This window comes from Musa acuminata, chromosome BXJ1-7 (assembly GCF_036884655.1).
Source record: "Musa acuminata AAA Group cultivar baxijiao chromosome BXJ1-7, Cavendish_Baxijiao_AAA, whole genome shotgun sequence".
In the NCBI taxonomy this organism is placed as follows: domain Eukaryota; kingdom Viridiplantae; phylum Streptophyta; class Magnoliopsida; order Zingiberales; family Musaceae; genus Musa; species Musa acuminata.
The window spans coordinates 17,082,493-17,154,581 of NC_088333.1; the positions used below are offsets into that span (position 1 = coordinate 17,082,493).

The 72,089-nt window shown below is 41.7% G+C and overlaps 1 pseudogene; it reads right to left on the reverse strand.

Annotated features, from left to right (window-relative positions):
• Positions 1 to 26,809: 26,809 nt before the first annotated feature.
• LOC135679677 (probable LRR receptor-like serine/threonine-protein kinase At1g56140) lies at positions 26,810 to 46,004 on the reverse strand (annotated as a pseudogene).
• Positions 46,005 to 72,089: the final 26,085 nt, after the last annotated feature.

Sequence of the window (72,089 nt, forward strand, 5' to 3'; positions counted from 1 at the left end):
AAGTCAATTGATGGGTTAATTGATCTAATCCATATTATTGAGTTAAGTGTGCAAGATTAACTATGATAGCTTGAAGACATAAAGCAAGTTTACCGAAGTCAAGTTCGATGGGTGTTCAAGAGTCCGTCGAAACTCCGAAGAATCATCGGAAGTGCTATCGGAATAGTCCAGGCGGTAGCACCACTGGACTAGGCAGTGGCACCGCTAGTACACTGTCAGTGTCAGACACTGATAGGCGATGGCACTGCCACTGATAGGCGGTGGCACCGCCAGCACCGGGAAACCCAAAAGTAATTCAAATTTGGAGCCCAAATTTGAATCCTCTTGGGGCCTATAAATATCCCTCAATTCTCAGTAGAGAAGACACCTTTTCGAGAAGTTAGAAAGTGAGAAAAAGCTCTAGCAAAGTCTTGTTTTCAATAGCTTAAGTGTTCACCTCCCTCTTTCTCTTTGGAAAAATCTGTAAGAGTGTGAACCACTTGTAAGAAGGTTGTAAGAGGGGTATTTGGTCCTTCCCCTTCAAAGTGATTTGCTAGTGGAAGTTAGGAGCCTCATCGAAGAAGGCTTTGAAAGTGGATGTAGGTCATTTGACTGAACCACTATACATCGTGGTGTTCCTTGAATATGTGAGTGTTTAATTTTCTGAACCATTTCTCTACTTAGCTACAAATCGTTCGATTTTCATCTCCCTACTCTTGACTACCTTTACTCGAGCTATTTTAGCTAAGTCATCCTTCATCGAATTGAAATCTCTACACATTTACGAAATCGATTTCAAACTTACGAGTTTTAATCCGCTGCACTAATTCACCCTGCCCCCTCTTAGTGCTGCTTCGATCCTAACAAAAAGTGGAAAAACGCTATAGCAATCACTTGAGAAATCTCCTCCTCTAGTTCTAAAGTTTAGAATTCTATTTAGGGAGGAGTGGACGCTTGTAAAAGGTTGTCTCCTAAACCTATGAAAAAGGATAAGAGGGGTCTAAAAGGGTAGTTGATCTTCGCCCGTTGAAAGAATATCATTAGTGAATGCTGATGGCCTCGACGGAAGAGGAATTGAGAGTGGATATAGGTCATGATGACCAAACCACTATAAAACTTGGTTTGTATTTTTGTTTGTGCAATTTACCTTCACTGCAAACAACCTTACTTGCTTTACTTTCCTATTACACTCTTACGAATGATTTCAAGTTAAATACATTTTCGATATCGATTTAATCGGAACGAAGATATTTCAAAATTGACCTTTTTATCCGCTGCACTAATTCACCCCCCTCTTAGTACCGACTCGATCCTAACAGTTGGTATCAGAGCCTCATTTTTCTTGATTGGATTAACACCTAAGATAAAGGGCTTTTTTTTACTTTCAAGAGGGTCTTTCTATCATTTGTCCTCCTATGTTCAATGGGATGGACTACACATATTCGAAAACTCAAATGAGAGTTTTCTTACTTTCTTTGAACTTTGATTTATGGAATATCGTTGAACTTGTTTTTCAAACCCCCTCTAAACCTATGAATGAATGGAATGACTTTGAGAAAAAATTGTTTTCTTTAAATGCGAAAGCTATGAATACTTTATTTTACACTTAGGATAAAAACGAGTTTAATCATATTTCTATTTACGAAACTATGCATGATATTTGACATACTCTTGAAATCACACATGAAGGCACTAGTAGAGTTAAATAGTCTAAAATAAACCTTTTAATGCATGATTTTGAATTGTTTCAAATGAAGCCAAGCGAAACTATTATTGACATGTACACCCGTTTTATGGATGTCGTCAATAGTTTGAAATCACTTGGTAAAAGTTTTTCGAATCTTGAACTTGTTAATAAAGTTTTACGATCTCTTTCTAAAAATTGGGATTTGAAAGTAACGACAATACAATAATCAAAGAACTTGAACCATTTTCCGATTGAAGAACATATTGGGTCTTTGATGACCTATGAAATGATGTGCAAGGCACGTGATGAACTTGATGAACATAAGAACAATTTTCCAACGAACAGGAAGGATTTGATACTTAGAAATCAAGAAGACTACTAGAGCGAAAACTCAAGTGATGATGACTTTGAACTCTTAACAATAAAGCTTAAAATGTTCTTAAAATAAGAATCAAAGATTAAAAATAAGCTTAAAAAGAAAAAAGCACTCAAGGTGACTTAGGACGAAATGAGTGCATCCTAAGACAAGGAGCAAACCGATGAAGACGAAGTGGCGAACTTCGCTTTGATGGCTCTCGACAATATGGTAAATGACTCAACTGAAATGACTTTACCTTATAATGAACTTACTTGATTTGTTTGATGATTTTAAATTAGTTAGTAATAAATAAAAATATATACACAAAAAAATTCATACTTCATTTTCTAGTGATTTTGAAAAATTAAAAATGAGCATGACAATTTCATGTTAACTCCTAGCACTAAGTATGAAGAGTTAGATTCACTTAAAAAGGAAAATACATTACTATAATAAACAAAATGATTTTGATTGAAAATGCTTTATGTTTAATGAAATCTTGATGATTTAATGACGCATAATGATGATGTAATGAAAATGTTAAAATTTTTGGTACCATGCTTGATGATTTTATACTATGCATGAGAATTTGAAGTAATAATAATTTGAAATCTTATGTTTTGGAATCATGTGTTACACTTTTGATTTTGATGATTTTTGTGATAAATCTTATTTTTCAATTTTAAACATGATGCATGTTTTGATTTGGCATAGAAGACAAAGGCATACTTGTATAAAATAAATCACATAAATTGAAACATATAAAAAGAGGAATGCATCACTTTGGAAAATGTCTTTATTTCTAAAGCTTATCAAGTTTTTCAATCCTTGTATATTATTATTTTTTGAATCTCTTGAACTATGAAAGTATTTTAATGACTTGAGATTTCTTATGCATGAATTAAGTTCTCCTATGTTTCTTATTGCTATAGAGAAGTTGTTATCCAAATCATGATCTTGATTTCTCATAATTATTGCTTGAAATTTTTAAAAAAAATCAAGATCTTTGATCTCCTAAGAATTCTTTTCGTTATTTACTAAAAAGGAGATATGTCAAAGTGAATCATGTGTTTTGGTATTCACAAATTGATCCAACCTAATGAGTTTTTCTTTATATGAATCAAGATCTCTTACTCCTTATTCTCGTATCATTCTCTCATTTTATTAAAGAGGATATTTGTCCATATGAATCATAATGTTTCCTTGATTATTTTTCCGATACTCACAACTTGAGATAATGTGCTTTGATGTTTAGAACATTATACACATAAATTGATTTTTCTTTCATGTTTTGATACTATCTTGTATTTATAGTTGTGTACCTTATATCATGTTTGAAAATTGATGTAAAGGAAAAATATTTACAACATTGTATTATTCCCTTCTATTTGACAATGACAAAGGGGGAGTAAACTTTGCTAGCTTGCATGCTCTAAAATGATATAAAATTTGCTAGCTTGCATGTTCTAAAATAATGTAAAACTTGCTAAATTTGCTAGCTTACAAATTGCAAGGAGAAAAACTTGCTAGGAAGTAAAACTACTAGCTTGCACTTCTCAAAAGAGAAGAAAGAACTTGCTATCTTGAACATCACTAAGAATTGCTAGCTTGTAATATCAAGAGAAACAAAAGTGCTATCTTGCCTATCTCAAGAAGCAAAACTTGCAAACTTGCATACTTTAAAAACTCAGTTAAATTTGTAAACTTGCACACCTTAAAATTGTTGCTAGTTGCACTTCTCCTTTTTGTTGATGACAAAGGGGGAGAAGTTATGATGATAATCATGCATGGAATGATATATTAAAATTTTGATTATGCATGATTTTATGATGACATATTGATTTGATTTTTGAATTCAAGAGTTCTATCAATATGGCATATTGATCGAGGGAGTTAAGGTTAACTCTGTCATCAATTGGTTGCTATCGTCAAAAAGGGGGAGATTGTTGAATCTCGGATTTTGATGATGAAATCAATTGATGAGTTTGTGCTCTAATCTACATTTCGAGTGATGTAAGAAGCTTCAATCAGGGAGAGATAATTAAAGCAGGAAGAATCATGTTGGACCGAAGTGGAATATATCAGAAGATTGGATGTCGAGCCAAAGGATCGGTCGATGTATCAGCAGAAGGCTTCGGGTCATGGGTTTGAGCATCGGGCCTAGAAGAGCAGACATTGTAGCAATGAGATTGGAGTTGCGAAGGTCAACATGCTGATTGGGCAAAATGCTGCAAAAGAGGACGATGCGCCGAACGATTGGACGAAGCATCGATTAACCAATGACATGCCAGAAAACATTCGATTAATACAAGGTAATAATTGTCTAGATTGAAGTAGTGTTAAGATGTAATTGGGATGGAATTGTGCCAACTCAATTAGGGACCAACTAGGCCCAAAGTGGGGTTGTTTTGGGCCAAGAGAGGCCCATTCAGTGACATGAAGCCACGTCAAGCAGTGGCACCGTCGGAGCTGGCGGTGGAACCGCTTGAGGCTCGACCTCCTAGGTGGTCTAGGCGGTGGTACCACTCAGACTGGGTGGTGTTACGACTGACCATAAATGGCTCTCAAGCGATGGTACCGCCTAGTGGTAGGGTGTCAGGCGATGGTACCGCCAGTACCTCAAAAATCGGGGATGAGACACTTTTAGGCTCCAAGTTTGAATCCATTTGGGGCCTATAAATACCCCTCTCATCCTTGCTTAGATTACACAAGAATTGAAAGCTAGAAAAAAAAAAAATGCTATTGTAATCTTACGAGAACTTCTCTCAAGCTCTAAGTGTTGGTGAAGTTTAAGAGAGGAGGTAGTAGGGGTGTAAAGGTATAGAATCTCATATATTGATAATGAAACCAATTGATAAGTGTTTATGATTTGATCTGCATTTTTAGTGATGCAGGATGCTTCGATCAGGATAAGACAATTAAACCAGGAAGAATTATGTTGGGCCGGTGGAACATGTTAGGAGATTGGACGTCGAGCCGGAGGATCGGTCGACGTATCGACAGAAGGCTATGGGCCATGGATTTGGGCATCGGGCTAAGAAGAGTGGATATTGCACCAAGGATATCGAAGTTACGGAATCAACTAGCCGATTAGGCAATAGGCCACAAGAGAGGACGATGCGCCAAAGAATCGGATGAAGCGTCGAGGGACCAATGACATATCGGACAACATGATTAATGCTTAGTGTTAATTGTCTAGATTGAAGTGTATTTTTACATGTGCAGAATTGCATATTTCAATATGCAAGAGTTGCTTTTTTGAACATCTAAAAACTGCTAGCTTGCATGTTCTAAAATGTTGTAAAATTTGCTAGCTTTTATGTTGTAGAATTTATTATCTTACTACCTTGCATATCTATGATGATATCAAAATTGCATGATGATAAAACTAGAGATTATGTTAATTATGCAATGTGTTGAAATTATGTCTCAAACACATGAGCATTACACTTCTCCTTTTTGTTGATGACAAAGGGGGAGAAGAATGATCATGTTATGCACGATGACGTGTTACAAATATTTATTATAAAATTTGCAATGACTTGAATTTAGCTTGAATTCAAGGTTCTATCAATATGACATATTGATAGGAGGAGTTAAGGTTAACTCCATCATCAATAGGTTATCATTATAAAAAAGGTAGAGATTGTAGAATCTCATATTTTGATGATGAAACCAATTGATAAGTGTTTATGATTTGATCTGTGTTTTTAGTGATGCAGGATGCTTCGATAAGGATGAGACAATTAAAGCAGGAAGAATCATGCTGGGCCGATGGAATATGTTAGAAGATTGGACGTCGAGCTAGAGGATCGGTCGACGTATCGATAGAAGGCTTCGGGCCATGGATTCGGGCATCTGGCCAAGAAGAGCGGATATTGTGCCAAGGATATCGGAGTTGCGGAGTCAACTGACCGATTGGGCAATAGGCCGCAAGAGAGGACGATGCGCCGAAGAATCGGACGAAGCGTCGAGGGACCAATGACATGCCGGACAACATGATTAATGCTTAGTATTAATTGTCTAGATCAAAGTATGTTTTTACATATGCAGGATTAACTACGATAGCAAGGTATAAAGCAAAATGAAATCCCAGAGTCAAGAATGCGATTTCATTGGGAGTTCGAGAGTTCGTCGGAAGTTCGAACGTTCACCGAAAGTTCTGCAGGAACCAGCTGAGAAGTCTTGGAGCTTGCCAGAGAAGCTCATCGGAACTCACCAAGAAGATTGTCGTGAAGTCTAGGAGCTTGCTAGGAGTCCGCTGGAACATTGCCGAGAGATCGTCGGAAGTTCGCCAGAAGATCGCCGGAAGAAACTAGACTTACGGACTTGTTTAGCTTAGAATATGTCTTAGGAATCATAGTTAGCATGTAATTGAGATTGGATTTGGGCCAACCCAATTAGGGGCTAGTTGAGCCCATGTAAGGACTGTGTTAGGCCCAATGAAAGGCCCGAACAGTGCCCCAAGAGGTGACATCGTCGTGGCATAGTCTCCGAGACTGTGTTAGGCAATGGTACCGCCAGTTTGGGTGGTGGTACTACCAGTCTAGGCGGTAGTACCACCCAGTGGTAGGTTGCTAGGCGGTGGTACCACCAGACTGGGCGGTGGTACCGCCCAATGTAGTGTTAGTGTCAGACTGACACTGGCGGTGGTACCGCCTAACATAGGAGGTGGTACCGCCCGACCTAGGAAACCCGGATGAGATATTTTTAGGCTCTAAGTTTGAATCAACTTGAGGCCTATAAATATCCCTCTCATCTCTAGTTAACATACACAAGCACAGAGAGATTAAAAGTGAGAAAACGCTATTGCAATCATAAGTGAATCCCCTCCTCTAAATTCTAAGTCTAGAATTCTGTTTAGAGAGGAGTGTGTGTGCTTGTAAATGTTATCTCCTAAACTTGTGAAAAGGAGAAGAGGGGTGTAAGAAGGAGGTTGATCTTCGCCTATTAAAGGAAGATCGATAGTGGATGCCGGTGGCCTCGATGGAAGAGGAATCGGCAAAGTAGATGTATGTAGGTCACGACGACCGAACCACTCTAAAATCTAGTTTGCATTTCTATTGTTGCTATTTACCTTACTGCAAACTGAATCTTTACTTGCCTACTGCTTTCACTTTATATACGAATGAGAATAAGATTTCAAGTTATCTTCCGAGTTCAATTTTCAACGTACGAAGACATTTGAATCGACGTAATTTTTACTGCTGCACTAATTCACCCCCCCTCTTAGTGCCGACCCCGATCCTAACAAAAGGTTCTCTCCTGAACCTATTAAAAGGAGAATCAAGTTGTAAGGGTAGTTGATCTTCACCCATTGAAAGAAGATCGGTAGTGGAAGTCGGTGGCCTCGAGTGAAGAGGAATTGTGAGTGGATGTAGGTCACAACGACCAAACCATTATAAAACTTGGTTTGCATTTCTATTCCTGCTATTTACCTTTACTGCAAAATGCCTTACTTGCTTACTACTTTTACTATGCTTACAAATGAGCTTTCAAGTTTACACATTTTTTATTCGAGCTTTTATCGTACGAAGATTTCAGAATCGACGTAATTTTTATCCGCTACACTAATTCACACCCCCCCCCCCCCCCCCCCAAGAAGCAAAACTTACAAACATGCATATCTCAAAAACTCGGCTAAATTTGCAAACTTGCACAACTTAAAATTGTTGCTAGCTTGTATGTTATAAAACTTTCATATCTCTAAAACTTGATAGTTGTACTTCTCTTTTTTGTTGATGACAAATAGGAAGAAGTTATGATGATAATCATGCATGGAATGATATATTGAAATTTTTATTATGTATGATTTTATGATGACATATTTCTTGGATTTTTGAATTTAAGAGTTCTATCAATATGGCATATTGATAGGGAGAGTTAAGGTTAACTCGGTTGTCATCATCAAAAAGAGGGAGATTGTTGAATCTCATATTTTGATGATGAAATCAATTGATGAGTTTGTGATATAATATGTGTTTTGAGTGATGCAGGAAGCTTCGATCAGGGAGAGACAATTAAAGTAGGAAGAATTATGTTGGGCCAAAGTGGAACATGTCAGAAGATTGGACGTCGAGCCGGAGGATTCATTGACATATCGGCAGAAGGCTTCGGGCCATGGGTTCGGGCATTGAGCTAAGAAAAGTGGAAATTATGCCAAGGAAATTACAGTTGCAGAGGTCAACTGGCCAATTGGGCAATAGGCCACAAGAGAGGATGATGCGTCGAAGAATCGGACGAGGCGTCGATGAACCAATGACATGCTGGACAATATTTAATTTAGCTTTGTAATAATTATCTAGATTAAAGTATGTTTTATGTGTAATTGGGCCAACTCAATTAGGGACCAACTTGGCCCAAAGTGGGGTTGTTTTGGGACAAGAGAAAGGCCCATTCAGTGACCCGAAGCTACGTCAGGCGATGGGACTAACGGAGCTGGCAGTGGAACCGCTTGAGGCTCGGCCTCCCAAGTGGTCTGGGAGGTGGTACCGCTGGCCATAAATGGCTGTCAGGTAGTGGTATCACCCAGTGGCATCATGTCAGGCAGTGGTACCTCCAGACTGAGTAGTGGTACAACCTAGTGTCAATGCTGTAGGTGATGGTACTGCCCATCACTAGCATTGGTACTGCTAGTACCCGGAAGACCAAGGATAAAACTAGTTTTGGCTCAAAATTTGAATCCATTTGGAGCCTATAAATGCTCATCTCATCCCTAGTTAATAAATGCAAGCATAGAGAACTTAAAAGTGGGAAAACGCTATAGCAATCACTTGAGAAATCCCCTCCTCTAGTTCTAAAGTTTAGAATTCTATTTCGGGAGGAGTGAGTGCTTGTAAAAGGTTGTCTCCTAAACCTATGAAAAGGATAATAGGGGTGTAAGAGGGTAGTTGATCTTTTCCCATTGAAAGAAGATCATTAGTGGATGTCGGTGGCCTCGACGGAAGAAGAATCGGGAGTAGATGTAAGTCACGACGATCGAACCACTATAAAACTTGGTTTGCATTTCCGTTTGTGTAATTTACCTTTACTACAAACTGCCTTACTTGCTTTATTTTCCTATTACAATCTTACAAACGCTTTTAAGTTAAATACATTTTCGATATCGATTTTATCAAAATGAAGATTTTTCAAAACCGACCTTTTTATCCACTACACTGATTCACCCCCCTCTTAGTGCCGACACGATCCTAATAAATAATAGTTAATTAAACTTTTTAATTAACTAATATTTTTCTAAAATTAAGAATACATAGGGAATTTTTTGAATTATGAGGGGTATTTTAGTAATTTAGACAAAAAAGACAACACCTAGAATTTCCCAAATTCTGAGAGACAAAATTATCCTTTTGCCCAAAATGCCCTAACCCCATCCCTACTGCGTTGCCGCTGTCGCCACCCTACTGGCGGTGGCCTATGCGGGCGGGAGCGCCCTTGCCCGTCGGCAACTCGCTCACGGGCAGCACCGCCCCTATGGGTAGGCACCCCTGCGAGCACCGCTGCGGGTGACTTGCCCGCGGGTGTTGTGCCTGCGAGCGACACTGCCCCTTGCGGGCTATCGCCGCCCTTGCAAGCATCGCTGTGTGCGAGCCTCGCCCCGGCTAGCTGCTCGCTAACGAGTGGGGCCGCTTGTTGGGGCTTGCGAGTGGGCCTAGCACTAGTAGGCGCCGGCCTTGCACGTAGGCAACCCTGCTTGTGGGCACCCAACCCAAAGGTGGCACCTACTGCAGGCAGGCCACCGGCCCCTTGCACGCAGATGACGACCAAGGCTACCACCATCTACGAGGGCAACAAGGGCAAAAACAATTGTTGCCCTTTCTCGCTTTTGGGTCAATAATTTTGACGTCAAAGGCCTCTTTAAAACACAACATACGTAGTTCAAAAGCAATCTATCACATGAACAACCTGACTCTAATACCCTTGTAGGAAAATCTAGGGGTGACATCACATGCGCAGCGAAAGAACAAAAAACCAAAATCCCCAAATTTCTCAAAAGGTATTCGTCGTCGTGCGAAGATTGATGCGCAAAACCTGCGAAACATAAATCCATGTGTTTTACCTAGGGAGATCATATATCCCTGAATCCCTGCATATTTGTAGGACAGGATGAAGGAAGTCAAGCATCCTCCTCTCTAGTGGTGATCCACATAGTAGGGTTGCGATGACACTCCTCCAATCGTTGCCCAAAATTCCACACCTACTATCTAAGGAGGAGAAGGTGAGAGGAGAATAGGAGGTGGCAACCAAGAAGCCTCTAGCCTATGGGTGTTTGGTTCCCTCCTATTTATAGAGGCCCCCTATCAACTTAACCCTAATGGAACCTGCCCTATTGGGTATTGGATCTCTATCCTCAGTTATCGTGTATTTATAGTCTCTTATCCATCTAATACCTCAAAGATTGTATATCGGGCATTGTACTATCATGTTCATTTAGTTTCTACTCGAGTCTCGCTCTAATCGGATTCTCCCAGAGAACTCTTTCTCTCTCAATCTGAATAACCCTGGCTAGGAATTGTCTAAGTAAGAATATATAGGATATTCCTCTCATGACACTAAGAGTGGATGATCCTCTATCAACACTCAATAGTCCTCGTAAGGTTGGTTGCCACTCTCGATGACCAGTTGTGTTAGATCTAAAACTTTCAAGCCTGTAAGTTCGGTATCAAATAGTGGAGGACTCAGACAGGACATCCTTGGTATCTCAAGTCTAAGGACTAGATACACCACTAGGACGATGGAATCGTTGTCTGACAATAAGGCATCATCAACCATCCAATATTCCATGAGCGGATCAATAAGTGAACCATTCTCCAATGAGCACATGCACTATATCTCTAGTGTCCCCACATGAGTACCTATGAGACCAGTTGCCTCCATCATATGGATGGGTATACAATACATGAGTCTGTTCGATTATCTCAATGTCCCTCTTGAATAACCTATGATCAGGATTATTTAGGGTCTGTGTTTAAAGATAAATCAATCTCATTATCGTGATCTCATCATGATCTGATTCTCATTGCATAGATTTTGGACGTCACAATATATATATATATATATATATATATATATATATATATATATATATATATATATATATATATATATATATATATATATATATATATATATATATATATATATATATGCGACAAGCAATATAAAGTGATAAAATACTAAATAATATAATAAGCAAAAAGAATACGTATCATGTCACATATGCCATCACGTACGTGATTGGCTTGTAGGGCACCTATGACTAGCACCATATGTATATGACTCTCTAGATCCAATATCGAGCTGGTCATGAGTCATATCTATTAGAACTCTTTTTGACTTAGTGAATTTTCATCTCTTATAATAATTCACTCGACTCATTGACTACGGACAAACTAGGCCACTACACCATAGTCCCTAGACGATATAAGGGAATTCAATCCATTGGACCTGTCGATCCTTAGTTATCATGTATTTATAGTTTCTCATTCATCTAATATCTTAGAGACCATATAACGGGCATGGTGCTATCAAACCCATACAAAATCTACTCGAGTCTCGCTATAATCGAATTCTCTCAAAGAACTCTTTCTCTCTAAATCCAAATGACCCTGATTAGGGATTTCCCTTAGCAAGAACATATTGGATATTCCTCTCATGGCACTAAGGGCGGATAATCCTCTATCGATACTTAATTGCCCTAATAAGGTTGGCTACCACTCCCGATGATCGACTGTGCTAGATCTGGAACCTCCAGACTTATAAGTCTGGTATCAAAGGGCGAAGAACTCATATAGGGCATCATTGGTGTCTCAAGTCTAAAGATTAGACACATAATTGAGACTATGGAATCATTGTCTGACAATAAGATTGTTGAATCTCAAATTTTGATGATGAAATCAATTAATGTGTTTGTGATCTGATCTACGTTTTGAGTGATGTAAGAAGTTTTGATCAAGGAGAGACAATTAAAGCAAGAAGAATCATATTGGGCCAAAGTGGAACATGTCAGAAGATTGGATGTCGAGCCGGAGGATCGATCGATGTATCGGCAGAAGGCTTCGGGCTATGGATTCAGCACCGGGTCAAGAAGAGCGAAAATTATGCCAAGAAAATCGGAGTTACGAAGGTCAACTGGCCGATTGGGCAATAGGTCATAAGAGAGGACGACGCGTCGAAGAATTGGACGAGGCATCGATGAACCAATGGCATGTCAGACAACATTTGATTTAGTTTTGTAATAATTGTCTAAATCGAAGTAGGTTTTAGGTTGTAATTGGGTTGGTTTAGAATGTAATTAGGCCAACTCAATTAGGAGCCAATTGGGCCTAAGTTAGGGGTGAGTTAGGCCGAATGGAAGGCTCACTCGGCCACTATGAGCCATGCTAGGCGGTGGCACTACTTAGGGTGAGCGGTGGAACCGCTTGAGGCTCGGCCTCCCAAGTGGTTTGGGTGGTGGTACCACTTGCCATAAAGGTTGTCAGGCGGCGGTATCGCCGAGTGTTAGTGTGTTAGGCGGTGGTACCACCAGTACCCCGAAAATCGGGGATGAGACACTTTTAGGCTCCAAGTTTCAATTCATTTGGTGCCTATAAATACCCCTCTCATCCCTACTTAGAATATACAACAATTGAGAGCAAAAAGAAAGAAAAACGTTGTTGTAATCTTGTGAGAACTCCTCTCAAGCTCTAAGTGTTGGTAAAGTTTAAGAGAGAAGGTAGTGGGAGTGTAAAGGTTCTCTCCTAAACTTGTCAAAAGGAGAATTTAGTTGTAAGGGTAGTTGATCTTTGCCCATTGAAAGAAGATCGGTAGTGGAAGCCGGTAGCCTCGAGTGAAAAGGAATCGGGAGTGGATGTGGGTCACGACGACTGAACCACTATAAATCTAGTTTGCATTTACTTCAAGCTTTTCATCTTTATATTGCAAACTGATTTACTTGCATATTTCTTTCACTATACTTCCGTATGCTTTCAAGCTAAACATTTGTTAAAATAATTTTATCATACGAAGATTTTTATCACTACACTAATTCACCCCCACCCCCCCTCCTTCTTAGTGCCAACTCAATCCTAACAGTTGGTATCAGAGTCACGTTTTTTCTCGTTTGGTTTAACACTCAATAGAAAAGGCTCTTTTCGGCTTTCAAGAGGGTCACTCTATCATTCGTCCTCCTATGTTCAATGAGATGAACTACACATATTAGAAAACTTAAATAAGAGTTTCTTACTTTCTATGAATCTCGATTTATGGAATGTAGTCGAATTTGATTTTCAAAAGTCTTCTACTCTAATGAACGAATGGAATGATTTTGAGAAATTTTTTTTTTCTTTGAATACTAAAGCTATGAACGCTCTATTTTGTGCTTTGAACAAAAATAAGTTTAATCGTATCTCTTTATGCAAAACTTCACATGAGATTTGGCAAACACTAGAAGTAACTCATGAAGGCACAAATAGAGTAAAATAATAGAAGATTAATCTTTTGATGCATGATTTCAAATTATTTCGGATGAAGCCAAGTGAAACTATTGTTGACATGTACACCCGTTTTACAAATGCCGTCAATAGTTTAAAAGCTCTTGGCAAATGTTTTTCAAATTTTGAACTTGTTAATAAAGTTTTAAGATCACTTTCTAAAATTTGTTATTCGAAAGTAACGGTAATACAAGAGACAATGGACTTAAACAAATTTCCACTTGAAGAACTTATCGGGTCCTTGATAACCTACGAAATGACTTATGTGGCACATGAAGAACATGAAAATAACCTTCCAAAGAATATGAAGGATTTAGCACTTCGAATAATAGAATACCACTTGAGTGATAACTCAAGTGATGATGATGATGACCTTGAACTTCTCACAATAAAGCTTAAAAAGTTCTTTAAACAAGAATCAAAGAATAAAAATGAACTTAAAAAGAAGAAGTTGCCAAAGAAGAAGAATGCACTCGAGGTGACTTGGGATGAAACGAGTGCATCCGAAGAGGAGGAGCAAACCAACAAAGGCAAGGTGACGAACTATACCTTAATGAACTTCGTCAATAAGGTAAGTGACTCAATTGAATCTTTTTTCCTTACCATGAAATCACTTAGTGCTTTTCATAATTAGTTATATATATATATATATATATATATATGATCATGACAAATGCATGTTTTGTAATAATACTTACACATCAAATAAGATTAATTCTTAGTATGTTATAAGAAACAATTATGTGTATCTTGATGATTTTGTATTGCTTTTCGGTTTTAAACATGATGGATGGTTTTCATATGAAAATTTTGGGCATACTTATATATAATCAATCACATAAAATGAAACACATAAAAAGGAAAATGTATTATCATTGGAATTAAAATGATAAATCAAATCTCTTGTTTAAAGAAGCCTTATGTTTATTGTGTTATATTTTTTGTCATGATAATTTTGATGAATCTGTTTGTATCATATTTGATGATTTTATATTTTGAAACTATGCATGATGAATTTGAATGCACGAATCGACAATCTTTTTGTCACACGAATCATGATTCCTTCACTTGATACTCCTTTTTTTATTATTCATCATGAATTAAGACATATTATGCATGAACCTAGTTCTCCTACGATTATTCTTGTTATTTACTAAAAAGGAGACTTATCCTAATAAATCATGATATATCCAACTAATTCATTTATCGTATTTATGACTTGTGATATATTCAACATGAAACATCCTTCTTGATGCACGTATGATTCACTCTTTTAAGAGAATATTTATCAAATCGTGATAAGTTTTTATCAAGATTTTTCATTGTTCTCCTATGATTCTATTTGCTATATATTAAAGAGAAGCATTATTGAAATCATGATCTTGAATTCTCGGAATCAAAACTTGATATTTTCTTTATGTAAATCAAGATCCCTGACTGTTTATTCTCGAATGACTTCTTGCATTTTATTAAAGAGATTATTTATCAAAATGAATCATGTCTTTTGGTATTCACACGATCTTATCTTTCATGATATGATTTTTTTTTTGAAAATTCCTTGTATTCATTAAGTATATCTCATCACCAATTTTTTTCTTGATATTCTTTATATGATGATATGAAATTATGCATGAAATACTCATGATATTATATTGATGCATACAAATGAGAAGTTATGATCATGAATGATAGAATGTAATGTAATTTAACATTTTAATACCATCATGATTAGAAATATTTATGAATTGTAACGATGCACGCAATACTTATGATTTTTTTTATGAAATGATGTGAAAGTCAACAATTATCATTTTCTAAAATTATACCTTATTTCAATATGTCATACTAAAATAAGAATGATACTTTATCTTTGTCATGATTTGAAAAATGATGTAAAGGGAAAAGAATTACAACATTGTATTCTTCCCTTCTTTTTGACAACGACAAAGGGGGAGAAAAATTGCTAACTTGCACATTGTAAAGAGAGGCAAAACTTGCTAGCTTGCTCATCTCAAGAGAGAAGCAAGAGTGCTATCTTACATATCTTAAGAGAGGTAATACTCATGATGCATGAACATCTCAAAAATTTGCTAGCTTGCATACTATAAAACGATGTAAAACTTGCTAAATTTGCTAGCTTGCATGTTCGAAAATGATATAAAACTTGCTAAATTTGCTAGCTTGCATGTTCGAAAATGTTGTAAAACTTACTAAGTTTGCTAGCTTACACATTTCAAAAAGATGCAAAAATTTTGCTAACTATCTGAAAAACTTGCTAGCTTACAAGATGATATATGCAATGATGTTTCAAAAACTTGAAATTATACAATGATTTAAAATTATGTCCCAAAAATTGATAGTTGCACTTCTCCTTATTGTTGATGACAAAGGGGGAGAAATATGATGACGATATTAAAATCTTATGCATGATTTTATGATAACATGTTGCTTGGATTTTTGAATTCAAGAGTTCTATCAATATGACATATTGATAGGGGGAGTTTAGTTTAAACTCCATCATCGATTGGTTGTCATCATAAAAAAGCGGGAGATTATTGAATCTCAGATTTTGATGATGAAATCAATTGATGTGTTTGTGATCTGATCTGCATTTTGAGTGACGCATGAAACTTCGATCAGGGAGAGACAATTAAAGTGGGAAGAATAATGTTGGGCCAGAGTGGAACATGTCAGAAGATTGGACGTCGAGCCGAAGGATCGCTGGACATATCGACAAAAGGCTTCGGGCCATGGGTTCGGGCATCGGGCCAAGAAGAGCAAAAATTACGCCAAGGAAATCGGAGTTACGGAGGTCAACTGGTCGATTGGGCAATAGGCCGCAAGAGAGGACGATGCGCCAAAGAATTGGACGAGGTGTCAATGAACCAATGATATGTCAAACAACATTCGATTTAGCTTTATAATAATTATCTAGATCGAAGTAGGTTTTAGGTCGTAATTAGGTTGGTTTAGAATGTAATTAGGCCAACTCAATTAGGGGCCAATTGGACCTAAGTTAGGGCTGAGTTGGGCCGAATGGAAGGCCCACTTAGAGCCATGCTAGGCAGTGGCACTACCCAAGGTGGGCGATGGAACTGCTTGAGGCTCGGCCTCCCAAGTGGTTTGGGCGGTGGTATCGCCTGCCATAAATACTATCATGCGGTGGTACCGCCTAGTGTCATTGTTGTAGGCGATGGTACCACCCAGCACTGGTAGTGGTTCCGCTAGTACCCCGAAAACCGGGGATGAGACACTTTTAGGGTCCAAGTTTGAATCCATTTTGGGCCTATAAATGTTGAATCTCGTATTTTGATGATGAAACCACTTGATATGTGTTTATAATTTAAACTGCATTTTGAGTGATGCAGGTCTACTCGATCATGATTAGACAGTTAACGCAGGAGGAATTGACGTTGCGCCGGAGGAGATCACATTCAAGATATTGGACGGTAGAAGGCTTCGGACGTCGGGCATCGGGCCAAGGAGAGTGAAATTGTGCCAAGGATATTGGGGTTGCGGAGGTCAACCGTCAATTGGACAACAAGCCGCAAGAGAGGACGATGCACCAAAGAATCGTACAAAGCGCCAACCAATGACGTGCCGGGCAACAAAATGTCAATTCGCATTGTAATAATTGTTTAGATCGGAGTAGAGTTTTAGCTTGTGTGTGTAGGATTAACTACGATAACGTTGAAGACATAAAGCAAAACAAAGTGTCGGAGTCAAGCACGAAGGATTCATTGCGAGTTCGAGAGTTCGAAGGAAGTCCGAAGGTTCGTCGGGAATGCTACCAGAACTAGCCGAGAATGAGTAGGGAGCTTGCCGAAGGGTTTTTTGGAAGCTCGCCGAAAGGTTCGATGGAAGTTCATGGAGCTCGCCGAGAAAGATAGGAGCTTGCCGAAGAAGCTCCTTGGAACTCGTCAAGATCAAATCGTGAAGTCTAGGAGCTTGCCGGGAGTCCGCAGAATGGTTTCCGAGAGTTTATCGGAAAACCGTCGGAAGTTCGCCGGAAGAAGTCTTGACTTACGAACTTTGTAATAGCTTAGAAAATGTCTTTAAATTCATAGTTAGCACATTACTTAGGGTTAGGATTAGGTGTTAATCCTATAAACCAAGGGGCCAATTGGGCTCTAGTTCGGACTGGTTTGGGCCGATTTTGGAGCCCAACCAGTGAGTTGAAATAGTGTAGGCAGTGGCACCGCCAGATTTGGCGGTGGCACCGCCTAGCACCCGAGAGCCAGGCGGTGGCACCGCTTGGTTGGACGGTGGCACCGCCAGCATCGGGATCCAAAGAGAATTCAAATTTTGGAGCCCAAATTTGAATCCTCTTGAGTCCTATAAATACCCCTCAAATCTCAGTCGAGATAACAACCTTTTGAAAAGCAATAGTTTGAGTTAAGAGCCTTAGAATAGTCTTTGCAAGCCTTGTTTTTCATATTGCTTAAGTGTTCACCTCCTCCCATCTTGTTGAAAAGAATTGTAAGAGTGTGAACCACTTGTAAAGGTTGTAAGAGGGGTATTAGTCCTTCCCCTATAAGAAATTTGCTAGTGGAAGTTGGAAGCCTCTTCGAAGAAGGCTTCGCAAGTGGATGTAGGTCATTTTGACCGAACCACTTTAAAAACTACTGTGTTATCTGGTTTGCATCCTACTCTTGCCATTTACATACTGCAAACTTCTCTACTTAGTTACTATGCTTCCATACGTTTCTAAGTTATCAAGTTTCTAAAATCCATTTCCATTGATATTGCTTTTCATCGTACGAAAGATTTATCAAAACTGAAGTTTTAATCCGCTGCACTAATTCACCCCCCCCCCCTCTTAGTGCCGCTCCGATCCTAACAATAAATACCCCTCTCATCCCTGCTTAGAATATATAACAATTAAGAGCAAAAAGAAAGAAAAACGTTGTAATCTTATGATAACTCCTCTCAAGCTCTAAGTGTTGGTAAAGTTTAAGAGAGGAGATAGTGGGGGTGTAAAGGTTCTCTCTTGAACCTATCAAAAGGAGAATCGAGTTGTAAGGGTAGTATTAGGATCGAGAGCTTACTAAGAGGGGGGGGTGAATTAGTGCAGCGGATAAAAGCGTCAACTTCATGAAATCTCTCCGTATGTTGAAAATCGATTTTGACGTAAAAGTCGTTTCGTAAAGATAATAACTTTGAAAGTGTATTCGAAAAGATAGCTTGAAGGTAGTAAGCACTTAAAGACGTTTGCAATAAGGAAATAGCAAGAATAAAATGCAAACTGAGATTTAGAGTGGTTCGGTCAATCTTGACCTACGTCCAATTTCGGCTTCCCCCTCCAACGAGGTCACCGGCAACCACTAGAGGGGTTCCTTCAATGGGCGATGGCCAATCACTTTTTACACCCCTCTTCTCCTTTTACCGGGTTTAGGAGATAACCCTTACAAGCACTCACACTCCTCTCTTACAGATTTCTAACACTTAGAGTTGAGGAGAGAAATCTAGAGATTGCAATAGCGTTTCTCTACTTTTAAACTCTCTATGCTTATGTTCTTCAACCAGGGATGGGAGGGGTATTTATAGGCTTCAAGTTGATTCAAACTTGGAGCCTAAATCTTTCCCATCCCGGGTTCCCCGAGTACGGGCGGTACCACCGCCTACGTTGGGCGGTACTATCGCCTAGTGTCAGTTTGACAGACACTGCCCTAGGCAGTACCACCACCCAGGTCTAGCGGTACCACCGCCTAGGGGCCAATGTTGGGTGGTACCACCGCCCAGACTACCGGTACCATCGCCGGCACCCTGCCAGCGGCGGTACAACTGCTTAGACTAGCGGTACCACCGCTTGACATAGTCTCGAAGATTGTGCCACGATGGTGAGTCTTCTTGGGGAACTGTTTGGGCCTCTTATTGGGCCCAACATAGTTCTTACATGGGCCTAGCTGGCTCCTAATTGGGTTGGCCCAAATTCAATCCCAATTACGTGCTATCTACGATTCCTAAGATATATTCTAAGCTAAACATCCCTATGTCAATTCTTCCGGTGGGCTTCCGGCGATCTTCCGACGAACCTCTAACGAACTCTTAGCAATGTTTCGGCGGACCCCTGGCAAACTCCTGGACTTCACGATGATCTTCTTGGTGAGTTTCAATGAGCTTCTCTAGCAAGCTCCGCGACTTCTCGGTTGGCTCCCGCAGAACTTCCAATAAACGTCCGGACTTCTGACGAACTCTTGATCTCCTAACGTGATCTCGATCTTTACTCTAGGACTTCATTTTGCTTCATGTCTTGCTATCGTAGTTAATCCTACATATGTAAAACACACTTCAATCTAGACAATTAATCCTAAGCATCTAATCAAGTTGTCCAGCATGTCATTGGTCCCTTGACGCTTCGTCCGATTCTTCGGCACATCATCCTCTCTTACGGCCTATTGCCCAATCGGCCAGTTGACTCCACAACTCTGATATCCTTGGCACAATCTCCGCTCTTCTTGGCCTAATGCTCGAATCCACGGCCCGAAGCCTTCTCTCGATACGTCGACTGTTCCTCCGGCCCGACGTCCAATCTTCTGACATGTTTTCCCCCGGCACAACATGATTTTCCTGCTTTAATTGTCACATCCTGATCGAAGCATCCTGTGTCACTCAAAACACAAATTAAAACATAAACACATATCAAGTGGTTTCATCATCAAAATATAAGATTCAATAGGTAGTTGATCTTTGCCCATTGAAAGAAGATCGGTAGTGGAAGTCGGTAGCCTCGAGTGAAGAGGAATCGAGAATGGATGTAGGTCACGATGACTGAACCACTATAAATCTGGTTTGCATTTACTTTAAGCTTTTCATCTTCATATTGCAAACTGATTTACTTGCTTATTGCTTTCACTACGCTTCCGTACACTTTCAAGTTAAACATTGTCGAAACTATTTTATCGTACAAAGATTTTCTACTCGACGTGAATTTTATCGCTGCACTAATTCACCCCCCCTCCCCCCCTCTTAGTGCCGACTCGATCCTAATAGAGATATCATTAAACATCCAACAATAAACTCATTCTCCAATGAGCACCTACACTATATCCCTAGTGTCCCCACATGAGCAGCTATGAGACCAATCGCCTCCATCATATAGACGAGTATACAACACGCTAGTCTATTCGGTTATCTCGATATCCTTCTCGAGTAACCTATGACCGGGATTATTTAGGGATTGTGTTTAAAGGTAAATCAGTCTCATTATCGTGATTTCATCATGATCCGATTCATATTGCACAAATCCATGGATATCACAATATATACAACATGCAATATAAAGTGAGAAAATACCAATAAATAATAATAAGCAAAAGGACTACGTAGTGTGTCACACATGTCATCACTCACGTGATTGGCTTATAGGGCACCTATGACTAGTAATCGCCCACTTGACCAAAAGCCAATTACTTATGTGTCTGATCCCCATTAGACCCCTGTGACGTTCAAAATAATTTGAGACAATGGCTTCGTTAGTGGATCTACGATGTTATTTTCGTATGAAACTCTTTCCGCTACTACATTACCACGGGCCATGACATCTCTAATCAAGTGGAACCTCCTTAGAACATGCTTTGACTTTTGATAAGAATTAGGTTCCCTCACTTAAGCAATCACTTTGTTGTTGTCGCAATATACGAAATCAGCTCCTTGTTGCCCAACACGACTCCTAGATCTGTGATAAACTTCTTCCTCTAAACTCTCTCCTTTGCTACTTCTACTGCAGTAATATACTCCGCCTTTGTGGTTGAGTCAATAGTAGTATCTTACTTGGAACTCTTGCAGCATACTGATCCTCCATTCAGGATGAACATATACCTTGAGTTATACTTGCTATCATCGACATCAGACTGGAAACTCAAGTTCGTGTAGCCCTCTATCATGAGTCTACTTCCTCCATATACTAGTAAAAAATCCTTAGTCCTTAAATACTTAAGGATACACTTTACTGCCTTCTAGTGTTTTAAACATGGATCTGCTTGATATCTGCTCGTAACACTTAAAGCATGCGCTATATTAGGCCTAGTACATAGCACAACATACATGATAGTATAGGGAAACCTAAGGCAGCATCACATGCATAGTGGAAGAACAGAAAATAAAAATCTCATATTTCCTACAAAAAAAGGTTTCTCATTGTCGTGCGAAGATTGGTGTGCAAAATCCGGCAAAACCAAAAAACTACACGTATATAAAAGATGTGTTACTTAGGGAGATCATACATCCTTGTAAACCAACAAATCTGTAGAAGAGGATGAAGGAGGTCAACTGTCCTCCTCTCTAGCGGTGACCCACATGGTAGATGCGACGAAGACACTCCTTAAATCGCTGTACAATCCTTCTTTCCATGCACACCATATGATCAAGAAGGGGCCGACCCTTCTTACTGTCTATATGCCCCAAACTAGGGCTATCAATTAAGGAGGAGAGGGAGAGAGGAGTAGAGGAAGTGGCAGCTAAAAATGGTCTAGCATATGGCCCCTTTAGTTCCCTCATATTTATAGAGATCCTTATCAACTTAACCGTAATGGATCCTGCTCTATTGGATACTGGATCTCTATCCAACTACCCAAGCCTCTTATGAATTTCTATCCAATAATCTCTCATTGACTCTTATCCACAAGATCCAATAATTCAACGGCTTACTGGATATCCAATAAGATAGAGGCTCTAGCGGATATCTCATATCCGAACCTCTACTCGTCGCAACACCTACTATATGTATATGACCCTCTAGGCCCAATATCGAGCTAGTTGTGAGTCATACCTGTAAAACTCCTTCTGACTTAGTGAATTATTATCTCCATAATAATTCACTTGACTCATCGATTATAAACGTACTAGGCTACTACGTCGCAATCTCTAGATAATATAGGCAATTCAATCCATTGGATATGTCTATCCTCAGTTACCATATATCTATAGTCCCTCATCCATCTAATATCCAAGAGACCGTATACCGAGCATGGTGTTGTCAAGCACATACGGTTTCTACTCGAGTCTCACTCTAATCGGATTCTTTTGGAGAACTCTTTCTCTTTCAATCTGAATGACCCTGGCTAGAGATTTGCTTAAGCAAGAACACAGAATATTCCTCTCATGACACCGAGAGCGAATGATCATTTATCGACACTTAATTACCCTCGTAAGTTCGGCTGTCACTCCCAATGACCGGTTATGCTAGATTTAGAACTTTCTTACACATATGTCTGGTATCAAAGAGTAGAGTACTCATATATGACATATTTAGTGTCTCAAGTCTAAGGACTAGATATAAAATTGGGATGATAGAATCGTTGTATAACAATGAGGTATCATCAACCATCCAGCATTGCGTAAGCGGATCAATTAGTTAACTCATTCTCTAATGAGCACCTGCATTATATCCCTAGTGTCCCCACACGAGCAGCTATGAGACCAGCCACTTCTATCATATGGACGGGCATACAACGTACCAGTCTATCTGGTTATCTCGATGTCCCTCTCGAGTAACCTACAATCGGGATTATTTAGGGTTTGTGTTTAAAGACGAATCAGTCTCATTATTGTGTTCTCATCACGATCTGATTCTCATTATACAGATTCATGTACATCACAATATATGCAACAGCCAACATAAAGTGAGAAAAATACTAATAATAATAAGAAAAAAGAGTGTGTACTATGTCACACATGTCATCACTCATGTGATTGACTTGCAAGGAACCTATGACTAGCATTGAGGAGGTTCTATTTGATTAAAGATATCATGGCCCATGGTGATATAGTAGTGGAAAGAGTTTCATCCTCTCTAGCGGTGATCCACACGGTAGATGCGATGAAGACGCTCCTCAAATCACTGTACAATCTTCCTTTTCATGCATACCACGTGATCAAGAAGGGGCCGACCCTTCTTGTTATCCACACGCCTCAAACTAGGGCTGTCGGTTAAGAAGGAGAGGGAGGAAGAAGAATATGATGTAGCAACCAAAAAGGGTCTAGCCTATGCTCCTTTGGTTCCCTCTTGTTTATAGAGGTCCCTATCAACTTAACCCTAATGGATCCTACCCTATTAGGTACTAGATCTCTATCCAACTACCCAAGCCTCTTGGATTAATGGATCTCTACCCAATAATCTCTCATTAGCTCTTATTGGATCTTATCCACAAGATCTAATAATTCAAAGACTTATTTGATATCCGATAAATTAAGAGCTATAGCGGATATTTCATATTTGAATCTCTACTCGTCGTAACACTTACTATATATGTGTACCCCTCTAGGCCCAATATCGAGCTGGCTATGAGTCATACCTATCAGAACTCTTTCTGACTCAGTGAATTATCATCTCTTATAATAATTCACTTAACTCATTGATTACGGATGTACTAGGCCACGATGCAATCTCTAAACGATACAGGGGAATCCAATCTATTGGACATGTTTGTCCTTAATTATTGTGTATATATAGTTCATCATCCATCTAATATCCTAGAGACCATATATCGAGCATGGTGCTATCAGGCCCATACAAAATCTACTCGAGTCTCGCTCTAATCGAATTCTCCCAAAGAATTATTTCTCTCTCAATCTGAATGACTTTGGCCAAGGATTTGCTTGAGCAAGAATACATGGGATATTTCTCTTATGACATCAAGAGCGGATGGTTCTCTATCGACACTCAATTGCCCTCGTAAGATTGACTACCACTCCTAATAATCGATTATGCTAGATTTGGAACCTCTACACCTATAAGTCCGGTATCAAAGAGCGGAGTATTCATACATAACATCCTTAGTGTCTTAAGTCTAAGGACTAGATACACAACTGAGACCATAAAATCATTGTCTTACAATGAGATATTATTAACCATCTAACATTCAGTGAGCGGATTAATCAATAAACTCATTCTCCAATAAGCACCTGCACTGTCTCCCTTGTGTCCCCGCATGAGCAGTTATAAGACTAGTCACTTCCATCGTATGGATGGGTATATAACACAGTAGTTTGTCCAATTATCTCGATGTCCCTCTTAAGCAACCTATGACCGGGATTATTTAGGGTCTGTGTTTAAGGGCGAATCTATCTCATTGTCATGATCTCATCACGATTTGATTCTCATTGCACAGATCCATGGATATCACAATATATGCAACATATAATATAAAGTGAAAAAATATCAATAAATAATAATAAGCAAAAAGATTACGTAATATGTCACACGTGTCATCACTCACGTGATTGGCTTGCAGGGCGCCTCTGACTAGCAAAATCCACTACGGTAGAGGTGCAAGGCAAATGCACCCGAGATGTGTGAATCCGAAAAACTTGACCCATGCCAAGATGAATCCACTATGGCAGAAGCGCAAGGCCAAATGCGCTCATGATGCATAAGTCAGCAAAACCTTGCCCGCATGAAGAAAAATCTGCAACGATGATGGCGCAAAGTCAAATATGCCCGAGACACATGAGTCAGGAAAATCCGATTGACGCTAAGATAAATCCGCTACGGTGGAGGCGCAAGGTCAAATGCGCTCGAAATGCGTGAGTCTAGAAAACCTAACCCATGTGAAGAGATCCACTACAGTAGAGGTGCAAGGCCAAATGCGCCCAAGATGTATGAATTGTGAAAACCTAACCCGTGCCAAGAGAACGTGACTCGCAAGACGAGATTTTGAACGTTCCTAAGTCGGACAAACTAAATGATTAGCTTCGAACTCTTCTCACAAGAGACCCAAAGCATGCCTTCGGGGGGGGAGGACAAATGATAGGAAATCTATTATCAGCTGACACGTTGTTGTCATGTGAGATCCAAGTCACCCTTCACTCATTTGCCTACATGGATGAAGATTCAAAGCAGGGAAACGCAAGCTTCCTTCTCATCTATTATAATAAAGAAGATAATCACAAACTTATTTCTCATCCATTATGACAAGGAAAGTAATTTCAAACTTCCTTCTTGACAAGAAAGACAACCATATGCTTTCTTCTTATCCATTATGATAAGGCAGATAATAATAAATTTTCTTCTCATCCTCTAAGATATAAAAAGACGTCTTAAACCTAACAAAAGAGGATTTTTTTTTAACTACTCGAATCCACATTTGTGGATCTCAAATTAGTAACTTGAGCATCAAAGGGATTAGGTTGGGAAACCTCTTCCGATTTTAGTCTTCATACAAGTGGCACCTTAGGAGCACAATGTTCCACCTCAGGAGCACGTCATTCCACCTTGGGAGCACAATGCTTTTACCTTGAGAGCACAATGCTTTTACCTTGAGAGCACAATACTTCTACCTCAAGAGCACAATACTTTCATCTCGGAAATACCTCGAACATTCTTCTATACACAAGTCTGGATCACGTTGGACTGACTATTTACATTTGGGACTTTTAGTGATTTTTTATTCTTAATAATCTTAAAAGATTTAGGATTTTCATTTTTTTTGAAATCCTGATAATCAACGGAGCAGCCCTTTGAAATCTTTATATTTAGACAATTTTTATTTTTTTCCTAATAATCAACCATCTAGTAGAATAATTCAATTTTTCCTTTTTCTGTTCATGCATTGGTTTGGACGGATCAGTCCATGCTTCACTGATATGAATCAAGGGAGCAGCCTCTTGAAATCTTTGCATTTTAAGCGATTCAAGAGTCCTCGCATATTTCCATTTCCATTTGAATTAATATTCATCTAATCACAATCTTATAACGCATTACCACCGGGTGGTAGTTGATTCGTTGCTGCAGATCTGTTTTTTAGTTGGGCTATTAAAACTTAAGTAAAAGACTAAGCTCAGAGTGTTCTTAAGTTGTTTTGATTCAGAAATGAAGTAGACTTAAATAATGATCGGCTTAAACAATCAAACATGTAGCCAGAACATGACAATTTTGTTTCACACACTTCAGCTTCTAAATGTATATTAATTATCTCCCTTGTCGAGAGTAAGGAATTTTGGGCCAAAGATAGTAAGCATTATTCCTTGTTCAATTTATCAATGCATTCCATATCAATGATGTTAGGTATCCTACAAAATGTTTGCTCCTTGCATATCAGTTATACAGCTGAAAATTAGAGGAAAAAAAAGGGTGCCTAGACTTAGAGTTTCCATCCAAATTTAGGTTCAGCTAATTCTAATCTTTGACAACCAAAAGTTCAACATTATGGTAGGAGTCAGGTCTTTTCATAATTTTCCAATTTTTCTTTTCTTCTTCCTAGAAGTATAATAAATCTTTACATTTGTTTCCATAACATCAGTATATGCTTACATAATCTTTTGACAGTCAACAAAAATTTTCCACAAGTTCTATCTTGATAAGATAATTCTGTATTATACAAACAACCATAAACACATTTTATTTATTCTTGCAAAGCAGAAGAGTGCTAAGTTTCAAATTTAGAACATTTTCAATCTCACTGATCATCTATAGGACCAAATATTCACACCTTCAAAATTCCCTTAATCACAAAACCATTTTTCATACCAGAGATACAGCATGGTGTTGAATCAATTCAAAATGGCAAACTCTTGTTGCTTGCATAATGCCTCGTGCTTTAACTGTTGAGAAGGTCTAAATTGCCCGTAGCAATTAGGCAGCAAAGTGAAAAGTGATGTGAAGCAATGGCTACCTTCCATCACCAATAACTTCTAGCATCGGTAGTGTGGGTGAAGCTGAGCTTCCTATGTTATGCACCATGCTTGTGCTTGATACTGTGCTGAACCTCTCATTCTGAGATCCTGAGATGACGGGTTCAGAAAGTCCACAACTGGCGATGTTGCTGCTCAAGTCGTTGTATTGCCAATCCGTCAGGTAACCAGGTCTTGACTTCACTTCACTTACCTCAATATCCCCTGTTAACATGGCCACAATTCTCGACATCGATGGGCGTAACATTGGCGAGGCTTGGGTGCACAACAAAGCTACATTGATAACGCGGATTGCTTGTGCTTCATCAAATGTTAATAATTTTGGGTCCACCAATTCCAGTTCACACTGTTTCTCGCGTAGATTCCAGGCCTACAGAAAATGAACACCAAAACGGATCAGAATATGTAGCATTATAATGCCAATTGATAATGGGAATGTTTTACCTTTTTATTTGACAAAGAAAGATGGATTCAATGATTGTCCTAATCTTTCCATTGAACAGTGGATCCACATCCACTTTGTCAAGTTCCAGTACATTCAACAAAAATATTTGGTCATAGAGTGATATATTTTTTCAGACATAATTGATGGGATTGTGATGGGAATACAATATAATCACATCAAAGGGAATGAATTGAAATAGAGAGTGTATTCAATCACACAAATGATAGGCATTTGACTAGGTGTTTGACAAAGTGAGTGTGAAAGGCAATTTCTCATGGTCTTGTAAATTATTTCATGGATGCATACAGAGTTAATCGACATATCATCAACTTACCATTATCTGATATATTCATCAGCGTGTCATGGTATTTACATTGTGAAAGAGCCAAGCAAGAAATTGCCTTCAAATGGTTGTTATTAAACCCTACAAAACTGACATGTTTTCTAAGCCAATATCTGATAAACTGGAGAACCTACCCATTCAAGAAGATAAACTTTCTCATTTTTAAGGGTCTGATCTGCATTGGACCTTCCAGAAAGAACCTCCAGAGCTACAACTCCAAATGCAAAAACATCAGCTTTTTCTGTGAGATGCCCTCTCATGGCATATTCCGGTGCAAGATATCCTCTGGGAAAGTACAGTAAAATTATTGTTATATCCCAATAAAGTACACAAACCAGCAAACCCTAATGGTGCAATTGAAGAAAGAAACAAACTGATATCATGGGTAAAGCCTGATAGAATAAAGAATGCAAGGAAAAATGGTGTTGGCCTTTCTTACATTGTACCAGCAACTCTAGTGCTGATGTGTGTTTTATTATCATCATAAAGCTTCGCCAGCCCGAAATCTGATATTTTAGGGTTTAAATTGGCATCAAGGAGAATGTTGCTAGCTTTGACATCTCTGTGTACGATTCGCACTCTTGATTCCTCATGAAGATATGCTAGAGCTCTTGCAATCCCCAAACATATCTCAAAGCGAATGGGCCAATCAAGGTGCAAATTGTTCTTACCTGCAATGCATTCATTATACATAGTCATATGCACAACTAAGTTTAAAGATGCTGTTCATAAAATTTGCAAAACATGTAGGATACATAATTAAAAAAATGAAAGCTCCTATTGATGTTTTCTTTCTTTTTTGAGATGGTATTAAATGATACCAAAGATTGCCTGATCTAGGCTCTTGTTTTCCAGGTACTCGTAGACCACAAGTCGCTTGCCTCCCTCAACACAACAACCATATAGTTTCACCAGATTTCTATGCTGAACAGCAGATATAATTGCAATTTCTGTCATGAACTGACGCTTTCCCTGATTGGATGCTGCTGAAAGTTGCTTCACGGCCACAGTCCTTCCATCAAAAAGTTTACCTTATGTATAAAAATAACAAAACACAAAATTGATGTTAATATTAATATACACCTTACATAACAAAGTATAATATGTCCACTGGGAACCTAGAAAAAGCTTCATTGCATTATTGCATCCTTTGCAGGTTAATGTGACTAATAAGATCAGTGGATTTTGATTAGTTCTTAGTTTGGCACTGTGGCTAGCTTCAGTATTCATATGCTTTGTTTGAGTTTGACATGTGTTCCAAGCGAGGATGGGTGGTAAGCACTGGTCATTCTGGGATACTTTGGTAGGTTGGTTTGCAATGTCAGTATGTTTCTCTCTGGATATTTATTATTTTCTAGGTCATTATTCAGTTGGTTTTGTTTGCAAACTTATAACCAGTTTCTTAATGATTTCTTCTTGTTTTTAGTTTACATGATGGAATAGGTGAATTTTCTTCTTGTTTTCTTTGTAAACTCTTCCCAATATGCATATTTATTTTGTCATATGATTGCCTATTTTTCTTTTTCCAAAAACTGAAAGACAATAAGTGAAACAAGATGCATCAATTCTTCCAGCAAAGGCAAAACAAACTGTTGGCAAGCAAGTTGTAAAATTAAGAAAAGAACAGAAAATTCTTATTAGCTTAGTCCAACGAAGAATTGTATTTAAAAAATAAATAGATTTAATTAATTAAAATAGAAGAGGATGAGGCCTGGTACATCGGTAAAGTTGCTCATTTATGATTTGGATCACTCAGGTTCAAGATATGGAAATAATTTCTCTATTTGTAGGGTAAGAGTACGTAAAATATTCTTTCCAGATTCTGCATTGGCAGGAGAGCGAGTTTGTTAAACCATTTTTATGTACAGCACTTTATTTTATTTGAATAAAATGTTGCTTTCTTTGCACAAAAACGTAAAAAATGCATGAGGAGCATGCATCAATACTCTATATTCAATGAACTGTCTATGCCACATGGATTAATAGATTGGGGATTGAATTTACTATCATTACAAAGAACCCACTAGAAGATAATTAAAGAACAAATAAAAGACACATCTATCGAGGAAAATATTTTTATCATGATAATCCATAGAGTACCAATAATTAATGGCTACAAAACAAACATTTCAAACTGATGGATTTTGATCCTAACAAACCAGATAATGAAAGATGAACAGCAGATTAATTGACACAAACTCTGTCTTTAAGGTAGCTAATATGCAAATTGGCACCAGGTAAAACATATTTAAGTAGTCTGCAAGCATTGTAGACAAACTTATATGGTAAGTCACATGATAATTCTGTTTACATACATCTAGGAACTTGCACAGATTCTCACCATATATACAGGACCAAATCCTCCCTCTCCTAGCTTATTGGCAGAGTTAAAGTCTTCAGTCGCAGTTTTCAGTTCAGAGTACGTGAAAGTGTCTGGCCTAGCAATCATTTCTATCAATTCTGCATTAAATGATTTGAACATGTAAAAAAAGAACAGAAACACTTGTTAACTTCTGATGGACTGTAGATTTTTAAAGATGTTTAATGGAAAGGTGTACCATCATCCTCCTCCTTGTTGAGTCTTTTCTTGTGCCAATATATCAAAATCCCAAATATTAAGAGTAGACCTAAAGCTACAACACCAGCTGTTGTGCCTGCAATAATCCTTGTCTTCTTCTTACTTGTTGACGTAGTAGATGGTGGCTTATTACTAACAGTTGGAGTGAAATCTGAAGAATAGAAGAGAAAATAAGATGCTGGTACAATATTACCATAAGGATATACACTAATGGCTGAAACGGATCCTCCATAATAACCTTGAGTAGGCTGCTGTGCCCTTTCCAGCCCAAAAGAAATGAATTTCAAGGAAGTTCTCTGTTAACATATTCATTGATGACAGCTGTAACGGATTTCTCTCCGGCTTCCTTTCTTATATCAAAATCCTTCTCTCTAAGATTTTCCTGAAAAAAAATAGATAAGCTTAAAAAATTTCGACAAAGTCAAAATAATTCAGAAAGAATCAGAGGTGAAGATACCAAATATTGATTTGTACCATTGCTCAGCTTAAACACTTCTAGATTTATTCTTATTTTAGAATAGATATTCATAAATATTAAAATATTGGTGTTTATCATTAATAGTCAGGTTATTTCTGTTACAAATATCTAACTTATTATTCAAAGTAATAATTTTTCTCTTTCCAACAATGTTTCAACTTGACTAAAAATTCTCTTGTACAATCGGATTATTTGGAGGAGCTGGAGTAGGTAAAACAGTACTCATCATGGAATTGATCAATAATATTGCCAAAGCTTATGGAGGCGTATCTGTGTTTGGCGGAGTAAGCGAAAGTACTCGTGAAGGAAATGATCTTTACATGGAAATGAAAGAATCCGGAGTAATTAATGAAAAAAATATTGCAGAATCAAAAGTAGCTCTAGTCTACGGTCAAATGAATGAACCGTCGAGAGCTCGTATGAGAGTTGGTTTGACTGCCCTAACTATGGCGGAATATTTTCGGGATGTTAATGAACAAGACATACTTTTATTCATCGACAATATCTTTCGTTTCGTCTAAGCAGGATTAGAAGTATACGCCTTATTGGGGAGAATGCCTTCTGCAGTGGGTTATCAACCTACCCTTAGTACAGAAATGGGTTCTTTGCAAGAAAGAATTACTTCTACCAAAGAGGGATCTATAACTTCAATCCAAGCCATTTATGTACCTACGGACGATTTGACCGACCCTGCTCCTTTAGATGCTGCTACCGTATTATCGAGAGGATTCGAGAGGATTAGCTGCCAAAGATATTTATCCAGTAGTGGATCCTTTAGATTCAATGTCAACTATGTTACAACCTCGGATCGTTGGCGAGGAACATTATGAAACTGCACAAAGAGTTGAGCAAACTTCACATCGTTACAAAGAACTTCAGGACATTATAGCTATTCTTGGGTTGGACGAATTATTCGAAGAAGATCGTTTAACTATAGCAAGAGCACGAAAAATCGAGCGTTTCTTATCACAACCCTTCTTCGTGGTAGAAGTATTTACTAGTTCTCCAGGAAAATATGTTGGTCTTGTAGAAACAATTAGGGGGTTTCAACTGATCCTTTCCGGAGAATTAGATAGTCTTCCCGAGCAGGCCTTTTATTTAGTAGGTAACATCGATGAAGCTACCGCGAAAGCTATGAACTTAGAAGAGGAGAGCAAATTGAAGAAATGACCTTAAATCTTTGTGTACTAACTCCTAATCGAATTATTTGGACCTTGAAAGAAATAATTTTATCTACTAATAGAGGCCAAATTGGCATATTACCAAACGGTTGTAGATATAGGTCTTTTGAGAATATGGCTCAACAACGACCAATGGTTAACGGTGGCTCTAACGGGTGGTTTCGCTAGAATAGGTAATAATGAAATCACCATTTTAGGAAATGATGCGGAAATAAATACTGACATTGATTCGCAAGAAGCTCAACAAGCTCTTGAAATAGCTGAAGCTAACTTGAGTAGAGCTGAGGGTAAGAGACAAGCAATTGAAACGAATCTAGCTCTCAGACGAGCTAGGACACGAGTAGAGGCTGTCAATGTTATTTCCTACTAGTCAAGTTAATACATCAAACTAATAAAGAGAAGTTTTTTACAAGTTCTTTATTATACACCACATGTTGATTATGTCAATTGAACACAAAAGTCTAATCTGATAAAACAAAAAAAGAAGATGGGGTAGAAAAACTTATTAGATATCATTTCATCGACTCCGATATCTAATAAGTTCTACCTACTATTGGATTTGAACCAATGACTCCCGCTGTATGAAAGCAATACTCTAACCACTGAGTTAAGTAGGTCATTTATCACCACAAAAAGAACCCATCACTTCGGGGATTATAGGTGGAATATTATTTCTAAGCAATACTAATATGTTATGTTAAGCATAAATAAATTTGTTCTATCTGATTTTTCCTCCACGACGATAAGAGATAAAAGTTATGGTCATTTTTCCACAAAAGTTTACCACAATGGTTCATTAATTCAGAAAGAATAAGAGGTGAAGATACCATATATTGATTTGTGCCATTTCTCAGCTTAAACACTTCTAGATTTATTCTTATTTTAGAATAGATATTCATAAATATTAAAATATTGGTGTTTACCATTGATAGTCAAGCTATTTTTGTTACAAATATCTAACTTATTATTCAAAGTAATAATTTTGCTCTTTCCAACAATGTTTTAGCTAGACTAAAAACTCTCTTGTAATATCAGTCACACTTCAAAGAAAAAAACCAAGAGATAAAAAGTTATGATCATTTTTCCACAATAGTTCACTAAAGATGTAAGTTAAAAAAATCGAAAGAGATATATTTATGATTCTATTTTAGAAAATGATTGTTGTTCCTATGAATTTTCGAAGTCAATGATTCATTTTGCATTTTTACCATGTTAACTAAAAGTATATATCATTCTTTACGTTTCCTACATATATTAAAAGGCCTATTTGTCAGGACTCGAGCTTGATGGGCTATCTTATCAACTTCATTAGGCCCAGATCATAGCCAAAAATACTTAGATTAAAGTTAATAATAGTACACTCATCAGACCTTTATAAGTCAATCGTAATTTACTCACTTTCGATGTGGGACTAATTTGGATGTTACACTACTTGTATGATTTTTCTCTTCTACGGTACTCTTAGCAAACATTCCAAAACACATCCCGCTTTTTTTTTTTGATAAAACCAAAACACACATTTTCATTTGCTTACCTGAATATAAATATCAAAAATTCTTCTTCCATTACTTTTCCAAGTAGGTGGGATCAAGTATATGCGTCTCAGCAAAATGCAACTTAACAGTATAATTTCCATTCTGAACCCGAGCCCATAGTATCTCAGTGATGAGGGAGATATCCTTGCAGTCTGATATAACTCTGATTCTAGAGTATTTGTGAATTGGGATGAACTGTATAGAATATAGTCAGCATTTGAGGCATCTGAAAAGCTTCCAACGGTACTAACTGCCCACTTGTTTGTCTCAGTCACATAATAAGAAGCAGTAGTTAGAATCTGGTTGTCAATTTCATACAAAGTTCCATCGGAAGCTGTTATAGTTTTATTACTACCACAATTTATTGCAAATGAAGAATCAGCAAGCATCAAAAACTAAATCATTCATATATTAACATTGGAAAGACTAATAATGAATAACCAAAATTACGACATACAAATTGGTGCCCCACGATTGCACGGTATATCTCGTTGGAGACAATTCAATCCTGGAGGCAAAACACTGTACATAACACTTTAATTATGTCACTCCAGATGAAAAAAAATATTAAGGATGTAAAATCATTGTTATAGGTCAGAAGCACCTGCTGTTAGAACTTCCAATTATGAAGTTGTTGGCCACTAAGTTCCTGTAATTATTACAACAATGAGTGTCACAAATGGTAGTTCTTAATTCTTATGGTCTACCAAATATGAATCACTGGAGAATGGAAGGCAAAGGGGCCTAAGCACTACATAGTGTATAAACAATACAAGGGAACAAAACTTTATGAACTTCCAATTATGAAGTTGTTGGCCACCAAGTTCCTGTAATTATTACAGCAATGAGTGTCACAATTGGTAGTTCTTAATTTTTATGGTCTACCAAATATGAATCACTGGAGAATGGAAGGCAATGGGGCCTAAGCACTACATAGTGTATAAACAATACAAGGGAACAAAACTTTATGAACTTCCAATTATGAAGTTGTTGGCCACCAAGTTCCTGTAATTATTACAGCAATGAGTGTCACAATTGGTAGTTCTTAATTCTTATGGTCTACCAAATATGAATCACTGGAGAATGGAAGGCAAGAGGGCCTAAGTACTACATAGTGTATAAACAATACAAGGGAACAAAACTTTAGTTGTAATGCCATAAAAATTACATGTGTTATCACAAAGTTATGAATCAGCTTGGTGTGTCCTGTTTAATCATCATAGGCCATGTCTTGTTCATGGAGCAAAATAAGGTTCCTGTTTTCTCTAAATGAAGTAAAATTGACTTAATGGGGAAGTCGACCAATTTTTATGCAAGATGGTTACAAAATGCAACCATATGTTTTTGAAGGAATTCATTAGATATAGTAATAAGTTATACTACAGAATGTTCCCATGTCTTCTAAATATCTGCTTTAATGATGTAGTTAAAGAGTGATGAAAAACATTTGAACTACCAAGTATTTGACATGGCTAATATAGTACAATGAAGAATCTATTTTTAAATAAACATACAGTTTCAGATTTTGTTGGCTAGCCCAAGAAGGAAAACTTCCTGCCAGTTGATTATAAGATAGATCTCTGCAGGAAAGACATAAACCAGAATCAAACACTCAAATATTGTATAAACAAGAAGCAGGTTCATCAGACCAGTATTAGAGAATAGCTATAAAAAAAAAATGACACAATAATTATCACTTGCTGGTAAGATATTAGTAATGTTTGTTGACCAAAACACAAGCAACAGTGTTAAGTGTTAAAACCCTGAATGAGATAGACAGATAAAGTTCTCCTAATTCCAAATATAAAGCAGTTAACAAAAGAATTGAAAGACTACATCGCAAATTAGCTTCCAAGAAACTGAATCTGACGAACATACATGTTAAGAAGTGTCACGCTCTTGTTAGTGGGCAAGCTACCAGATAGATTATTATTTCCAAGGAATCTGCAGTAGGAGGAAAATAAAATTCAAAATAAGTACAATAGTAACCAAATTTAACTAACATCCTATTAGGATGCTTACAAAATGAATTCACACCACAAACTTATCTTACAAATAACTCTTTTATAGGGATTTTTCTTACAAGTGACTAAGCAAGTTCAAATTGAAGAGAGACTGAGGAAGTTGTCCCGTACGATTGTTGAAGCTCAAATCCCTGTGAGACAATAGCATCTCTCACTAAATTAGAATACCAATTTCTTACAGATTAAAGGGAGGTAAAAAACAAAATAGTGGAGCCAGAAAATTGTCAGTCATGACAAGCAACATCATCAATAACATTCATCTGAATCAGGCTTACAGTTTCTGAAAACTGGTGCATTGTGAAAAGTTTGAGGGAATAATATCTGATATCTTGCAATTCCTTAAGATCCTGTAAAGAATAGATGATACATGACTTATTTAACTGTTACTGCAGGATAAGAGGCATGAGACAAGATAGATTGTTGAGTCTTTTTCTCACAAGGTGCTTAATGATGTCTGATTACTAATAAAAGCTAACGATGAGCTCCCCTTTTGTATGTCACTTATCCTTCTGCATGACAACAAAAAATGAAAAAGAGACTTAAATGAATTGAACTGTAATGAATAAAGGCATTCATTATGCATATAATGATATTAAGAAAATGGTATATGGTGATGCCTTGGTAAGTATAAATCAAAACAATGACTACAGTAGTGTATTACAATGACAGTAGACTAGGGCAGATACACCGTGAGACAATTAAATAGTGTGCAACACATATACAATTAAGATAACTAGGAATAGATGAGCCTTACAAGTCTACCATATTGGTCATCCTGGAAAGACCTGATGGGATTGGCCCTTCGAAAGAGTTTCCTTGCATTCTCCTGGCGAAGCAATCTAAAAATTAGTATAACTAAAAGAAGATCAATATTCTTATATGGGCATGTTTAAAAGCAAAAGTTGATACAGCTTCAAGAGGCTGGATCTTGGAACAATGACAAAGTATGAATGAAAAAAAGAATACCTCTGCAGAAAACTTTTCATTGATTTCAAGTCATTTCAACAATCTTGACTCAACAATATAAGTTCAATTGTGCATCACAAGCTAGTAGCAGAAATAATTATTTTGAACATAGGACTGACAATGTGAGATTTAGATTTCAAGGAAGCAACCTTGCACAAATATTCCCACCTATAGATTCTTTTGTCATGCACAACTATTGAGCCTTTTGGTGACATCCGTACATCTGCACCATGGTGGTCATTGGCCTAGTTGATAGTCATGATAAGACAGAAAACTCCTAGTATTCAGCAATCAGCTAGCTGAGCAACTGCTTCAGGAGGCAATTAAGAAAATTTTCAAATAGATAACGGAAGCTAGAGGCAACTACGAAGTGCTGATTGCACAAACTATTAAACTGAGAATTAAAGTGAACAGAACTGCCTTATCCGTAAGATGATACCTTGTATTTAAATACTTTAAAGAAGCACATGACATGTCATCAACTGCATTTAACCATAGAGTTCTATAACCATAGTGGCATAGTACTAAGATACAAATTCTAGTTAAGAATGTATTGTGTGATGTCCATTACTAAAAGCAGATTAAGGATATTGTTGTTAGTGTTTCTAACAAAGACTATTGCTTTAATGTGAGTCATACCACACTCTATTAAAAATATCCTTCCAAAAAATTACACAACAGAAATCTATGTGCATCAAAACCATAAGGATGGCCTAGATCTCTTTGTATTTGCTACTGCACTTAATTTTATAATAGTATTTATAATGTAAAAAAAAATGTGTAAGAAATCGCTATTGGAAACTAAAATCATATGGATGGCAATAAAGAGATTCAAAAAACTCCAGTTGCTCATGAACATATGAAATTGTGGATAATATAACCTTGTAAATTAACAAAATAAAGCATGTGCCTATGTTTCATAAAGGCTACGTTACAAAATAAAGAAACTCTTGGCCTAGATTTGATGGAAAGTTGACCAGAAATCTGCTAGATATCCTTTTGTTTTAACACATAAACAAATTTAACTGCTGCTCGAACATTTTTCTGTGATAGATACACAGATTGCAGGAAAATATGATACATAACGAAAATAAAATTCTAGATATCAGATATTACATAAAAGTTATTCCTCTCAATACTTACAATATGGTTATATTAGTCCTGCTGAAGTCTGGTATTTTGCCAGTGAAATTATTGTTACTTAGCCACCTGATACAGACAAAAAAAGTGGTGAGCAACATCTATGTCTGCACAATTGATAAGCAAAAATAAATAAATAAATGAAAAAGATGACTTGCAAGGTCTTCAAATTTTGGAGTCCTGATATGGTTGATGGGAACTCACCACTTGCCCCACAACTACTCACATGCCTACCAAATAATTACTGTATGTAAGCACAAAATACCAACTAAAAATCTTGTAGTGTTTAGAAGCACTAAAACACAAATAAGGCTGTCAAAGCTATCTAACAATTGCTGCAATTTAGTCAGGTTGCCAAGCTCAAGAGGGAGCGGGCCACTGAAGTTATTTGTAGCAATACTCCTGCAAAATAAAACCAATCGAATTATTCATGTTTCTTTCACATCATCTGAAGAAAATTATGCCATGGGATTGCAATACATGTCAATAAGGAAGGAATTGCAGTACATGTGAATCAACAAAATGTAAGTGTTCATTATACATGAAACAAAGATCGATCACAAACTTTTTTCCCCTTGTTCTTTTCTTTTCCAAAGACAGGTTAATAACAACAAAAAATTCACTTCAAGAAATCAAGTTCATCATTAAGAAGCAAGAATTTTCTACCTCAAATTAAATGTAAGACTGATAAGCCAAAGAATTTTGCATATTATGTAATACTTTTGATTTTGATTGAATCGACGACCTTCAAAGTGGGGGGCGCCAATTTGAAGGAGGTCGGGATGTAATGTATCTTCACAGCAGCCTTTTGACTCGAAAGGATGCACGAAATGCATACCCATCGCTTTGGCATCTTTTGGTTGATGCCATTAGGACACCATGGACACAGCAGTGCACCAGATTGGTCGACTACCCCGGCCGACCAACCATTGCCCATGCGAAAAAGCAGAGCCTGCAAAGATCTTATCACGGGATCATTCGCCTCCACCTCTCTCTCCCTCCTCGCGGGTTGTCATCCGGCAAATGCGTGGCCGTGAGTAAGGAGAACACATGGCAGCACGCGACAGCCAGACTGCCTGTAGATGGCCGTCGTTGGCGGGGGAAGTGAAAGAAAAGGAGTCGGTTCATCAAGAAAGATCCGAATCCGATATGACGCCCGATTCGTTTTGTTAGATCATTTTACATATATAGCCTTAAAAAGTTCAGAAATAACATAATTACCATTAAATATCATATTTATATATCATCCCAAATCCTTTTAGCAACATAATTTTTTTAATTATTGATATATATATATATATATATATATATATATATATATATATGTATATTCTCTAAATTTACAATTAGAAGGACAAATACAAAAGTATTAGATATATGTGTTTCAATTTGGTGGCATTGAGTCAAATCCAAATCCACATTGGCTTGAGGCTGATCTGTATCTTCCACAACCTTGATCGGATAGCTATCAAGAAAATTCATGATACTTTTATAATTACTTCTTGCAGTTCATCAAATCATGTGGAGGATTTTTGGCTGAGAAATGAGGCATCAAAACGAATGATTTCTTACAGGGAGAGAAGGTTGGTGAGCTTGCCGAGTTCCTTTGGTATGCCTCCTGAAAGTGCATTAGTACCCACTGACCTGCAAAGTTGCATCCAATCAAGAACAAACTTGTTGACATCATAGGTTAGGTTAGAATGAAAGTGGACTTACACGTATTGAAGGCCGGTCAAGTTCCCAATGAATGCAGGCAAGGGACCCGTCAAATAGTTTCGAACCAAATGCCTGTTGAAGTAAAGCTTGCTTGACATAATACTTCAATTGCTCACAATGATGTTGATAGGAAATTAAGTCACTAATATATTGTAAAATGATATAAGTATTGTGCATATTAGGGACCATAGGATCGATAATTAGTACTCTTACTTATTTGATTGTTTATATGTTCGTTATCTGCATTTGGAGGTGCTTTTTGATATGATGAGTTCTTATCTCATGCTTGTCTTGCATGCATGCTTTAGAAGTAGTAGGATATAGATGGAGGTAGATATGAGACGGAGATGGAAGAGGACATACAAGTTGGTAAGGTACGTCAAAATTTGCAGCTCGTCCGGGATTCTGCCGACCACATCTAGGGCGTCCACTTTTCTGCATATATATATATTATATAGTATGATCTCCAAGAAAAAGATGATGACCAAGGAGAAAAACCCAACTGCATAGCATTGAGAGTGAGTGTGTGCATTTGAGAGAAAGTCTGTATTCTAAATGATTTATGAGCTCGAAGAAAGTAAGAATTTGAGAGAAAGTCTGTATTCTAAATGATTTATGAGCTCGAAGAAAGTAAGAAAATGATGACGGAGGTGTAGGGCAGATAGCCTATTGGTTTAATTGATAGTAGACTTTAATAACTTGATAGCTCACTTTTTTTTTTAACCTAAACTTAGATTTAAAAAGGTAGTTATAACTTTCATAGTTTTCTGCTACGAAGAAGAGGCAGAAAACTATAGCAAGAAGGGCAAAGAACTATAATAGTAACGTGATTCAAAAAAAAAAAAAAAGTGAAAAATATTAAAAAAAGAAAAAAAAAGAAGAAACAATAATAACACAAAGAATATTCTCAATTATTTATTTAAGCAATATTCTAATCTCAGGTTAGATTAAATCTATAATAGATTCTTACAATAATTATTTAGAGAGATTTTGGATATTGTACATAGTGATATAATCCTTATATCTTAGTTATTCTCTTGTGATTCTTGTTTAGGTTTTAGGTAAAAGACTTTGAGATTTTTATATTCATTATTCTTATAGTAGATTTTCTCTTATTTGCCTCGTGGTTTTTACCCTTCACGTTAGATGAGTTTTCTACGTAAATCTTAATGTTATATTTGATTGTCATTTTCATTTAATTCCGCTGCGTATTACGGCCTGTTTATATTTGTTTGTATACAAAGTTCATTCCTCTATTTATCTCATCAACTAGCAACTAGCATTAGAGTAAGATTTTGGTATTTTAATTTTTATGTTTGAACATGGAGGCTGGTAGTGTTTCTCGTATGATTAACTTGACCGGAAACAATTGGATGATATAGAAACTAAGAATAAAAAATCTCTTATATTACAAGGATTTGTATAGACCTTTACAAGGGGATAGTGCAAAGCCCACAACCATGATAGATGATAAATGGAAGAGATTAGATCGAAAAACAATCGGGTTTATTCGATAGTGGCTCAATGATAATGTCTTTCACCATGTTTCTACTGAAAGTCCTACATACTCTCTTTAGAAAAAGTTGAAAGGTCTCTACGAAAGAAAAAGGCTAGCAACAAAGCTTTCTTGATTAGAAAACTTGTAAATCTGAAATATAAAGATGGTGCTTCTATTGCTAAGTATTTGAATGAAATACAAAGTATCACTAACTAGTTATTCTCTATAAAAATATCTCTTGATGATGAGTTACATGCATTATTACTTCTCAATTCACTACTAGAAAGTTGGGAGACATTAGTGGTTTCTCTTAGTAATTCTGCGCTAGATGGTGTTGTCATCATGAGTCAAGTAACAAGTAGTTTGTTGAATGATGAGTTGAGAAAAAAGAATTCAACAACATCTCATATTGATTCACAAGCATTTATCTCAAAAAACAGAGGAAGGTCAAAATCCAAGAATAGAAGCAATTCACGCATGGGTAGATGCAAGTCAAGATTAAGAAAATATATTATTTGCTATAACTATGGTGAGAAATGACATTATAAGAATCAATAAAAACAACCTAAGAAGAGCAAGAAAAAGGGAAAAGAAGTGGAGTTTGTAGAGTCAAAAGATAATACCACAACTATAGTACAAGGTAGTGACTATTTGATTTTGTCTCCTTTTGATAATATTTTTTCTTATGTGTGTCATGATCTTGAGTGAGTGATTGACACAAGTGCTTTTTATTATACTACACCATTGAGAGAGTTTTTTGTTACCTATATGTCTGAAAATTTTGGTGTTGTCAAGATGGGCAACTATGGCACGACCGACATTATTGTTATGGGTGATATCAATATAAAAACCAACCTTGGCTACAATTTGGTGCTTAAAGATGTGAGACATGTGATTGACTTGAGATTGAATTGAATTTTAGTTGGAAGACTAGATGATGAAGATTATAATGTTTGATTTTATAGAGGGTAATGAAAGCTCAGTAAGGGTTCTCTTGTTATATAGGTTGTAGGCTAAAGCTTGTGGTGAGCAGTTGAATACTATAGAGAAAGACTTCAGTATAGAGTTGTGGCATAGGTGATTGGGACACATGAGCGAGAAAGGACTGTAAGATTTTTCCAAGAGAGAAGTATTGTCAGACCTTAGCAGTACACGTTTGAACCCTTGTATTGATTATTTAGCTGGTAAACAACATAAAGTTTCCTTTACTAGTCCTGCTTTGTCTAGAAAAATGTATACCTTAGACCATGTTTATACAGATATATATAGCCTTTTGAAGACAATAACTCCTAGTGGATCTGTTAATGTTTCTAGTATCAGTGGTGCACTTTATTTTATCACTTTTATAGATGATTTTTCCAAGAAAGTTTGGGCCTATACTATGAAGACCAAAGATCAGGTTATTAATATCTTCAAAAAGTTTCATGCTATAGTTGAAAGAGAGACAGAAAGGTAATTGAAATACATAAGATTAGTGGTGAGTACATAGAATTATTTAATAATTATTATAGGCCACATGACATCCGACATGAGATGACGGTTCTTGGTACACCTTAGCATAATATAATTGTAGAGAGGATGAACTGCACCATCATGGAAAAGATCAGATATATGCTTTCACAGGCCAAGCTACCTAAAAATTCTTGGGATGAGGCTTTGAGGACTGCAATTGATGTGATCAACTTGTCACCCTGTACAGCCCTAGATGGTGATGTTGTAGAGCATGTATGGATAGGAAAAGATATTTTCTACAAACATTTGAGAGTTTTTGGTTGTCATGCATCTGCACATATTCCAAACAATAAGAGGTCAAAGTTGGATGGTAAGACAAAAGAATATATTTTTCTTGACTACTCACATGATTAGTTTAGTTATAGGCTTTGAGATCCAAAAAAGCAGAAGGTGTTTAGAAGCAGATATATGGTCTTCTTTGAGGATCAAACCCTTGAGGATTTAAAAGAGGCACTAGCCAAGACTTTTGCAGAAGGATTAGTAGATTGTGACCCAATTACTCCTCCAATATATCATGGTGATGGGGGAGATGTGTAGGAAGATAGTGTAGAGCTTGATGTTGATCTATCTGCAGGACATGTTGAGCAAGAAGAAGTTGGAAAGTAACTTCCCGCAGAACCTTAGTTGAGAAGATCTTCTAGATATCATCAACATTCCAAAAGATTCTTTATAGATGAGTATGTGATGCTTACTAATGCAAGTGAACTAGAGAGTTACTAGGAAGTAGTTGAAAGTGAGCATAAAAAGAAATGATTAGTTATTATGCAGGAAGAGATGAATGCTCTGCAGAAGAACCACACATATGATTTTGTGCAACTACCAAAGAGAATAAGGCTTTGAATAACAAGTGAGTTCTCAAGTTGAAGACTTAAGAATATTGTTCTAAACCAAAGTACAAAGCTAGATTGGTTGTGAAAGGCTTTGGTCAAAGGAAATGTATTGACTTTAAAGAAATTTTTTCTCATATTGTTAAAATATATTCTATTCGTGTTGCTCTTGGTATTATTGCTAGCTTGGACTTAGAGGTTGAGCAATTAGATATGAAGATAACTTTCGGTGATTTAGAGGAGGAAATTTATATGGAGCAACTAGAAGACTTTAAAGTTAAAAGTAACAAAAAATTTATTTGCAAATTGAAAAAGAGCTTATATGGGCTAAAGCAAGCTCCAAGACAATGGTACAAAAAGTTTGATTAATTTACGACTTAAAATGAATACAAAAGAATGACTTTAGATCATTGTGTGTACATCAAATGATTTGGTGAGGATTTTATTATTCTCTTACTTTACGTTGAAGACATGCTTATCTTTGGGAAAGATATGTCTACAATTGATAGGTTGAAGAAGGAATTGAGTGAATCCTTTGAAATAAAGGACATAGAGCCAGGAAAGCAAATACTAGGCATACACATTTTCCGTGACAGAAAAAATAAAAAGATTTGATTATTATAGGAGAAATACATCGAGAAGGTATTAGAAATGTTCATTATGAGCAATGCAAAGCCAATTGGTTCTCCTCTTTCATGTCACTTCAAGTTGTGCTCAAAACAAAGTCCGTCAAGTGATGAGAAAAAGGAGAAAACTCAAAAAGTTCCTTATGCTTTAGTAGTTGAAAGTTTAATATATGAAATAGTATGTACGAGGTCGGACATCGCATATGTAGTAGGTGTAACTAACAGATTTCTTACAAGTCGACGCAAAGAGCATTGGGCAATAGTGAAGTGGATCTTTAGATATCTCATAGTGAAGTTCTAAAGTTTGTTTAAGCTTTGGAGGTGGACCACCTGTGTTGATAGGTTACACAAATACAGATATGACAAAAGATATAGATACAAGAAAATTCACATCGGGTTTTATATTTACTTTTGCAAGGAGAGCTATGTTATGGTAATCTAAATTACAAAGGTATATTGCTCTCTCCACCATAAAGGCAGAATATATTGTTGCTATAGATGTTTGCAAAGAAATGTTATAGATGAAAGAATTCTTATAAGAGTTGAGGCTTAAATAGGAAAACTATGTGGTTTATTATGATAGCCAGTGCACCATCCATTTGTGTAAGAACTCAAATTTTTATTCCAAGTCAAAGTATATAGATGTCAGATACTACTAGATTCGAAATGTGCTTAAAGAGAAGTAGCTGCAACTTTAGAAAATTCATATAGATGATAATGAAGTAGATATGTTAACAAAAACCTTACCGAAAGAAAGGTAGTAGATGTATCGACAGTTGATCGGCATGACTTCACATTAAGGAGTCATTGGATAACCTCCCTTATGGGTTGAATAGGGAGGTTATTAGGTAAATAGCCAACCCATTGGTTTAGCCCATAGCGGGCTTTAACAACCCATAACCCACTTCCCTTTTTAACCTAAACTTAGATCTAATAAGAGGGGTGTAGTGGCTACGAAGAAGAGGTAGAAAACTACAGCAACATGGGCAGAAAGCAACAGCAATGTGATTCCAAAAGAGGAGAAAATGGTAGAAAAATAAGAGAAAAAAAATGAAAGAAGACAAGAATAACGCAAAAATGTTCTCAATAATCCAAACAGTGTTCTCATCTCAAGTTTTATCAAATCTATATAAATTCTTGTTGTGATCACTTGGGGAAATTTTGGATATTGTGTATAGTAACGTAATCCTTGTATCCCAGTTATTTTATTGTGATTGTTGCTTGGGTTTTAGGCAAAATACTTTGAGATTTGTATATTTATTATTCTTATAGTGTATTTTCTCTGGTTTGCTCCATGGTTTTTACCATTCACGTTGGAGGAGTTTTTCATATAAATCTTGATGTTTTATTTTATTATAATTTTTGTTTAATTTCACTGCATGTTACGATCTGTTTGTATTTGTTCGTTTACAAAATCCGTTTCTTTGTTTATCGAGAAGAACAAATTTATAGAGTTTGAGAGTGCCTATTTAGAGAGAGAGAGAGAGAGAGAGTTTTTGTGTTCTAAATTATTTATGAACTCCAAGAAAAGTAAGAAAATGATGATGTGAAGGAGAAGAACCCAACTGTGTTTGAGAGAGAGAGAGCGCACGTACAACTGAGTGATGTGGCAGGTTGTGGCATTGTCGTAGGAGCAATCGCATTTGATAACAGGATTGAAGGTGGTGCTGCCGAAACTGGAGGAGTCGTTGGCGACGCTACTGTAGGGCTCGCCGCTGATGTTCCACGCCAGCGACGACGTCGTCGAAGCCGTCCTCCCCCACCGCCCCAGGATCGCGTTTAGTGCCGCCACTTGATGAGGGTACTAATGGCGATAAGACTCGGGTGACGTCAGTTGCCCCAGATGATGCCTCACGCCTCCGTCGACCTATCAGCACCTGGTCAATGCAGACCGGAATGCCGACCAAGGCACATTAACACCCTGCTCAGGCTCGATCCCTCACGCTATGCCAACATCGATGTCAGATGCTACCAGAAGTATAATCCTGCTCCTTGCGGGCAGGCGCATCAAGCAACGGCAACCCTCACTATAAAAACCCTCGCGCTCTGAGGGAAAAGGAAGGGGAGGAGGAGGACAGATAAAAAACCCCCTATAACTATTCACTAACTTGATCGTCGGAGGGGTCGGGCCGAGCTCCCCCGACCCGACTTGTGTGCAGGTGCTCAGATGGAGGCCTCCCACTAAATGCCCAAGCGAGGAGTTCCCTCCCAGAGGAGACAACGATCCCGTCTCGATCGGACCATCGCAATTGGCCACCTCAACGGTCTCAAGGGCCGCCCCGGGAAGATCCCCTATCATCCGGACCCGAACCAAGCTGCATCGACCCCGAGGCCACGGCTTAAAGTTGTTTACACCAACATTTTGGCTCTTGAAGGAGGGCTCAAATGTCAGGGGATCGCCCAATTGGCTCAGATGAGCTCGCAGCTGAGGGGTCACACCCAATTGGAGCTCCGGGGGAACACCCCCCGCGCGGAGAACCTCGAGATGAACCCCCTGTCGCGACTTCAGAGCGCTATTGGCGGATATTTAATGACCCGGGCCGGTCACCGTCAGACGACGCCCCAACTGGCCCATCGCCCATGTTGTCCGAGGCCTTTCAGAACCTCACTCATCAATTCTGAACTCTGACCGGTATGGTGCAGTCCATTTGCTAGTCATAGGTGCCCAGCAAGCCAATCACGTGAGTGATGGCACGTGTGACTTGATACAGAATCTTTTTGCTTATTATATTTTGGCGTATATCACTTTATAACTATTGCATAAATGCATATATATTGTGATGTCCTTGGATTTGTGCAATGGGAATCGGATCGTGATGAGATCACGATAATGAGATCGATTCACCTTTAAACACATATCCTAAATAATCCCGGTCATAGGTTACTCGAGAGGGACATCATGATAACCGGATAGACTGGTGTGCTGTATACCCGTCCATATGATGGATGCAGCTAGTCTCATAGCTGCTCGTGTAGGGACACTAGGGATACAGTACAGGTGCTCATTGGAGAATGAGTTCACTGATTGATCCGCTTACGGAATGCTGGATGGTTGATGATGCCTTATTGTCAAACAACGATTCCGTAGTCCTAGTGGTGTATCTGGTTCTTAGACTTGAGACACCAAGGATGTCCTGTATGAGTGCTCCACTCTTTGATACCAGACTTATAGGTTTGGCTGTTCCTAGATCTAGTACAGCTGGTCATTGGGAGTGGTAGTCGACCTTACGAGGGCTATTGAGTGTCGATAGAGGATCATCCACTCTCGGTATCATGAGAGGAATATCCCATGTGATCTTGCTCAGACAAATCCCTGGCCAGGGTCATTCGGGTTGAGAGAGAAAGAGTTCTCCGGGAGAATCCGATTAGAGCAAGACTCGAGTAGAAACCGTATGGGTTTGACAGCACCATGCTCGATATACGGTCTCTGGGATATTAGATGGATGAGGGACTATAGGTACATGGTAACTGAGGACAGACAGGTCCAATGGATTGGATTCCCCTGTATCGTCTGGGGACTACGGCGTAGTGGCCTAGTACTTCCGTAGTCGATGAGTCGAGTGAATTATTACAGAGATAATAATTCACTGAGTTAGAAGGAGTTCTGACAGGTATGACTCACGGCCAGCTCGATATTGGGCCTAGAGGGTCACACACATATGGTAGGCATTGCGATGAGTAGAGGTTCGGATATGAGATATCCGACGGAGCCCTTGTCTTATTGGATGCAGATCCAATACCCACTAGGGAAAGGACCCATTAGGGTTTTGACACGGGATCTCTATAAATAGGAGGGATTCACAGCCTCATAGGCTAGAGTCTTTGCTTGCCCTTCCTATTCTCCTCTCCCTCTCCACCTCAGAGTAGGCCTGGAGTTTTGAGGAGCGTCGTCGCAACCCTGCTGTGTGGATCACCGCTAGAGAGGAGGACGCTTGACCTCCTTCACCCTCTCCTAAGGATCTGCAAGGAAACAGGGATATACGATCTCCCTAGGTAACACAATCTCTATACGCAGTTTTGTGTTTTTGCGGATTTTGCGCACCAATCTTCGCACGACGATGAACATCTTTTTGGGAATCGGGGATTTTTGTTTTCTTGTTCTTCCGCTGCGCATATGATGTCGCCCCGCCTATGATTTCCCAACAGTGGTATCAGAGCCAGGTTGTTCGTGCGAATGATTGGTTTTGAACTGCGTGTGTTGTGTTTAGGAAGAATATTGACGTCAAAATCGTTGACGCAAAAGCGAGGAAGGGCAGCAACAGTTGCTGCCCTCGATCTGCCACCTGCAGCGGCAGCCGCAACTGCAGCCGCAGCCAGGCAGCACAGCGCCGGCGCATGCGCAAGCGCTGTGCCTGCAGCAGCCGGCCGGCGGTCTGCTTGCAGCAGGCTTGCTGCTGGCGGGGCTGGCAACCCACGGGCAGAGGCGCCGCAGGGAAGCGGCGCCTGCCGCCGAAAGGAAGCGGCGCCTGCCGCCGCGGCTCCCGCGGGCGAAACCCCCCAGGGGCGGCCGCCCGGCGGTACAGCACCGTCTGCGGAGGCAGCGGCGCCTGAAGGGGGCGCCCACCCGCAGCGGCATCGCCGCCAGCGGGCGTGCCGCCTGCAGGCGAGGGCAGTGCCCTCGCCCCGCCGCACAGGCCGCCGCCGGCAGGGTGGCGGCGGCGGCAGCAGCAAAAAGGGCAAAGGGTATTAGGGTTTTCTGGGCAAAAGACAGTTTTGCCCCTCGGAATTTGAGAAATTCCAGTTTCTGTCTTTTGTCCAAATTATGAAAATACCCTTAGGAATTGAGAAATTCCCTATATATCCCTGATTTCAGAAAATATTAATTAATTAAAAGGTTTAGTTGATTATTATTTTTATTATTATCTAGTAGTCCTACATGATGATGATTATTTATACATGTGATGTATGATGGGTGGACGGATGATCATGGACCGTGTGATGTGTGTACTTGTGATTATTATTATTGAGGTCTGCGAACCTCCATTATATTTCTCGTTTATTGTCGGGCCTGCGTGCCTATGATTAAGTTGTAATCACATGAGGAGGCGCAGCGGGAGCGTGGATGCCATAGCGGGACCCACGAGACGGACGATCGTGATGCATGGAGATGCATCAAGATGTCGACGGAACCGACGAGGACGAGATGGACGATCACAAGGCATGGAGATGCACCGTTGCACACATAGATCTTGATGTGAGTGATTAGGCCTACTGGCTCGGGCCTAATCATATTAGGTTGTGGTCCATGATCATCTGGTGTGATTGCTTATACACATACTAGATATGTATATATATTTGCATGCGATGTAGATATATATTAAATATGCATATGTGTGACATGTCATATTAGGAGACCAAATCATAGAAACATCTCTCGATAATATTAAGTCGGTAAACGTGAGGCAATTAGATTGACCCACGTGGCCTTCCATCGTTATGAGTAGGAACCGAATCCCGGTGTAGGTTGAGTTGGTCGAGTCCCTCGAGACTCACCTATATCGCGATTCGCTATCTTGCTTACGACATAAAGATGTCACCAGTGACCTGAGGGCATGATATGCTTGGTCGAGTCCCTCGAGGGTATATCATCAAATCAGACTCATCTTGTAACGAAGGTGTTGACTTAACCGAGCATCATGGTTGGTCGAGTCCCTCGAGGCCATGGTGATTCGGAGGCCGAACAGGACGGGAATCACAAGGAGTTGTGATCGGCAAGAGTTGTCTACCTTTTAGGCTTAGTGTGATTGGTCGAGTCCCTCGAGGTTACACTAAGACGCTGATTGGATCCTGATCCCCACTAGAAGTCTGCTGGAGACTTCCGTTTCACGTGCTGAGGGTGTCGCGTGACTCGTTAGTAAAATAGTGGGAGCATATTAAGATAGAAGTCCATATCTTGATAGTTTATTTCTTGCAAAATCTGCATGTTATTCATTTTTGCTACATCTTTATTTTCAGAAAATGTCGCTTTCAAATCCCTTACGTGGCATACTTGATGTCAACCGCCTCACTGGTCCAAATTATACGGATTGGCTCCGTAACTTGAGAATTGTTCTCACAGCGGAGAAAATCGTGTACGTCCTTGATACAGTGATGCCTACGCCCGAAGAAGGGGCAAGCGAGGATGAGATCGCTCGCTACGTGAAGTACATTGATGACTCCACTCTTGCTCAGTGCTATATGTTGGGCTCTATGACTCCAGAGTTACAGAGACAACATGAAAAGATGGATGCCAGATCCATTCTCCTACATGTCCGTAAATTGTTTGAGGAACAGGGAAGGACTCAACGATATGAGATATCCAAGAGCCTTTTCCGCGCTAGGATGACTGAGGGGACACCGGTTCAGAACCATGTCCTAAAGATGATTGAGTGGATAGAGAAACTCACAGGTCTAGGAATGGTCCTAGAGGATAACTTGTGTGTGGACATTGTGCTTCAGTCCCTACCAGATTCCTTTTCACAGTTCATAATGAATTTTAATATGAACAAGCTTGAGGTGACTCTCCCAAAGCTCCTCAATATGTTGAGGGAGGCAGAGAGTACTATTAAGAAAGAGAAGCCAGTTCTCTACACTGGTGAGACCAGAAAGAAAAGGAAAGCAGAAAGGTCCCTTAAGAAGGGAAAGGGCAAGGGCAAACAAGGTAAAGCAAAGGTTGCTAAGAAAGACCCAACAAAGGACAAAGGCTAGTGCTTCCACTGTGGTAAAGATGGGCACTGGAAGAGAAATTGCAAAGAGTACCTTGCAGAAAGGGCGAAACAAAAGCTTGATGAAGCTTCAGGTACATTCATGATCAGTCTCCATTTGTCAGACTCTTATGACAACACATGGGTATTAGATACCGGTAGTGCTTATCATATATGCAATTCGTTGCAGGTTCTGGCAAGGCCTAGGAGACTAGAGAGAGGCGAGATGGACCTCAAGATGGGTAATGGAGCAAAAGTTGCTGTATTAGCTGTTGGCGAGGTCGCCCTACATCTGCCTAGTGGAGCTTTTATTGCATTAGATGCATGTTATTTTGTTCCTTCTATTATCAAAAACATTATCTCCATTTCATGTTTAACAGTTAGTGGATATAAATTTGTTTTTGAGAACAATGGTTGTTCGATATTATTAGATGATAAGATCATCACGAAAGGAACATTGCATAATGGTTTATTTATGTTAGACACCACTCCACATATCATGAATATAAATGTGTCCAAAAGGAAATGAGATGAGTTGAACAGTGCATACCTGTGGCATTGTAGGCTAGGTCACATCCATGAAAGAAGGATTCAAAAGTTGCTAAATGATGGATATCTAGATCCATTCGACTATGTGTCATATGCAACTTGTGAGCCTTGCATTCGTGGAAAACTGACCAACTCTCCATTTAGTGGAACTGGAGAGAGAGCCACTGAGTTGTTGGAACTGATACATAGTGATGTATGTGGACCCATGTCAACTCATGCCATTGGAGGTTACTCCTACTTCATTACATTTACTGATGATTTCTCAAGGTATGGATATGTGTACTTAAGGAAGTACAAGTCCGAGGCCTTTGAGAAATTCAGAGAGTATAATAATAAGGTGGAGAACCAGACTGGAAAGAGTATCAAAACTCTTCGATCAGATCGAGGAGGTGAGTACTTAAGTACAGAGTTTACTCACTTCCTCAAGGACCATGGGATATTATCCCAATGGACACCTCCTTATACACCTCAGCTCAATGGTGTCTCTGAAAGGAGAAATCGTACATTATTAGATATGGTACGGTCCATGATGAGTTTCGCTGACCTACCCATCTCATTCTGGGGATATGCCCTAGAAACCGCAGCTTACCTTCTGAACAGAGTTCCAACTAAGTCGGTGGTGTCTACACCATATGAGATATGGAAAGGGAAGAAGCCTGATCTTAAGGTTGTTAAGATTTGGGGCTGCTCTGCCCATGTTAAAAGACACAACCCCGATAAGTTAGAATCAAGGACAGGGCGATGTAAATTTGTGGGATACCCCAAGGAAACTTATGGGTATTACTTCTATCATCTCGAGGACCAAAAGGTCTTTGTAGCTAAGAGAGTAGTGTTCCTTGAGAAGGAACACATTCTTGACGGAGACAGTGGGAGAATGATAGAATTGAGCGAGGTTGGAGAACCAAGCTCAAGCACCACTCTACAGCCCGAGTCTGTTCAGGTATCTAATACACAAGTTTCAACTTTACGCAGGTCTGATAGAGTATCCCATCCTCCTGAGAGATATGTGGGACATATTAGAGCAGAGGATGTAGAGGATATTGATCCTCAGACCTACGAGGAGGCTATTATGAGTATAGACTCCGGGAAGTGGAAAGAAGCCATGAATTCTGAGATGGATTCTATGTACTCCAATAAGGTTTGGAACCTAGTTGATGCACCCGAAGGTAGTGTACCCATCGGTTGCAAGTGGATCTTTAAGAAAAAGATCGGAGTAGATGGAAAGGTAGAGACCTATAAAGCAAGGCTAGTGGCTAAGGGGTATCGTCAAAGGCAAGGTGTTGACTACGACGAAACTTTCTCACCCGTAGCAATGCTAAAATCCATCAGAATTCTATTGGCTATTGCAGCACACTATGATTATGAGATCTGGCAGATGGATGTGAAAACCGCATTCCTCAACGGGAACCTGGAGGAGGAGGTGTATATGATGCAACATGAGGGATTCGTGTCCAAGAACTGCCCAGATAAGGTGTGTAGGTTGCTTAGATCCATTTATGGACTAAAGCAAGCTTCCCGAAGTTGGAACATAAGATTTGATGAGGCAATCAGATCTTATGACTTCGTTAAGAACGAAGATGAGCCTTGTGTATACAGAAAGGTAAGTGGGAGCGCTATTAGCTTTTTGGTGTTATATGTGGATGACATCCTCATCATTGGGAATGACATAGGAATGCTATCCACAATAAAGGCTTGGTTATCTAGACACTTCTCCATGAAGGACTTAGGAGAAGCATCTTATATCTTGGGGATTAGAATCTATAGAGATAGATCCAAAAGGATGCTTGGCTTGTCCCAGTCCAGGTACATAGAAACTATTGTCAAAAGGTTTGGCATGGAAAATTCCAAGAGAGGTCTCATACCGATGAGACATGGGATATCGCTTTCTACGAGTATGTCCCCAAAGACTCCAGAAGAAAGGGCGAACATGGATATGATACCTTATGCCTCAGCAATAGGGTCTATCATGTATGCCATGCTATGTACTAGGCCTGATATAGCGCATGCTCTGAGTGTCACGAGCAGGTATCAGGCGGATCCAGGCTTGGAGCACTGGAAAGCAGTAAAGTGTATCCTTAAGTACTTGAGAAGGACTAAGGATCTTTTACTAGTATATGGAGGTAATAGCCTTAAGGTTGAAGGCTTCACTGACTCATGTTTTCAGTCTGATGTCGATGATAGCAAGTCGAATTCAGGGTATGTGTACACCTTGAATGGAGGAGCAGTGTGCTGGAAGAGTTCCAAGCAAGATACTACTGCTGACTCGACCATAGAGGCGGAGTACATTGCTGCATCAGATGCAGCAAAGGAGGGAGTCTGGGTGAAGAAGTTCATCACAGATTTGGGAGTCGATACAAATAGCGACAAGTCGACTTCCTTATATTGCGACAACTATGGGGTGATTACTCAAATAAGGGAACCCGGGTCTCATCAGAAGTGTTCTGAGGAGGTTCCAGCTTATAAGAGAGATCGTATCCCGAGGAGATGTAGCAGTGGAAAGAGTTCCATCCGAAGATAACATTGCAGATCCACTAACAAAGCCGTTGTCTCAGATTGTCTTTAAGCGTCACAGGGGTCTGATGGGGATCAGACACATAGGTGATTGGCTTTAGGTCAAGTGGGAGATTGCTAGTCATAGGTGCCCAGCAAGCCAATCACGTGAGTGATGGCACGTGTGACTTGATACAGAATCTTTTTGCTTATTATATTTTGGCATATATCACTTTATAACTATTGCATAAATGCATATATATTGTGATGTCCTTGGATTTGTGCAATGGGAATCAGATCGTGATGAGATCACGATAATGAGATCGATTCACCTTTAAACACATATCCTAAATAATCCCGGTCATAGGTTACTCGAGAGGGACATCGTGATAACCGGATAGACTGGTGTGCTGTATACCCGTCCATATGATGGATGTAGCTGGTCTCATAGCTGCTCGTGTAGGGACACTAGGGATACAGTACAGGTGCTCATTGGAGAATGAGTTCACTGATTGATCCGCTTACGGAATGCTGGATGGTTGATGATGCCTTATTGTCAGACAACGATTCCGTAGTCCTAGTGGTGTATCTGGTTCTTAGACTTGAGACACCAAGGATGTCCTGTATGAGTGCTCCACTCTTTGATACCAGACTTATAGGTTTGGCTGTTCCTAGATCTAGTACAGCTGGTCATTGGGAGTGGTAGTCGACCTTACGAGGGCTATTGAGTGTCGATAGAGGATCATCCACTCTCGGTATCATGAGAGGAATATCCCATGTGATCTTGCTCAGACAAATCCCTGGCCAGGGTCATTCGGGTTGAGAGAGAAAGAGTTCTCCGGGAGAATCCGATTAGAGCAAGACTCGAGTAGAAACCGTATGGGTCTGACAGCACCATGCTCGATATACGGTCTCTGGGATATTAGATGGATGAGGGACTATAGGTACATGGTAACTGAGGACAGACAGGTCCAATGGATTGGATTCCCCTGTATCGTCTGGGGACTACGGCGTAGTGGCCTAGTACTTCCGTAGTCGATGAGTCGAGTGAATTATTACAGAGATAATAATTCACTGAGTTAGAAGGAGTTCTGACAGGTATGACTCACGGCCAGCTCGATATTGGGCCTAGAGGGTCACACACATATGGTAGGCATTGCGATGAGTAGAGGTTCGGATATGAGATATCCGACGGAGCCCTTGTCTTATTGGATGCAGATCCAATACCCACTAGGGAAAGGACCCATTAGGGTTTTGACACGGGATCTCTATAAATAGGAGGGATTCACAGCCTCATAGGCTAGAGTCTTTGCTTGCCCTTCCTATTCTCCTCTCCCTCTCCACCTCAGAGTAGGCCTGGAGTTTTGAGGAGCGTCGTCGCAACCCTGCTGTGTGGATCACCGCTAGAGAGGAGGACGCTTGACCTCCTTCACCCTCTCCTAAGGATCTGCAAGGAAACAGGGATATACGATCTCCCTAGGTAACACAATCTCTATACGCAGTTTTGTGTTTTTGCGGATTTTGCGCACCAATCTTCGCACGACGATGAACATCTTTTTGGGAATCGGGGATTTTTGTTTTCTTGTTCTTCCGCTGCGCATATGATGTCGCCCCGCCTATGATTTCCCAACACCATTATCCCACTAGTTTCTCGACCGTTGCACCTGCCTGCGATCCAACCACTGCGGCAACAAGAGCCGCCCGTTCGGGCTCGTACCCCGCCTTAGGAACTTCCAACGTCCCCTCGGGACCGATCGGCCCTGCTCGGGAACCGAGCGACGGCAAACCCGAGAGGTCGCCCGGAACCCGAGGCGTTATCCTCAGATTCCACGGATTCCCTGCGAGCCCAGTTACGCTATGTTAGTCAGCGGCTCGACGAGGTGCAGAAGGAGGTTCGTAGGTTGAGGGGAGAGCTCGGGGAGGACGCACACCAGGGATCTCCATTCACACTCGAGATACAGGATCAGACAATCCCCCCGAACTTTTGACTCCCCTCCCTGGACGCATACGACGGCTCCACCGACCCGGCGGACCATGTAGCTGCTTTCCGTGCCCAGATGGCGCTGTATGGAACTTCTGATGCTTTGATGTGCAGAGTGTTTCCCACCACTCTGAGAGGGCCGGCCCGCGCGTGGTACAACATCCTGAAGACCGGGACGATCGCCTCCTTTGACCAGCTCGTCAAGGACTTCGAACTCAACTTCTTGGCCTACGCCCGGCCGAAACCTTCCATTGCGCTGCTCCTCGGACTCAACCAGAGGGAGGATGAGCCCCTCTCCCATTTTGTGAATCATTTTACAACATAAATCCGGGGATTACCGGACGCTCATCCCTCTCTATTGATGCAGGCGTTTATGATAGGCCTGCGACCTTCCAGATTCTTCTGGTCCCTCGTGGAGCGACCCCCCACCGCGGTGCCTGAGATGCTTCAACGGGCGAACTAGTTCATCGCGGCCGAGGCCTGGATGGCCGGGAAGCGGGAGGAGCACAAGAGGGTCAGGCCGGAGCAGCTTGAGGACAACCGTCCACTGTGCCGAGGCGCAGGTTGGACCATCCTGACCCACCGGCGTTGAGGGCCCTCTTTGGGCGTGTCCCGAACGGAGATATTTCTCCAAATAAGGGGAAAAGGGTTACTCAGGGCCCCTAACCCGATGAAAAGCCCGCGGGAACTTACCGACCACTCCAAGTATTACCGCTTCCGTCGGCAAAGCGGGCACGATACTGAGGAGTGCCGCGAGCTGAAGCGGCAAATCGAGGAGCTCGTCCGCAGAGGACACCTCGATCGGTACATCTGACAGAATAGGGAACTTTCGCCCCATCCGGAGGGCCCCGTTGAGCGCCACATCGACGTCATCGCAGGCGGCCCAGCATCCGGAGGGATCAGTATATCCAGAAGGAAGGCCTACGCCCGCTCCGCCAGGGCTGATGCTCCCCAGCGCAGCCCCGACCCCGAGGTCGCGTTCCCTCCCGAGGGCGCTGAGCGATCAGAGCATGATGATGCACTCGTAATAATGGCTCGGATAGCTAACGCCCAAGTGAGGAGGATCATGATCGACACGGGGAGCTCAGCCAACGTGCTCTATCTTGACGCTTTCTAGAAACTCGGGTTGGCTAAAGAAGCCTTGGAGCCCATGTGCTCGGTGCTCACGGGGTTCACCGGCGACTCGATCTCGCCGTTGGGAGCCGTCACCCTGCCCCTGACTTTGGGAGCGCCACTCAAATCGAAGATGGTGATGTCCACCTTTTTAGTGGTGGATCTCCCTACCGCATACAATGTCATCCTCGGTCGCACCACCCTCAACAAGATTAAGTCGTAGTCTCCACCTACCACCAGACGGTGAAGTTCTCGACCCACATGGGGACCAGGGAAGTCTGAGGAAGCCCCCGCGAATCCAGGCAATGCTACCTGACGACGGTCTCGCTGCACAAAAGGGCAAAGACCGACCAACCCCTGGAGGACCCAAGGGAAACGAAGCGGCCGATCCCACACCCTGAGCCAATGACGCCCACTTGCGACATATCGTTGATGAAGGATCAGCCAGACCGGATGATCAAAGTCGGGTCGGAACTCCCCGAGCAAGAGCGGAAGCAGCTTGTTGGCTTCTTGCAAGAGAACGCCGACATCTTCGCTTGGTCGTCGTCCGACATGACGGGCGTTGACCCAAAGACCGCCCAACATCACCTGAACATATCGCCCGATGCTCGACCAGTGAAGAAGAAACCACGACGGCAAGCTCCAAATAGACAACAGGCAGTTTGTGACGAGGTGGAGCGACTCTTGGCAGCAGGCTTCATTGAAGAAGTCAAGTATCCGCGGTGGCTATCTAATGTAGTCCTCGTGAAGAAATCTAATGGGAGCTGGAGGATGTGTGTTGACTACACTAGTCTCAATCGTGCATGCCCAAAAGACTACTATCCCCTCCCGAGGATCGACCAACTGGTCGACGCAACCGTCGGGCACGCCGGCTTATCATTCATGGACGCCTTCTCCGGCTACAACCAGATCAGAATGGCGCCCGAGGACCAAGAGCACACGGCTTTCCTCACTGATCTAGGGGTGTATTTCTACAAGGTTATGTCGTTCGGGCTGAAGGACTCAAGTGCTACCTATCAGAGAGTCGTGAACAAGATGTTTGCCCAATAGATCGGGCGGAACATCGAGGTCTATGTCGACGACATGATCATGAAGAGCCGTGCGATGGTGGATCACTTGACCGACTTGGTCGAAACGTTTGCCATGCTACGGAGGTATGGTCTGCGACTCAACCCGGCAAAGTGTGCTTTTGGCGTCAACTCGAGAAAGTTCCTCGGATTCATCGTACACGAAAGAGTAATCGACGTCAACCCGGAAAAGGTCCAGGCAATCATCGATATGCAAACCCCTCGGACAATCAAGGACTTGCAGCAACTGAACGGAAGGCTCGCTGCCTTATCCCGGTTTCTATCCCGATCTGGTGATCGTTGCCTCCCCTTCTTCCAGGCGCTGAAGAACCTGAAGAACTTCTAATGGACGGCGTAGTGTGAAGAAACTTTTGGACAAGTCAAACAACACTTGGCCAACCTCCCCCGCCTTGCCTGGGTCTCTTTTGGGGAAAAACTCGGTATCTACCTAGCTGCCTCCCAGTTCGCGGTCAGCTCCGTCCTGATCAAAGAAGCCTCTAGTAAGCAACTACCAGTCTACTACATCAGCCATGTCCTGAGTGAGCCTATGGAGCGGTACCCGCCAATCGAGAGACTTGCTCTGGCGCTCATACTGGGGGCCCGAAAACTGCGCCCCTACTTCCAAGCCCACCCGATTGAGGTAATCACTGACCAACTGCTCAGGCAGGTTTTATCTAAATTCGATGTTGCAGGTCGGCTCCTCAAGTGGTCGGTAGAGCTTGGAGAGTTCGACATACATTACGTGTCAAGGACAGCCATAAAAGCCCAATCGATAGCTGACTTCATCTCGGAACTCGCTCAAACTGAGGATGAGGGTTCTGGGCAGCCTAGGGAAGCATGGATCCTGCACGTGGACGGCTCGGCTACCTCGAGTGGTGCGGGCGCGGGACTGGTGTTATCAGCCCCCGACGGGCGTTCGTTCGAACGCTCCCTCCGCTTCGGGTTCCAAGCAACCAACAACGAAGCCGAATATGAGGCACTCCTGGCAGGACTCAGACTAGCCCTCGAGATGCAAGTGAATGCCATCCACGTCCTCATCGATTAGTAGCTAGTGGCCGAGCAACTCAACGGCGGATACGAGGCCAGGGAACCAACCATGGCGAAGTACCTGGCGGAGGTAAAAAGCCTAGCCTCCAATTTCTCTCACTTTACGGTATCTAGGGTGCTAAGGAGTCAGAACGAGCGAGCCGACGAGCTGGCTAAACTGGCCTCAAGGTCGGACTCCAAAGCCCAGCCTGAGATTGAAGAGCTCCCCTTTCACGCCATCTCGGTCTCGGTTGTATCTTCAGCCGACGCATGTACCACATGGGTGCAGGAGATGCTGCGCTTCAAGCGCGACGGGATTCAACCCGCCGATGAGGCTGCGGCTCGGCGCATCCGCTGAACGCAGGCATGGTACTCCGAGGTGAACAGACGGATCTACAAGCAGTCCTTCTCGCATCCTCTACTGCGGTGCCTCGGGCCTGAAGAAGCTCAAACGGTCCTAGCCGAGGTCTACGAGGGTATTTGCAGAGAGCATATCGCTGGACGAACCTTGGCCTATAAAGTCCTTCGCCAAGGATACTATTGGCCCACCATGTCCCGAGACGCAAGGTCTTATGTATAGCGGTGTGGCCCGTGCCAGAGGCACTCCCGAATGCCCCGGTAGCCTGCGGTTCTGCTCACCCCCATTGACTATACGTGGCCATTCGCACAATGGGGATTGGACCTCCTCGGCCCTTTCTCACCAGCCTCGGGGCAACAGATATATATCGTCGTGGGAGTAGATTACTTCACAAAGTGGGCTGAGGCCGAGCCACTAGCAACGATCATAGAACGACAAGTGGAGAAGTTCGTTTGGAAAAATATCATGAATCGGTTCAGCTTGCCCAGAACCATCATCACGGACAACGGATCCTAGTTCGCCAGCGCGAGGTTCCGAGAGTTCTACGTGAACTACGGGATTCAACTGAGGTTCAGCTCGGTGGCCCACCCCCAAATAAACGGATTGGCCGAGGTGACCAACCGATCTATTTTGGACTGACTCAGGAGGAGAGTGTCTGTTAGAACCCTTGCAGATTCTAAACTTGGGGTTGATCTCTTTAGGGGATCGGCCTCCTTAGAACTCTATAGGGGTTCCTCCCTCCAAGTTGCTGCTCAAAGGCTGCAGAAAAGATTTATCTATTGCTTATCAAAAGAGGTGGAATACATGACTATTTATAGGGCTTCTAAACCCTAACTCCTAATAGGACTCTTACTTAAGACTCCTACTTCTAACCAACTCTTAATAGGACTCCTACTCAAGACTCCTACTTCTAACCAACTCCTAATATGACTCCTACTCAAGACTCCTATTCCTTGACAACTCCTTATTCTTCTCTAAGAAATAACCTCCTAACCCTAGCCGGCCACTTCACCTCTTTAATAGGGGTCAGCTTAGGTAGGTTTTACATGAATGTCCCTCTCAATTAGGACTCTCCTAGCTAGAGTCCTAACAAACCCGCCCTCTTCAAATCAGCCTTGTCCTCGAGGCTGACGATTCATGAATTTTGGGAATTTGATCTTCAAGTCATCATAGTTCTCCTAAGTGGCATCTTCTATTAGTAAGTTTGCCCACTGTATTAGCAATTCAGTAGTGGATTGTCGTCGTCGAGTCACGATCCGTCGATCAATAATGGTACTTGGCTGAGTCTGAATTTCTCCATGGGTAGTCATATTTGGTGGGTGGCTTTGGGCTATCTCCAAGCACCTATTTACAACTTCCGTCTGGCCGTCGGTTTGTGGGTGATATGTCATACTCCTTTTCAATTTAGTTCCCTGCATATAGAATAACTTTGTCCAAAATCTGCTCGTGAAGATGCAAGTAGAATTTATCATAAGCACAATGCGTCCCTTATAATGTAATTCTTTTGAGTCTCAATTGTAATGAGCCATGGGGCTTGGTGCTTCTTCCAATTTTTTTATAATCTTACTAGTCTCTGAATCTTCCTGCCATTCCATCTTAATATCCTTAAGAAAGTCGCTGGTCGGAAGTGAAACGGCCGAAACTTCAACTTGTTCGGGTAGCTGCGAAAGCGCATCTGCAAGAACATTCTCTTTCCCATTTTTGTAAGTTATTTCATAATCAAATCCAAGAAGTTTTGTTACCCATTTTTGCTGCTCAGGGGATGATATCTTTCGCTCCAAAAAGTACTTGAGGCTTTTATGGTCAGTTTTAATTTGAAATTGTCGGCCAATCAAGTAGGGTCTCCACCTCGTTGCTGTGCGCACAATGGCGAGCATCTCCTTATCATATGTCGACTTATTTTGATGGGAGGGAGATAATGCCTTGCTAGTGTATGTGAGTGGTCGACCATCTTGCAAGAGAATAGCTCCAATTCCGACTCCAGATCCATTAGCCTCAATAATGAAGGGTCGACTAAAATCTGGTAGTACTAGCACTGCCGTCGTCGTCATGGCTGCCTTAAGTTTGTCGAAGGCAGCGGAGGCTCTGTCCGACCATTGGAAGACATCTTTTTTCAGTAAGGAAGTAAGTGGTGTACTGATCTCTCCATAGTTTTTCACGAACTTACAGTAGTAGCCTGTTAAACCCAGAAAGCCATGTAGCAATTTTATGTTCCTCGGGGTCAGTCAGTTTTGCATTGCTCCAATTTTGAAGGGGTCTACTGCCACACCTTCCTCTGATATGATATGCCCAAGATATTCCACATTCTTTTGAAGAAAGCAAAAATTCATAGTAGTTGTTGTGTGTTCAAAAGGTGGTTTTCGGTATGTCTTCTTCGCATACTCGTATTTGATGATACCCGGATCGAAGGTCCAGCTTTGTGAAGATTTGTGCTCCCTTAGCAACTCATCTACTGCTGGAATAGGGTATTTATCCTTGATGGTTATGTCATTGAGAGCTCGGTAATCAACACATAATTGCCATATTCCATCATTCTTTCTTATGAGGAGCACCGGTGAAGAGTAGGGGCTGCAACATAGCCGAATAACTCCTGTTTTAAGCATCTCTTTTATAATCATTTCTATTTCATCCTTCTGGAGATATGGATACTGATATGACTGAGCATTTGCTGGAGATTTTCCTGGAAGAATTGTTATACAATGATCATGCCGACGGGTAAGAGGTAGGTTGCGCGGTTCGTCAAATATATCTGAAAATTCAGCAAGCAAAGGAAGTAGATTTGGATCTTCAAATTTTGTTGGCTCTCCCTTAGTTTGCTGCTCAAGTTGTACCAAAAAGCCGCTGCATGCTTTATGCAAAATCTTCTTCATTTGTTGTGTGCAAATCTACGTCGCCCCCATGTTTCCCGTGCAGTATCACCTGTTTCTCCTTACTGTAAAATTTTATAATTAGTTTCATAAAATTCCAAGAAAAAACACCTAATGTTGTCAACCATTTAATTCTGAGCATGGCCTCATGATCATCAAGAGGAAGAAGGAAGAAATCTGCAATTATCTCTTGGTCCTGCAGCAATAGTTTCTCCTGCGGGCGCCTACGATCACACTTCAAAATCTGTCTGTCGGTGACCTTAACATCAAACCTGCAGCGATTCTCGATAGGTAATGCCATTTGGATAGCAACATTACTGTTTAGGATATTATTAGTGCTGCCCGTGTCGATGAAAACAGTGATCGGTTGTTGTTTGAGAATGCCTCCAACTTTCATCGTTTGCGGGTTTGAGTAGCTGGCTAGTGCATGTACCGTAACTTCGGTCGGTTGTGGCTCTTCTTCTGCATCTTCTTCTGCATCTTCTTCTTTATGTTCAATGCTCTCTTCTGGATATTCAATGACCTTTTCTTCTACTGGTTCAATGATAAAAAGTCTCCCTTTACTACAGCGATGCTCATGGCTCCACGGCTCGTCGCAATGCCAACATAACCCCTTCGCAGATCGCTCCTGAAGCTCTTCTCTTGTCAACCTTTTTGGTGCAGGGACTCGGTCAATAGTAGGGGGAGCTAAGGGCTTCAATATTGCTGGTTGAGGAGTGACCCTAGTCCTTCGAGCTTCATGGTTCAATTTGTCCTCTTGATGTCGTGCGAAAGAGATGGCTACCATAAGCGTGTACGGTTGTCGCGCTTTAACTTCTCCTCGGATCTCCGGCTTCAAGCCCTCAATGAAGGTCCTCAATAGCTATTTTTGAGACCAATCACAAGTTTGATTAGATAACCTTTCAAACCTGGTTTGGTACTCCTGAATGGTGGAGGTTTGTCGGATCTTTGCTAGTTGTTCGTCAATATTCTCGTAATCGGTTGGTCCGAAGCGAATCAGTAGTCCTTCTTTGAATTGTCACCATGAAAGGACTCCATAAGTATGTTCAAACCAATCAAACCACTGTATAGCATCCCCTTCAAGATGTATAGCTGCAATTTTCACCATAGATGCATCCGCGGTTTTATGGTACCGAAAATATCGCTCTACGCGCGAGATCCAACCAATCGGGTCTCCTTCTTCCCATCTAGGGAAATCCACTCTCATGCATGGATAGTTGGGGTTGGTCATAGAGCTTCCCCTCTCTTGGAAGTCATATATTTGGGCTTGGTGTGATTGGGCAAAGCTCTCTCCTTGATATGATTTCTTCGGGCTTAGTGGTCGGCCCAATCTGAGTTCAGTAATGAGCATCCGAATTTTATCCTCCATTCGTGCCTCCAAGGTTTCGAATTTAGCATTGATTGCCTCCTTAGATGCCATAGTATATGCCCCCAAATCTATGATGTTAAGATCTCTCTTTTGTTGTTGGGTTAAAGGCATGTATAGGTTGAGAGAAGTGATGGTTGAAAGGGTTGGTGGATTGGTGGATGTAGGCTGCGGTTTAGGCTTATTTTGTGGCTGTTTTGGGTGTAGTTTGAGGGTATGGTTTGGCAGAGTTTTAGGGTTGTGGATGAAAGTTTTGGATCTGTGGTAGATGGTAGCAAAGGTTTGATAGAAATCAGTGGAAGTTGCAGCAAGTATGTGCTGTCTTGTAAGAGTAGAATTGTCGTCGAAGAAACAACGGTTTCTCGACGTAATTTCCACCAAAAACTTGAGAGAATTAAGGAGGGAATTGATAGCAAAATCACAGTTTATATGACAGCAAGGATATCTAATTTAATCAAGAAAATTTCGACAGTATAACAGCAAGGAAATTGGTGCAAGTTGCGATTGCAGAATTCTCGTCCAAAAATTTCAGCGGGTTACGACGAAAATTTGCACCAACATAAAATCATTTTTAGAGATGAATTTCTTAATATATCAATCTTAGATGGAAGCCAAGATGATCTATGAAGTGTATAAGAAATTTCATTCAAAAAAGATTGCAAATAGATGGGTTAAGGCAACAATATGCGGCTGAAATTTTCTGCAGCACAGATTTTTAGGTATAGCAGATTGGACGTAAAAGATCAGTAGTTTATATTGAGAATTTTTTTTATGAAACCAAAGGAAAATCCACTATTAGGAAGTGTCAAAGCTATCATAAAAATTTTGTAGAGATTTGGATAGAAATAACGTAGTATCAAGATCAAAAAAACAGTGCTATGCGGCTGAAATTTTACAGTGCAGATTTTTAAGTATAGCAGATTAGACGTAAAAGATCAATGGTTTATATTGAGAATTTTTCAAAAAAAACAAAGGGAAATCTGCTGTTAGGAAGTGTCAAAGATGTTATAAAAATTTCATAGAAATTTGGATAGAAAAAGCACAGTAGCAAGATCAAACAGATGGTGCTATGCGGCTAGAATTCTGCAATGTATCTTTCGTCGTAGAGATGAAAACTTTGTGACGAAAGGTTTATGCAGCAATATAGGAATATTTTTTTTTTTTTAGATTTTCGAATAAGGATAACTAAATTGCAGCAGCAGTAAGGTAGGAAACCAGAACCTGTTGCAATTCACGGGGAGATTAAAGGATGATCTGCGGTGGTGGAGATGACGGTAGAATTTGGCATGATCTTTTAAGCAATTGTGGGAATTGCTTTGGGCGGTTGTGGAGGGTTGATGGATGGCAGTGGAAGGGCAGCGAGATGCCAAGAACACTGCTATGATACCAGGTGTTAGAACCCTTGCAGATTCTAAACTTGGGGTTGATCTCTTTAGGGGATCGGCCTCCTTGGAACTCTATAGGGGTTCCTCCCTCCAAGTTGCTGCTCAAAGGCTGCAGAAAAGATTCATCTATTGCTTATCAAAAGAGGTGGAATACATGACTATTTATAGGACTTCTAAACCCTAACTCCTAATAGGACTCTTACTTAAGACTCCTACTTCTAACCAACTCTTAATAGGACTCCTACTCAAGACTCATACTTCTAACCAACTCCTAATATGACTCCTACTCAAGACTCCTATTCCTTTACAACTCCTTATTCTTCTCTAAGAAATAACCTCCTAACCCTAGCCGGCCACTTCACCTCTTTAATAGGGGTCAGCTTAGGTAGGTTTTACATGAATATCCCTCTCAATTAGGACTCTCCTAGCTAGAGTCCTAACAGTGTCTGCGGCCCGATCGGCTTGGGTGGACGAGCTCCCAAGTATCCTATGGTCCTTGCGAACCACCCCCAAAACCACAACTGAAGAATCCCCCTACAACCTCTCATTCGGGACCGAGGCCGTCCTACCCCCCGAAGTGGTTTTCCCTACCCCTCGGATGGAAAACTACGATGAAACAACATCGACCCAAGGAATACAAGCCGGCCTCGACCTGCTCGAAGAGAGGCATGCTGATGCGCACCTGAAAGACCTCTCTTACAAGAGAGCCATCGCCAGAGTCTATAACCGCAAGGTACGGCCTCGACCAATTAAGTTAGGCGACCTAGTCCTGCGCAAGACCGAAGTCAGCGACCCGACCCGGGCACGCGGCAAGCTTGCCCCCAATTGGGAAGGACCTTATCAGGTTATCGACGTCGTCAAGGTCAGCATGTATCGGCTTGCAACCATGCAAGGCCACCCTTTGCCGAGAATGTGGAACGTGCAAAATCTTAAGAAGTTTTTCATATGAATAGGAGGCGAAAGGGACAAGGCAGAAGTCTAAGACAAAAGTTTTTCATTTAAGTCAAAACCTGATTATAGGACTAGACGAATTACAGCGCCAAACCTAAATCCCTAGGCTATTACAATGTTCTACCCTATTTCTCGGAGGCTTCGGTGCTGTCATCAAAAGGAACCTCGTCTAGCATGCCAACGCTTAGGTCTTCAGGGCAGGAGGCGAAGGCGTCTTCCTCGACCTCCAGGTTGGGGTGGCATGCCTTGAAACGAGCCAGGGCAATCCGATACCCATATTTATAGGTGATCTGCCCCGACCGGACCAGACAGAGCTGAAAACCCGAGGACTCTTTGTAATCCTCGATCAGCTTCTTGTCTTTCTCCGGCCGCTGACTCATCTCGGTGGCTAGGGCATCGAAAGCCCCCTTCACCTCAGCACACACCTCCTCCAGCTTTCGAGCGAGGCCCGAAGCCTCATCCCGGGCCAGACGAGCTTCGGTCCGAATCGTCCTCAGGAACACTTGGAGCTTGTTATTCTGCTCCTCGGCTGCCTTCACCTCTGATTTGAGGCGCCCCGACTCCGCCTCTAGCTCAGAGGCACGCTGCTCGGCCTCCCTCGCAACGGAGGAGAGGTGCAACACCTTTGCCTCCAGATCGGAGGCACGTTGCTCGACCGCTGCGATAGCCTCCGGAGCCACTCCTGCGCAGACCTCCTCAATCTGCCGATGTAGCTCCGCGTTGCGATCGCTCAAAACGTTGAGGGCCCAACCCGCATCGCACATGCGGTCCATCAGCGTCATGGTATAATGATGGCCCTACAAAGAGAAAGAGTTAGGACAAGTGTCGTTCGGGCATAGGCAAGAAGTCGATAGCAAGATGCTTACCCACAGCAACGACTTAGCATATTTGCCCAGCAAAACGTTCGAGAGCATGGTGTATAGGTCCCGAGCCATATCGGGATGAAGCCCGCCTCGCGCAAAGGAGGCCGCGGCCTCCCCGTCGGCCCATCCCCGGGTCCCACGGGTCAGGCCAGCCCACCGAGCGACTAGCGGGTCGAAGGGTTGGCCCTCCGGAAGTCCGCCCATCACCCGAGCTTGATAGGGCTCATCCTGCGCTCCCGTAGGGAGGCAACATAGGTCGCGGATGGAGGGTTCCTGGGGCGCCTTCCCTGCCCCCTCATTGCTCGAGCCGGCCTCGTCCCGACCGGGGCCTCGTCGCCGATCACGATGGCCCGATTCAACAATGACCTCCCTAGCCTGAGCTAGCGGCATATCCGTCTTCTGGGCGCTGATCTTCGATTTCTTCTGGGGCTGACTGGCCTCGAGTTCTACTGGCGCTTCCTTCGAGCCGGCCCTTTGCTCGGTCGTTTGACGCGACAATGCCGCCGACGAAGAGCGCCCCCCGCGCACAGCGACGAGGTTCACCATCTCTGCATGAAAACACCGACATTGGTCAGAACACCGAAAACGATCTTTTAGAAAACCCTAACGCTACCCACTGCGGGCATACCTCGAGGTGTCGGGCTAAGAGCCGCCTCGACCAGCCACCCCTCGGTCATTTCTCGGATAACCCGGGAGGCTGGGAGAATCTCCTTAAGCTATCGAAGGTCCCTGCGCTCCTCGTTGTTCAGGGCTGGGGCGGTGTTGTCAATCACGCGCGCCGCCCACCGGAGCCCGAAGCCCCAATCCTCCGAACGGCAGACAAAAAAGAAACGCCCCTTCCATCCCTTATTACTGGAAGGAGCCCCTCTAACCCGGAAGCCCGGTCGGGTGGACATATAGTAACCCCCCGACCCCTTGGAAAGACGAAAGTAGGAGCGGAAGAGGGACCGGGTCGGGACAATACTGGCTTAGTGGCACTCCCCTAGGAATGCCACCAGATAGCACCAGGAGATGACGGGATGCAATGGGAGGCGTAGCCCAGCCTCAAAGGCGTCTAAAGTCAAGGCAAAACCCTTTGGTATAGGGTCGTATGCCCGCTGCCCTGGCTCAGGGGCAGTAAGCACAAATTCCTCCGGGATACCATAAAGGCCCCGGAGGTAACCAAGCGATGACATGCTTACAGTCGAGTCGAGGTCGTGCGGCCACATTAAGGCTTCAAGAGCCCTAGCCGCTTTTTCGTCGGATGACGAGTTGGGGCTCGGAGGTAATGTTTTCTCTCCGGCATTACCGAAGGTGGAAGGTGAAGAAGGCAAGGGAAAAGAATGAGAGGAAGCCATCCTTACCAACCTTGGGAAGGAGGAGTAGGATAGCCGATTCGGACGAAGTAATAGGGTCCGAAGAAGCAACTAGGCGAATGCAAGTAAGGAGACGTGCAGGAAGCCAACCGCACACTATTTATAGGCCAAATCCCGCCAAAACGGCGGCCCTTCCTCTCCTAAAGCACGCTGCGTCAGGCAGACCAAACATCACTTCATCATAAGTATGGCTTGACGTGGTAGCCAGTGGACATGCGGTGCGGATGCTGAAAGCGTTGGTCTTCTCAACCTCGAAAACCGGCGACTCCCGAAAGTGACGGCCCCCTGGGCTTCCCCAGGAGGGGAATGGCCTGGCCACCCGCGTCCGCACGTCACTACGCAATGGATTGCTGATCCAAACCAAGTTGCTCCTCGGCTGCATTCTACCCTAGACCACTACCTCTGTGCGGCCTGAATGCTTGAGTCATGCTCCTCGGCTGCGTGCTGCCCGAGACCACTACCTCTGCACGGCTTGCTCGCTTGAGTCGTGCTCCTCGGTTGCATGTTACCTAAGACCACTACCTCTACGCAGCTTGCCCGCCTAAGTCGTGCTCCTCGACTGCGTGCTGCCCGAGACCACTACCTCTGCGTGGCTTGCCCGCCTGAGTCGTACTCCTCGGCTGCGTGCTACCTGTACGCGGCCTGCCCGCCTGAGTCGTGCTCCTCGGCTACGTGCTGCCCGAGACCACTACCTCTGCGCGGCCTGCCTACCTAAGTTGTGCTCCTCGGCTGCATGTTGCCCGAGACCACTACCTTTGCGCGGCCTGCCCGCCTGAGTCGTGCTCCTCGGCTGTGTGCTGCCCGAGACCACGACCTCTGCGCGGCCTGCCCGCCTGAGTCGTGCTCCTCGGTTGCGTACTACCCGAGACCACTACCTCTGTGCGACCTGCTCGCCTGAGTCGTACTCCTTGTTAGGATCGAGAGCACTAAGAGGGGGGGGGGTGAATTAGTGCAGCGGATATCTTTCAGCGATTAAAAACGAAAGCTGCGTTCATTCGATAAAAACTATTTTGATGCAAAAGCCGATTCTAAGATTACTTATGATTAAGTGCAGTTTACGTCTAAACACAGTTTGCGTCTAAGCGCAGTTTACGTAGTTTGCGTCTAAATGCAGTTTGCGTCTAAATGCAGATTGCGTCTAAGCGCAGTTTGCATCTAAGCGCAGTTTGCGTCTAAGCTCAGATTGCGTCTAAGCGCAGTTTGCGTCTAAGCGCAGATTGCGTCTAAGCTCAGATTGCGTCCAAGCGCAGTTTACAGTTATAAATGGAATCAAAACGTAAACATAAACTGCAAAGAAACTCGTTCGTAAAAGCGCAGAAGACAGTTTGCAGTTACAAATAGAATCAAAACGTAAATGTAAACTGCAATGTAAAGATCGTACGAAAACACCGATTTACGTCTGAATGTAGATTCGGAAAGATCAGAACTTAGAAACTTGTTCGTAAAAGCGCAGAGAGCAGTAGCTATGTAGGAGGTTTGCAGTAATGATAAAGTGCTCAAAATAAAAGCAAACCAGAGATTTAGAGTGGTTCGGTCAGTCTTGACCTACTCCACTTTTGGCTTCCTCCACCGACGAGGTCACCGACGTCAACTAGAGGCCTTCCTTCAATAGGTGAAGGCCAACTGCCCTTTTATAGTTTCACTCCTTTTGACGGGCTCAAGAGACAACCCTTACAGAACCTTTCTCTCCTCTCTTTACAACTCAAGACTTGAAGAACAGAAAGAGGAGAACTTTTGGACTTTACACAAATTTGAGCTCTTAGAATCACAGAAAAGATCAAGAATTCGGTGTAGGTCTGTATCTTTTCAGTGCTGAATGGGTGGGGTATTTATAGGCCCCAACCTAGTTCAAATTTGGAGCTCAAAACGATCAAATCCCGGAATTCCGGGATCAGGCGGTTGCACCTCCTGACTGGAGAGGTTGCACCGCTTGGCAAAGCTCGAAGACTGAGCCTCTGGGCGGTGCTACCTTTGTCAGGGGCGATTGCACCTCTCTGCCAGAGCTCGAAGACCGAGCTCAGGTGGTTGCACCGCCTGACTGGAGAGGTTGCACCGCCTAGCAGAGCTCGAAACTTGAGCTCTGGCGGTGCTACCTCCTGATAGAGGAGGTTGCACCGCCCAGTCTCGCTCGGAGACTGAGCCCTGGGCGGTTGCACCGCCCAGTCTCGCTGGGAGACATAGCCTGGGCGGTGCTACCTCCCTGCCTGGGCGGTTGCACCTCCCACAGCAACCTGGGTCCGAATGGGTTGAACCATTCGACCTAATTTGAGTTCTTTAGGGGCCCAATTGCCCCAGGATTAAGCTAATGGGATCACCTCCCATTTCTAACTTAATCAAAGTGCTAACTACGATTATTTCCTAAGACATATTCTGCAGCTTGCTTCGGTGCGTCACTCGCTTCTTCCGGCGAGTTTCCGGCGAACTTCTGTCGATCATCCGATGAACCCTCGGTGATGCTCCTGCGGACTTCCGGCAAACTCCTGGACTGCGACGATCCACTTGGCAAGTTCCGACGAGCTCCTTTGGCAAGCTTCTGGACTTCTCGGATTTGTTCCCGCAGAACCTCCGACGATTGTCCGAACTTCCGTCGAGCTCTCAAACTCCCAACGTGATCATTGTCATGACTCCGGCGCAACTCCTGCTGCATGTCTTACTTTCATTGTAGTTAATCCTACACACTTATCTCAACACATACATTAGACAACAAATGACAATTGACTTCATCATCAAAATCCGAGATTCAACACTCCTCGGCTGCGTGCTACTCGAGACCACAACCTCTGCTCGGCCTGCCCGCCTAAGTCGTGCTCCTCGGCTGCGTGCTGCCCGAGACCACTACCTTTGCGCGGCCTGCCCGCCTGAATCATGCTCCTTGGCTGCATGTTGCACGAGACCACTACCGCTACGTGGCCTGCCCGCCTGAGTTGTGCTCCTCGGCTGTGTGCTGCCTGAGACCATGACCTCTGCGCGGCCTGCCCGCCTGAGTCGTGCTCCTCGGTTGCGTGCTGCCTGAGAACACTACCTCTGCGTGGCTTGCCCGCCTTAGTCGTACTCCTCGGTTGCGTGTTGCCTGAGACCACTATCTCTGCGCGACCTGCCTACCCGAGTCACGCCCCTCGGCCGCATACTGCCCAGGGCCACCGCTGCACGTCCAACCCTCCTTAGCTACTAAACTCCACAATTCCCACACCCCTGGTAACGGTCCGGCAACCGCCCAGTTGGGATAGTTTCTTAAAGATGAAGCCATGCCTCGGACCCCCCCTTTTACAGCAGCCGACGCATAACTTCCTTCGGGGGGGGGGAATATGATGAGGGTAATAATGGCGATAAGACTCGGGTGACGTCAACTGCCCCAGATGACGCCTCACACCTCCGTCGACCTATCAGCACCTGGTCAACGCGCACCGGAACGCCGACCAAGGCACATTAACACCCTGCTCAGGCTCGATCCCTCACGCCATGCCAACATCGATGTCAGACGCTACCAGAAGTACGATCCTGCTCCCTGTGGGCAGGCGCATCAGGCAACGGTAACCCTCACTATAAAAACCCTCGCGCTCCGAGGGAAAAGGAATGGGAGGAGGAGGACAGATAAAAAACCCCCTATGACTATTCACTAATTTGATCGTCAGAGGGGTCGGGCCGAGCTCCCCCGACCCGACCTATGTGTAGGTGCGAAGACAGAGGCCTCCCACTAAACGCCCAAGCGAGGAGTTCTCTCCCGGAGGAGACAGTGACCCTGTCTCGATCGGACCATCGCAATCGGCCACCTCAACGGTCTTAAGGGCTGCCCTAGGAAGATCTCCCATCATCCGGATTCGAACCAAGCCGCGTCGGCCCCGAGGCCACGGCTTAAAAGTTGTTTACACCAACAACACTGCAATGCCGGAAACAGCACACGGTGTTCACCATCATCATATCACATGCTACCAACCTAATGCAATCATTATGAATGAGTTCGTGTGGTTTGACCGTGAGAAACTGGCAAGTCAGCATCTTTAAATGATTTAGTCTTTGACTTGACAAAATTGTATGTCCT